This window comes from Nuphar pumila, chromosome 14, assembly GCF_984573655.1.
Source record: "Nuphar pumila chromosome 14, dmNupPumi1.hap1.1, whole genome shotgun sequence".
Classification (NCBI taxonomy): domain Eukaryota; kingdom Viridiplantae; phylum Streptophyta; class Magnoliopsida; order Nymphaeales; family Nymphaeaceae; genus Nuphar; species Nuphar pumila.
Genome location: NC_143262.1, coordinates 75,004,640 through 75,076,728, shown reverse-complemented (window position 1 = coordinate 75,076,728; position 72,089 = coordinate 75,004,640). Strand labels below are relative to the sequence as shown.

The window sequence follows — 72,089 nt, the reverse complement described above, 5'->3', positions numbered from 1 at the left end:
GTAACAGTTGCTCCCATTATCAACCAAAACTTTTCTTTCGTCTCCAGTCGAGCTTTCCGCCTTATTTTTTATCCTGTTGTACAACACACTGTCGCCTTCTCGTGCCTGCCTTGCGTTACAAAACATTCCAGTGTCTTCTCTTCTTTTTTGCTGTCGTTAGGCATCATGGTAGAAAGCAATGATTCACAAACATTCCTTCCAGTGCCATTAAGGCAGCGTGAGTAGCTTTTTATCTCATCATGCGATCGATGAAGAAGACATGTCGTCTTGTGTGCCATTAAGGCATTGTTTGGTTATTGCAGGTAGAAATTGTTCTTACGAAGGTTGGAAACTTATCGATATTTGTAAAACGCTGGGACCTATTGACAAGAATGCTTGTTTGCAGATGCTAGGAAGGGCCTCTACCCCATCAGGTATCCTACATTCATTCATCGTATGCATTGTATCTCAAACCGCTGTATTAGTAACAGACTCCCGTTTTTGTGAGATACATTTTTGTTAGTTAATATCGATTTGTTTGCTATTATGCTTAAGTTCTTCCTTATCAATTTGTAATTTATTGTGCGATATATTTATCGACCTTTTAGATAGTATTATTTTGTATCATCGAGTTGTAAGTTATTATGCTGAACTGCCGTATCGATTTTCAATATCTTACAAATCGCTATACATACATATCGTTTTGTTATATATTATATTTCATGTAATATGTATTTGTAAGATATTTGTACACAGACTTTGAAAACATGTGGTTGCAGAAACACATCGTTACACCCATGGCGGGGCGATTTTCGCATGCATATCGCTGCTCTCTCATTGACTTCTATTGAACTTGCTTTAGAGCCTCGTAGATATTATGAGAGCGTTATCGTCAACACACATGTACGACATGTGTATTTTATTGGCATGGTAAGCGATAAGTCGATGCTCAGTATAAGCAAACATCAAACTGCACTTGCTTTGATACTTTCATGCATTAAATTGTTGCTTTGACTTGCTTAACCCTAGTGGTATCCATTGTTATATGCATCCTGATTAAATCGTAGTAAACCTATGTCGCTTGCTAACGCAAATTGATATATTGCTTACAAAACATTCCACTGTCTTCTTTTATTTGTCATTGTTGTTAGGCATTATCGAAGAAAGCAATGATGCACAAACATTCCAACCAGTGCCATTAAGGCAGCGTGAGTAGCTTTTCATCTCATCATGCGATCGATGAAGAAGGCATGTCGTCTTGTGTGCCATTAAGGCATTGTTTGGTTATTGCAGGTAGATCTTGTTCTTACGAAGGTTGGAAACTTATCGATATTTGTAAGACGTTGGGACCTATTGACAAGAATGCTTGTTTGCAGATGCTAGGAAGGGCCTCTACCCCATCAGGTATCCTACATTCATTCATCGTATGCATTGTATCTCAAACCACTGTATTAGTAACAGACTCACGTTTTGTTAGTTAATATCGATTTGTTTGCTATTTTGCTGCAAACACAAATTGATATATTGCTTAAAACATTGTTGAGCTTATCATCAGGTTGTAATAAAGACGATGTAGCTGAATCAATCGAAAGATCTGGAGAATTGAATATCTATACTTATGACGCAACTGAAGAATTGAACATCTGCACTAACAATGCACATGAAAAGAAGGGTGCAGGCATTAGACCCACGCTTGACTTGAATGTTCCAGTAGAAGAAATGCAATTCAATGATGAGGTAGACTACCATGACAGTGCACATAATAAAAGTATAGGCCCCGGGAATATACACGGAAGTACACTTGACTTGAATGTTCCAAGAGAAGAAATGCAATTCAATAATGAGGTAGACTACCATGACAGTGCACATAATAAAAGTGTAGGCCCCGGGAATGTACACGGAAGTACACTTGACTTGAATGTTCCAGGAGAAGAAATGCAATTCAATAATGAGGTAGATTTTGATGTCAGTACACTTAATAAAACCGTAGGAACTGGGAATGTACATGGAATTACACGTAACTATGTTCCTGTAGAAGAAATGCAGTTTAATAACGACGAAGATGCATATAAATTTTACAATGATTATGCCTTAAGTTGGCTTCAGTGTGAGAAGGTTTTCTTGGTCAAAAAATGCACAGGGTGTCTTGGTTAGAAAGACATATGTCTGTTCCAAGCAAGGTTGGAAGAAATCAATGGGAAATCCAACAAGGAGCATGCCAGAATCAAGATGTGAATGTCAGGCGAGATTGGTTTTGAGAAGACATCTGAATGGGAAATTTGTCGTGCGTACTTTAATAAGTGATCATAATCATGATTTATCTGCATCATTTATGACTGCTATGCTAAGGTCACATCGTAAAGTAACTGTAGCGCATGCTGCAATGGCTGAAATAGCCGATAGCGTCGACATTGCACCAAGGAAGACATACAATTTGTTTACCCGCATAGATGGTGGTCGCGAAAATGTGCCATTCACACCTTTGGATCTAAGAAACCACTTGAGAAGAAAGATGACAGATAACATGAAGAACGGAGAAATATGTTGTTTGGTTCGCTACCTACAGAATAAATCAAGCAATGAACATGGTTTCTTTAGTGCAATGCAAGTGGACGAAGATGGATATGCTGTGAATATGTTTTGGGCAGATTCAAAGTCTAGAGTAGATTATGAATGCTTCAATGATGTGCTTGTGTTTGATACTATAGTAAAGATTAATACTGAACAGTGGCCATTTGTGCAGTTTGTGGGAGTGAACCATCACGACAGAGTTGTATATTAGGCGGTGCTTTTGTGTATGACCAGACCAAGGAAAGCTTTGAGTGGTTGTTCAGAGTATTTACACAGGCAATGAACGGGAAGCATCCTAAAACTGTATTTACAGATGGTGATCACGCAATTGCGGCTGCAGTGCTTCATGTGTGGCCAGATGCACATCATTGCCTATGTTTGTGGCATATTTTTTAAAATGCAGCAAAGAACATAGGACACATATTTAATCAGAATACAGGGTTTGACAAAACGTTTACAAGGTGTGTACTTCATAGCGTAGACGAGGTCACTTTTAAGTCAGATTGGGACAAAATGATTAAGACATACGACCTTACTGACTGTCTGTGGTTACAAAATTTATATGTAGAAAAAGAGAAGTGGGCATTGGCATATAGAAGACAATACTTTTGTGCAGGTATGATAAGCACACAAAGAGCCGAATCTATGCATGCTACCCTGAAAAAAACTCTGTATTCATGTTTAACAATGTTTCGTTTCATGGAACAATATGAATTATTTGTAGACACTCTAAGACAGAATGAGCTTGAACAAGACTAGAAATGCTTCAATATACGACCTCAAACTTTTGGCATGAAAATATTGATGCGACCTGCAGCTCTGTATACACTAACTGTATTTGAATGGATCAAGAAAGAGGTGTTGCATGTCATGAATTGCAAAATAAAAGGACTTGTGCAAACCGAGAATATGCACAAATACCATATTTTTTGTCAGGGCGAAAAGCATCAGGAAAGGCAAGAAGCACATGTCACGTACAATGTTGACAACGGAAGGGTAGAATGTTCGTGCAAAATGTATGAATTCAAAGGCATTCTATGCTGTCATGCATTAAAGGCACTCAATCAAGAGAAGATACAAGAAATACCTGAGTCTTACGTAATGCGAAGATGGACCAGACGCGCGAAGATTGAAATGCTTGTTATGGACAATGCGAGTAAATCTAGTGTTGACGAGAAGTGCCACATAGCCTCCCGTTACCAACAACTGTGTAGGTCATTCATGCATGTTGCTAATTTGGCATCGAGAAGTGAAGAAGGCTATGCATGTGTGAGAAAAGCTGCAACGGAGTTACTTGAAAATGTGGAGTTAATTCACATTAAGTCCGTTGCAGCGAATGAATACCAGACGAATATAATGGGATAAAAAAACGTAGGTCAAAATCATGTTTCGCTTGACACTCCCGAGAAGTTGCACCGAAGCGTAAACATTATCTTCAACAAGTCCGTAGTGAACGTTGTTGATTATGATGAACATATTCATAAAGCGAAGGGTATCAAAAGAAAACCTGTCTCTGATCGCAGTCGTCGGAAGGCAAAGGGTGCACTAGAATTGGTTGGCAAGAACATGACTAAGAAACAACCTACCTGTAATAAAAAACAACAAGGCCCTTGGAATGAACAGGTATGTAAAACATTATATTGCTTCCCATTGCGTGAAGCTTGTCAAATAGCTAACTCGCGTAATGTCCATCATGCAGCAATACCATGCAGAAGTACCACCAAACGTTCAAACCTACATTCCTCCTGACCAGATTTTCGGCACCGATCGCTACAGTTTTACAAGTCTTTTGGTATGTCATCAATGTTGTGAGGAGATATGCATTTCTTGTGAAACTTAATTCAGTGTCTAATATTTTCTGTTTCATGACAGGCTCTGATGCATTCGACAGATAGGTATGGGACACAGGAATCTCGTGTGGGCTATTAATTTAGTTGTCATGCCTCTTTGCATGCCCCGATCTCCACAATGCCGGATTTGTTTTTGAGTTTATAGTAATTTGTCACTGATGACTTGCGGTCCGTGGTTGGATTTGCTTTGATCGATAGATATCGATTTTTTGCTTCTGCAGGAAGTCGATTGATGACATCACTGTATGGCGATTTGTGGTTATCGTTAAATAGCGATCTGTGGCATCGCAGCATAGTGATTTGAGGGTATTGTTTGACTATCGATCAAAGCGGGTTGACAAAGGTTGTTCAAGTAAGCTTTTTTTGGGCAATGAGCAAGGTTGTGCTTCATTTTTTGATCTAAGTATGCTATCACCTGCGCGGTTGAAAGCCTACTTAGATCATAAAATGAAGCGCAACCTTGCTCAATGCCCCAAAAAAGGTTACTTGAACAACCTTTGTCATCCCGCTTAGATCGACAGTCGAACAATACCCTCAAATCACTATGCTATGATGCCACAGATCGCTATTCAACGATAACCACAAATCGCCATACAGTGATGTCATCAATCGACTTCCTGCAGAAGCAAAAAATCGCTATCTATCGATTAAAGCAAATCCAACCACGGACCGCAAGTCGTCAGTGACAAATTACTATAAACTCAAAAACAAATCCGGCATTGTGGAGATCGGGGCATGCAAAGAGGCATGAAAACTAAATTAATAGCCCACACGAGATTCCTGTGACACCTCCAGTTGCATTTTAAAATCATTATTGTTATTTTGTGAAAAGTTGTATCCATATATTATAAATAAAAGGCTACTGAATGTGTCTTTTCTCTTCCTCACTTCATTTCTTAAGAGGTAAGTCAACCTCTTCATCTGGTACAGGGGGAACTTTGTTCGCTTTAACAGTGGAAGTGCAAGTGTGAGTGGTACTCCATAATTTCTCATAATCGCTATGTAGTTCAACCCGTGGGTTTTTTTTTAGATCTGTGGGGTTATTATCAACAAACGTTCATTATCAATTTATACTAGTATCGTTTAACACCGCAAATCGGCGTTGACTAACACGCTTTACAAAGGCCGAGTATTGCTGCACAAATCGCTTTCCCGCGATAACCACAACTCGCTATGCAGCGAATATGAAGTCGAATTACTCAGTTACAACGGATAACAATAAATGTTTGATTTGTCGTACAGTATTCATTGATCATGTTGGTTGAGCAGTACATCTTTTAGGTTATAAATAGTCGCACGAGTACTGGAAGCTGTGTTTGTCTTCTACTTCGTGAAACAAGAACAATCAAACCGACGGTTCCTTCATAAACCTGAAGATCCGTCCTCCAACATACAAAGTTGTGGTCGGTGACGCAGACGAAGACAGCTACACGACCAACAATGGTGAATCATGGGTATATTGTCTACACATCGTCTACATGTTCAGCAAAATCCGTTTGTTTCATGCCATTTTTTGCGATTTGTTTTTTGTGTACTGTATAATGTAATTTCAATATCGTTTGTTACAATGTCCGCATTCATTTCAGTCGAACATCCACCGACGAAGTTGGGCGAAAACTTAGTCAATCACTCCTGGAGGACATCAACCGAATGCACAGTGAATTCGCACAATACAACATGATCAGTAATTTTGTTAGTATGAAACTAGTAGCAGTTGTCTATATACGTAAGCCATGTGTACGTGCGTTAACAACAACATATTTGTTGCAAACAGACTATATCTGATTTCGTCAGTTATATTAAAAGCAACGCACCAAGGCAGACTGTAAGCGTCGTAAGCCCGTATTTCATGGTATATCAGTTTTATTTTATGTTGCTTTCCGTTATTGATTTAGTCCAATTGATTCGTATGTTATCGTTGGTGTTAGCAATGTTTCGGTTTGCAGACTATCTTACGTTGTTTGCCATACTCTAGTGGATTTCAAGACGGCATACCTTATTGGGTTAACGGTAATCGCTGCAGAGACTTTTTGTCAAGTGAAAAGGTAAGCAAACAAACCTAGAGTGCAATATTACAGCATAACAAGTGCTAACATTATTTTTTTGATGTATTTGCAAATATTGATTCCTACACTCTGGCAATCTGAAAGGCATTGGGTCTTATACGTGATGGATTTACACGAAAAACAACTATGGTGTTACAATTCGTTGGAAGTTGACAGTGGTTTACGGCTAGACATTTCCCATCTCGTAAGTTTCAATATCTATGTGAGGAACAAGTCGTGTACTGAGGTCATGAATTTACTGTCGGTCACATTATTCTCAGATCGGTTTCCTCAAAGCCATTTTGGGAGTCGATGCTAGCGAGTGGATTTATCGCACGGCATACCATGCTCCTTTACAAGATAATGGCGTTGATTACGGGGTATTTGTAATGAAGTACATTGAAGCAATATACAATGGTGCAGAACCCTGTTTCGACGTTGTATGTCATTTTTTCGCCTCTGTTATTGGGGATTAAGTGCATGTTTATTGCTTCTACTTTACAATCTGTTTTTGCAGGTTGATATACCCGGATTCCGCGAAGAACTCTGCAAAAAATTGACGTCCTATCTAATTGCGGAGGAAAAACTGACGGAGGCCTCGCGAGCATCTAAAAGGGTTGTAATTGATAAAAGATGTGCGCTCAACCCGCGTGGTTGACAGTCGCTGAGTGAGACTGCGATGTATTTTAATGAACAAAGACTTCTAATGTTCGAAATGATAATATTCAACATCGCTATGAAATGTTGTATGCTTAAACAACGCTTTATTGCTGGCATATGAAAAAAGTGGTGAATAAGAGCCATTAATGTAGCTTTCGTATTTTACGAATAGTACAAAGCGATACGCTTAGTGGTCTACCGTCAACTACACTGCTACCACCATGAAAACTTGTGAAAGAATTTGAAAATTTCTTGAATTTTAAATGACGTTTCCTTCAATTATGATCTTGCAAACATATGAAAAAAGTATAAATGGATACGACAACTGCGTCGAAGCCGCCTATATGCAGAAATTATCGATTTGTCGGTTCCTTATTCGCGAAGCAAAGTGAAAGTGTGTGTTGTGTCATTCAAATATTAATGAAACGTCCTATCACCCTTCGACAGTTTTCAAGTATATACGTCAGTTTCATTGAACCAAAAGCAAATTAATGCACTCCGCATTAATGACAAAAATTGAACAATGTCATGCCAGAGGGCTATTCTCAATAGTAATCAATGCGATTGGACCGAATTTTTTGATCTCAAATAAATCCACAAGTACGTCCACACGCGTCCCAAGAAATTACCTTAGGTGTACATCAGTGTACATTATCGTAGGTTCAGCAATACAGCGATTTCTGAGAACAAACCTTTCTTATTGATAAGTTCACGGAATGCGATTTTTAGAAAGATCTTTCATCATACAGTATTTTTCATTACTGAAGAACAACTTTTACCAGCATTGGTTATGCGTATACAACAATGGTGGAGCTCCTGCTGGCCATCCTCAGCGCGATTGCACCGACTGGGTTGTTGTCGAGGAGGAGGGCGAGAACGGTGATGGCGGAGCTCGTTAGGTTGTACAGAAAGAGCAATCGACAGGTTTCACTTTACATATTTTGTCTGTCGTTCTTTTTAAACTCAATCAATTGTTGGCATATTTCGTAGCGTATTTCTGGCATATGATCCTACAACAAAACATGTAATGTGAAACCAATATATAATAGGAATAAACAATAACATCGGATACAAAGCTCATACAGCATGGAAACAAGGTTCTTCTCCATTGTATATTGCTTCAATATGCTTCATTACGAATATGTCACAATCGACCCCATTACTTTGTAAAGGTGCATCGTCAGCACAGAGCAACATCCACTCGGCAATGTCGACACCAAACCCATTAAGGAATCCCGCCTGTGATAAAGAGATAATATATTACAGTCTAGTCCACCTCGAAAAGCTAAGATTCACCTATGGGCACAAGCATACCAAATGCATAGCGTCGCGTTCTACGCCAATGTGGCAGTTCAATGAGTTGTAACACCATAGTTGTTTTTCCAGAAAATTCATCTCGTATAGGACCCAATAGTCGGGATTTTGCCAGAGTGTGGGAAGTAAAATCTGCGAATCGATAAAATAAATTTTCATGTTTCGCAGACATATCATGATGAGGATGTTACGACTAAACCTTGGAGAAAAGGTTTGTTCACTTACCTTTCCAAATTTTGAAATGTCTAGGCACTCATCATCGTTGTTCCAACAAGGTAGTGCATCTCTGAATCCAATGTTGTATGGCTTTCGTCGGACGTACATCTGTTGCACGAAATAGTAAGATTTAACCACCAAGAAACGCAAGTACGTCATAAAAGCAAACAAAACAACAACGAACCAGACATACCATGAAATAAGGGCTGATGATGAGTACTGTATTGCTCTTTGGGTTGCTCTGGATGTAATTGACAAAATCACACATTGTCTGGTTGCACAAATTTACGAACTTCAAAACATACAAACCGGAACGACCTAGAAATTGATAGTGGTTAAATACTTACAAAATTACTGATAGTGTTCCCAACTGCAAATTCATCTTGCATCTGCTCGATGTCATCTACGCACTCGTCAGGGCGTTGCCGCCCAACCTTGCCTGTGGATGTTGAACTGAGTGCACCATGAGCGTGGTATTCAGGATTCGACATTGAAATTATTGTCTACAGTAAACAATAATAGTCCAAATACGACATGAAAAGGCAAATGTTGACTAAACCGCTCAGGCGTTTCAAAAAATATACGTCTTAAGCGCTAATGTTGGTACTGTGGATGTTGTTGTCTTCTTCTTTCGCGTCGTGCCTGACCGTTTTGCTCTCATTGTCCTCTCTGTTGCCACCGTGTCTGGTCGTTTTGCTCTCATCGTCCTCTCCATTGCCGCCGTGCCTGGTCGTTTTGCTCCCATCGTCCTCTCTATTGCCCCCGTGCCCGGTCGTAGTGCTCTCATCGTCTTTGGCGCTGTGCCGGGTCGTATTGCCCCCGTAGTCCTCTTCTTGGACGCCATGGCTGGTCGTACTGCTCTGATTGTCCCCTTCTTCGGAGCCATGCCTGGACGGAGATATCGATGGCACCTTTGCAACACAGATACGGAAACGTCGTCCTCAGTCAAATACAAAGGTAAAGTCCTTTAACGTCCCGCCCTTTTTCGAAAACAGCCCGCTAATTAAATGATTGTGTTTTAAATAAATAAAAATACGTCTTTTCGCATGCCACCCTTTTTTCGATAGCCGCCGCCAAATTAAATGATTGCGTTCGAAGTATTTAAAAATACGTCTTTCCACAAACCGCCCTTTTTCGATAGAAATAATTAAAAATACATCATCTCACATGCCGGACTTTTTCGAAAACACCCCGAAAATTAAATTATTCACTTTTAAATAATTAAAAACCCGTCGTTTGTCGGTCGCATTATAACAAGCTTTCAGGTATGAATAATCTTTCACGATTATTCTATTGATTATCGTATATGGATACATCGATATATTCATGCAACATACTTTTCTCAGCGGTTTTTTAACAACAAACCATTTTCTTATCGCTATTGACTGTTATCATTTACGTCGTCAGAACTCGTTAAATTATTGTTCACGGCTTACATCGCCAATCCTTTTTGCGATATTCTTTCGAGGCGGAGACAAATACAGCGATTGCTAAACAAAAATGATATATCTTAGCGATGCCAGAGAGGTTAGGCAATGCCACGATTTTTGAACAAACATTTATTTTCGATTAAAGTTTATTTATTACCGAGATCCACAGACAAAAAGATGTAATAATAAAGAATTAAACAATAAAAGAATGTCACGTTACTACAACTCATTATACAATTACAACAAAAACCTAGCGTGATAAAAATGAAAATCTAGGATTTATTTCGAGGCACTTGACGAATCAGATGAAATATCATAGACTTGTCTCTCACTTTTTATTTGTGCACTGTCTATCCTGCGTGGCATGTTCGTTGCGAGACCTTTATTAAGAAAACTGGTCATCATCTCTACCACTGAGTTCAATTGAATCCCCATAGTGCTTACTTCTGCCCTTAATTTCTTATTCTCCCTCTCCATAACTTCGAACCTTGCGGCAGAGACAACGTTCTCTTTTAGAGCAAGTGTTCGCTCTTCCTCGCGCTTTGTTACTGAGGGACTAGTAGTAGTAACCGGAGAGAGATGACGTTTTGGTTGTAAAGGCTGGGCTGCAACATGAGAAGGGGAAGTTGGGAGGCATGGGTTCACAATTTTTTCAATCTTCAGATTTCGCCGCATTGGTTCCCAATACCTTTCGAAATAGAAAGGATCAAATTGTCGTCCTTCATGATCATACGATACGGCAGGGAAACCATCTGAGTTCTAATTTAATAATTCCTCCCTGTAGCGATCGGGTCAATTCACGTTCCTGCCCCCACCACTATTCATCTTCCTTCTCACTTACAAAGGCTTATTTGGGATAGACTGCCCCAAGCCAGATTGTAGGAGAACTCGACTACCTTGCTGCAACTCGGCTTCAAAATTGTAGAATAGCCACAAATCGCGGTCAGACAATCTAGCAGCCTCTGCAACAACGTCTTCATCATCGTCCTCCCCATCTCCATAAGGTCTCCACAAAACCTGTACATTGGTAATTCTTTTTAATAACGAATGACAAATATATTAAAATTTATTTACGTATTATATGACAACAACGATATGTACTACGGAAGACAATCCTACAGCGATGGATACTTAAGAATGTTGAACATTACAACGATTTATAATACTCAATGGTAAATGCTGACGCGATTGTAAACAATTTTAGAACGTTTACCTCGTTTAGTTGCAGCCCATCTAAAATGGACTTAGCATTATAAACTGCGACGTTTATTCTAGCCCAGCGACTGATCTTTGGAAAACCACAAATCGGAGGGTCACAACATGGACGCAATGGGATAATATGTTCCAACGCCCAAGCCTAACAAAAACAATATTATTAGTAACACCACAACATGCAATGAGATTGTTTTACAATTACTAAGTATGTAATCAACAAATACCTGAACAAATGGCCAAAATCCACCAACTGTTTTCGTACCGTTACTCGCACGGTGGAGTTGACTGTACAAGTGTGCGAGCATAGCGACACCCCAGGCATAGTTGTCGACTTCGTCTAAGTCTGCCAGCTATTGCAGCCACATGGAACTTATTCTCGAACCAGAACAATCGAAAATAATGTAAGACCAAAAAAATATAGAAGGAAGTCGCGCAACTCTTGGTCAGCTATTTCAGATGCACAAGTAGCGGAGTGGCCTTCCCATTTATTACAAAAAAATGAGACTTTCATTGGATGTGGAATTTATTCCACCAGAAATACATTGACTACATTCGTCCATCGACATTCCTATCAGGGCCGTGCATTTCTCCCTTGCGTTATAGTTTGAATGTCGTAACAGGACAGCACTGCCATCGCACTTAAAGCCAGTGATCCTCGCCACATCTTCTAGAGTCATGGTGATCTCAAAAGAATCAAACTGGAATGTGTTCGTCTTATCATTCCATTTATTTACCAGGTGGGTCATGGTATTCCAGCAAGTTTCAAAATATTGCTGGTCCAAAAGGCCACCGAAGTGCATATTTCGTAATCGGTCCTTCTGATATGCACTCAGCTGACCATACCACGACAGAACTACAGGCCATTGACACCGACCTCCGAGCTTTTCACTTGGTGTTCTACTTCTCCTGTGAACTCCCTGTAACACAAAATAACATATTATTCCTACCAATTGTAATTTAGTTCCATTTGTACTTATAAATACTATTCTACTAACCGCTATAAATAATATTGGTTGCAGACATACTATCACAGTAATCGATATACATATTAATACCTAACACAGTAATCGCTATACCAAAATCGCTAAACCTGTTATTAAATCTTCACAGACAGAACAAATATATTTACCTTGGTCGCTATTTTCTCCTGTTTTTCATCCAATCTGGGACTTTCTGGTGGGTCCACTGCCTCCAATTGCCTTTCAATCTCCATCTTTACCGGCTCCACCATCGCATGCCTTTCTCTCGCCCTCCTTCTCCATCCTTTCTCTATCCTTCCTTTTCTCATCCTCCTTCTCCTTCCTTTCTCTCTCCCTTTTCTCCTCCTCCTTCTTCTGTTTCCTTTCTCTCTCCCTATTCTCCTCCTCCTTTTTTTTCTTCCTTTCTCTCTCCCTTTTCTCCTCTTCCTTCCTCTGCTTCATTTCTCTCTCCCTTTTCTCCACCTTTTTCTTCTGCTTCCTTTCTCTCTCCCTATTCTCCTCCTCCTTCTTCTCCTTCCTTTCTCTCTCCCTTTTCTCCTCTTCCTTCATCTGCTTCCTTTCTCTCTCCCTTTTCTGCTCATGCATCCTTTCTCTCTTCTTTTTCGCCTCCTTCTCCTTCTCTTTCCTTTCTCTCTGTTTTTTCTCCTCATCCTTTTGCTTCCTTTCTCTCTGCCTTTTCGCCTCTTCCTCCTGCTTCTTCCTTAACCTTTCCTGCACTTCCTCCTCCTGCTTCTTCCTTTCCCTTTCCTTTTCTTCCTCCTCCTTCTCCTTCCGCTGCCTTTCTTTCTCTTCCAGTTCTTGTTTCCATCTTTTCTGGAATTCTTCCTCCTGCTTCTTCCTTTCTCTTTCCTTTTCTTCTTCTTCCTCCTTCTCCTTCCGTTGCCTTTCCTTCTTTTCCTCATTCTCCTTCTCCTGCCTTTGCATTTCCTTAGCTTCCTCAAACTCCTTCTCCCTCATTTGCCTTTCCTTTTCTTCTTCATACTGAGAAATATTATGTTCCTTCTCTTCCTCCTCCTTATTCATTTGCCTTCGCCTCTCCTCCTCCTTCTTCAGTAGCCATGCCTTGTTAAACATTGCACTGCGCTCCAAGTCTCTCCTCTTACATTGTGCCGCAGTTTCATCCACTAAATATCTAACATAACTTTGAAACTCCTCCGCATTCTTCTTCATCTTTTCCATCACCTGTGCGTTAATCCTCCGCCTTCTATTTATATTCTCATCAATATTTCTTGCCTTTGCCTTCTCTTCGTCATCCTTGTTCTGCATCTTTCGTAATTCAGAGTTCTTCCTTTGATCCGCAGCCTCAATATCTGATGGATAATCCTTCGCATAATACAATTCCAAGGCTTTTTCCCTGTTTTCATTGTTCTCAATCTTAAGTATATTTTAGTATCTTTCAAAAACCTTAGATAGATGGGACTGGCGGATCACTTCTCTAATAGACAACCCATAGAACGATGGGGTATCTCTAATCTGATGAGGCGCAGACATTGCTAACCTGCACAACACATTACACGATCATCATGATTAGAAATCGTCAGAATATTTGGGTTCATAAGAAACAAATTGTTGTATAAGAAGCAATCTTCAGATTGAAGAAAGAAACCTTACACGAAACTCACCGAAATGATGGGAATTTGGATATTCCAACTATAGAGTAAGCAGTGGTAACAACTAATACGCAACAGAAGGTGGTTATTATGTTGCGGTTGCGCGTAAGACGGAAACAGATGCTCTGGAACAAAGGGAAAGGATGCTCTAACGACTCCAGATGAAAGCAAAGAATCTCCGGTAGAGTGCTTAGAGCGAGAATGGATTGTTTTGAACTATTTGAATCTTACAACATAAGGCTTGCTACATACGCAAACTTTGTGGAACGTTTTGGCGCGATAACGATGGAGGGCAGTTTTGTCCTTTTCACGAACCGACGGTTCAGTTTTCTAGAAGGAGGGCATTTATGTCCGTTCGAGGAAGATGAAGCGAATGGTGGTAAAGGGTACTTAAGTCTTTGTTGCGGCACCAAATTACGATACAGTATGATGCAGACAGACATCGGGATCCATGCCGGTCTGGATCTTATACGTGGCGCTATTTGGAACCCCTGAACATGAGATCTCCGGCCCTGTTCGGGGGGGGGGGGGGGAACATATAACCTGCTTTGCCCTTCAACGGTCCTAATACTGCTCATTTGGTAGGGGTGACCAATGTTGTCAGTGTCTGAATCGGACCTGTATAGTTTGGCAAACAATTAAGGTAAAACTGCCTAAACAGATTCTTAAGTGAATCATTCTACCTGTCAATCAGAATGTGACACATATTAAAGTTATTAAAATATATTTAAATTTTAATTTTAAGCTATTTTTGTTATATTTATTAAAAAATAGCCTATTCAGGCTAGTATCATATCAATTTTCTCGCAATACAATACCTATCGGTATACAACCATAACTAGTTGACACCCACAACCTTAACTAGGGTTGGCATTAGGGGTCAACGGGTCCGGTTTGGTTTTAACTCAGGTGAAACCAGACTTGGATAAGATTTTTCGGTATGGTATTGGGTTCATACTCAAGTCTAATCGGGTTCACTATAAGGAAAATCATACACAAACCCAATAAGAACTACATAAACTAAACCTAGACTATAGTTGGTAAAATCATATTTTTTTTATCAAATTTACATTGAAAAATTACGAGTCTTAATCAGATTCGGGTTGATCCTGCAATACCAAGAAAATTACGTATATCAAACACACTTTTTGGTTGTTTTCAGCCTAAGATTGCTTCTACTTTATGCAATTCTAAAAACAAAAGATTCAAACAAGTTAGGCTAAAAATTCTAATTTTTTTTCTCAAAGCATAATAATCGAGGTGAATTTGCCTTAGTAGGGTCCACTGACACTCCGTCTTTTGAGATCACGTGCCTTAAAAACATCACCTACTCTAACTAGAATTCATACTTAGAAAATTTTGCATACAACAGATGTTGTCTAAGTATCTTAAGAACGATCATCAAGTGCTCTTTGTGATCTTTCTCACTTTCTAAATAAATCAAAATATCGTCGATGAAGACTATCACAAACAAATCCAGATAAGAACAAAAATCTTGTTCATCAGGTCCATGAATACCGTAAGAACATTGGTTAGCCAAAAAAGCGTTACCAAAAACTCGTAATAACCATACCGCATCTTGAATGTTGTCTTCTGCACATTTGTCTCATTGATTCTCAATTACTGATAACTAGATCAAAGATTTATCTTTTAGAAGACCTTGACATCCTAAAGTTGATCAAACAAATCGTTAATTCATGGAAGAGAATACTTATTTTTTATCGTTATATGCTTCAACACGAGGTAATCAATGTACAAGCATATTGACCCATCATTATTCTTGACGAACAACACTGAAGCATCTCACAACGAAATGTTCAGCCTAATGAATCCTTTATCCATCAGCTCTTGAAGTTGCTTCTTTAATTCTTTCAGTTCAGCAGGGGCTATACGATAAAGAGCTCGAGAGAATGGGGCCATATCAGGCACCAACTCTATAGCAATGCCAATCTCCCTTGTAGGTGGTATGTCTGGCAAGTCATTCAAAAATACATCGACGAACTCGCGTACCATGTCTGAATTCTTTAGCAAGATAGTGATGGGTTCTACCAACGAAACACTAGTCAAAAAAACCTTACAACCCTTCTCCATACAACACTGGGCCTTCAATGTTGAGATCATTCTTCCTTTACTAGCCTTATACTTAAGTACATGTTGATCGAGACAATTAAATTTTATTCATCGCTTACGACAGATCATACAAGCATAGTGCACATACATCCAATCCATACCAAGAATCATATAAAACCCAACCATATTCAATGCGACCAGGTTGGCAGAGAGGTTCTACCATGAGATAATCACCTTCACGTCCGGTAAATAAGTGCGAGTGATGGATCTACCGCTCGAGGGTGTGATGATTTCCAAAATGTATCCCAAATTGATAGAAATTATATCAACTATGTTTGCAAACAGTGTTGATACAAAGGAATGCATAACACCCTGTATCAAACAATACTTTAGCATCAAATTTAACGATAGAGATTATACTTTTGATGACATCAACATCCTTTTATAACTCCTTTGCAGAAGTCATGTACACTCTGCATGTCGCCCTCCTTTGTTCCTGTGCTTGGGACTGCTGTTGGGGTTGCTATGGTCGTTGTTGTTGCTACCCACGAGGTGCAGTGTTTGCTCATTTCTTTGCTAGCCTCTTTGGACAATTCTTGATGAAATGTTCTATCGCTCCACATATCAAGTACGCTTCTGTTGCCCTGTGGCAAACTCCTGCGTGTGTCTTCTTACAGATAGGGCACACCATGGTAGTCTGTTGTGGTCGACTGATCCCACTCTGCTACACCTCGTGGGTTGAGTCTTCCTAGAAGACTTCCAATCCTCCAATGATACTAGAATAGTCATTGCCATTTCTTTGGGGTATCTTTGGGTTATAAAAAGAATTTAATTTATTTTTCCACCTAAAGTACTATAGCCATCTCGATGGCCTGGTTGAGGTTCTGGGATTGACTCGTCAAAATTGGAGACTTCAACTCATCTTGCAGCCCATGCATGAACTTCTTCGCACGAGCTTCTCTGTGATGTAGGTGTTAGGGCAGTACTTCAGGTATCAAAATCGAGTGGTGTACTCAACCACCTTCATATTGCTTTGCTCGAGACTAAAGAACTCCTGCATCTTGCGATCTCTAGCAAACTGCGAAAAGTAGGTGTTGAGGAACACCTCCAAAAGTTGCACCCAAGTAAGCGCTTGTCGCTTCTTTGTTGTAAAGCACATCTCTTGAACAGTCTCCCACCAACTCTTGGCATCGCTCTGAAGTCGGTAGGTGGTGAAAACAACTTGTCTCTGAGTGAGAACCTCGAAGATATCAAAGATATCAAAGATTTCGCCTATGGCGCAGATCCACTATTCGGTTGCGTATGGGACCTCCTTCTCAGTAAAGGCTGAGTGACTCAGTTTTATGAAGCGTTTATAGGGTACTCCATGGTTCACATTATTCGGCGCCTCATTGCCATCAGGGTGATGGCCGTTCTCATTGCCATTGCTCTCGTTATTGGTGAGGTTGTGGCAAGTGGCAGTTAACGTAGCAAGGGCTTCTAGGAGAAAAACCCTTTGAGCAATCCATCCTACGGGCTGTCGTGTGTCCATCTACAAGAAATTTATTTTGACATGAATTTTTATATTTGCATAAATAAGCTTTTCTACTAATGCCCCTATTTGACATCTAAGTTCTGAATTTGTACAAAACATAAAAATCTAAACAATTCAGAAATGACTTTCATATTAGTGCATAGAAATTTTAAAAGGAACGCACTCACCAGGCGATGTCGATTTGTTGGACGAGTTTGAACCAAACCTTTTCTTCTACTTTGAAACCAAGTTGTAACACTTCAAAATTTCTATCTCAAAAATTATGTATTTTTTTTTTTTGAAATGGTTTTATAAAATTACAACGAAAATTTGAACAAGATAAAAGCTTTGGCATATTACGATTCTATCGTACCATTTTCAAATATACTTCAAATTTAAAATTGAACATCCACAAATAATTAAATGCCCAGTACAACTTTGAATTAATAACAACAGAGTATTTTCAAATTAAATAAATATCAAAGTCTTGCCCTCTCTCCACCGCTAATCAAGAGCTCAGTTCACCTCGCACTTCCAGAGCAGCCTACCCACCAGACGCAAATGGAGACAACATTGTGTGTGTCCAAGCTAACTGCCACACGTGAAACTGAGTGTGCGGGTGGTATATCCAAATTCGAGAAACTCGATTTCAACTATTCAGGTCAGCCTACCTGAAACTAGAAGTGCAACTGGTCTCAATGTTGAAGAAGGTGTGCAAGCTGGGTATGACTCGAGTTCCCGCCGAATGAGTCATGCATAACTGTATTCAACAGCTTTACATAGAAGTGGATGAGCAGTTAGCTGGCACCAAGCCTTGTGAGGGCGTTTGGAGTCTTAATCAGGTCTTCTTATTTATCACCATACCTGGACCCTATAGGGTTTGATTGGGGTTGAGTCCAGGTAAACTGGGTTCGTTGACACCCCTAATTGGTATAGGAGTCGAATGAACCTTCCAATTAGAAGGTGTTCAAGCTTGTCTCATTTATTGTGTCCAATGGGACTAAAGCCTGAGCTAATAGAACCTAGCAAGAGCTAGCTCTTTTAAACAAATCTATATTTTTTCAAAGTTGAAAACAAGAAAATTTGGATCCTAGACCTACTAACCCATGCTCAACTTATTTACAAAATAAATAATTATTTCGATTATTATTTAAAAAGTAAATATTTGTTTCAAATTTGTAAGCAATATGATTAGCTAACAGCCAAAATTCATAAAAAACCCATCCTAGATCTGATCGATTTGCATCTTTATTTATGAAAGCTGGGCCAAGCCGACCAATGAATTTTCATATTGGGAGCTGGTTGAGCCTGTTTCACGAGTTGGAGCAGCTCTCTACAATTTAAACAGGAGTCGGGCCACGAGCAGCTCATCTCGTTTCCAGCCCAAGTCCCTAACCACAACTAAAGATGTAAGATCCAGTATTGCGTACGCCCCGACCATTTTACATCTCGGTCCAGGCTCATTTGGTCATTCACAAAATGGGATGTGAAAAGCAGAAGAAAAAGCAGGCGTGGTTTTGACTTGGGGGAAGTGTGCCCACGAAGTCATAAAGACCACAGAGATCGTACGACGACGGTAAGTCGAGAGAGAGAGAGAGAGAGACCAGCTGGAAGTGAGTGTCGGCGTGCGAGGCCATGAGAAGACGCCATTAAAGAGCACACGCCAACGACGTCAATCTCTCTCTCTCTCTCGTTGCTTATCTACCGTGCAACGAGAGTTAACGATCTGCCTTTTCTTCGCTGGTCAAGCTATTACTCACTTCTCCACTGCCAAGAGAAAAGGCAAGCTCAGATCCTCCTCTTTCTTTCGGTAGTTCACGCTAGCAAGGAAGGGAGAGAAATCGTCTCTCGGAAAGAAGGCCAAAAGGGAGAGACTCTAATGTTTCTCTCCGAAGAAAGGGATGGGAGGAGTGCGAAGGAATCGATCGCATTTTTTTCGTCGTGTCTCCGCGGTAATGAGTTCGCGTTTCGAGAGGGAATTCGTTGATTCGCGGCGTTCTGGTTCGCGTTTTGTGCTTTTGGCGGTAACAGGTTCGCGTTTGGGAAGGAATTGATTGTTTCCCGCTGTTTGCTTTCTGATTTTGAGTTGTTTGAGTTGAGTTTGAAGAGTTCAGGAGATTCTGACGGTGATTGTGGTTTTTGGCGGGGAGTTCGCGATCGGAGTTTGTGTTTTTTTTCGGGGGCTCAACGGAATGTGTTTCCGCTGCGGGGATTCAGGCGATCAGGGCGTTTGGGAAAGAATGCTGGAAAATTTCGGCAGCAGGCTCATTCAGGGCTTGCAATCAAGCGATCTCGAGCGTTTACAAGAGAAACCTGTCGTTGCATTGAGGATTATTTTGTGATTTTGAACTTCTCGATAACAAATCATTGTTTCCTCCGTGTAGATTGCAGCTGTTCGGCAGAGACTGGTGTTCCTTTTGAAAATATATGTGTTTTGGCACGGAAATGGATTCCCGTCAGAAATCGATCTTTGTTTTATGAAATTTTTATACCTTTTCGTGTTTTAGCGTGGAATTGGATCAAAGATCCTGTTCTTATGTGTTGTAGTGGATTCGAGCGTTTCGGAAGGAAATCTGGCTTTCTCATTTAGAAATTGGAGAGTTCCTGCAGTATCATCTTTTTTTCACTAGGAAATAATCCTTTATTTGATTAATGAAACTGCTGCGGCGTCGGCATTATGGAATCGAGAATGGATCAGTATGAGATAATGGAACGGATCGGCCAGGGAGCATTTGGAGCAGCGATCCTTGTGAATCACAAAACAGAGAAGAAGAAGTAAGTGTTTCCATTTAGATCTCTTGCTCTTTTCATTGGGATTCTTCTTCCTCTTTGTCAGTCTACGGCCTGCTTCTGAATTTCAAATTTCAGGTACGTTTTAAAGAAGATACGTCTGGCACGGCAAACCGACCGTTGCCGGAGGTCAGCACACCAGGAGGTAAGGCATGATGCTATTGATTATGGTGGCTATTTTAGCTCATCATCATCATCACCATTATGATCACTTTTTTCGACTCTGTCCTTGTGCTTGTTGTCTGTTTGCAGATGGCTCTTATTGCACGGATTCAGCATCCTTACATTGTGGAATTCAAAGAGGCGTGGGTGGAGAAGGTATAAAAATCTGTTGAACTTTAAGTAGCTCAGGACTTTTGATGAATACTGTGTCTTGTTGTTGTTATGTATGCTATACATTGTTCTTCAGCCTTCTGGTTTACGGTTGTCATCTTTGTAGGCAATGGAACAGCAAATCCATGCTTCCATTGATCATCGAGATTCATTGCTTTGCATAGCTTCCTCAATTTCTCAAGTTGTTATCAGAATTGTATCTGCATCCTAAGAGAATCTTAGTATCATAAAAGGATGGATGTTTGCTGAATTGAGGACCTTGTAAACACTCATCTGAAACAAGCTATATGGTAACATCCACACACACATATGCTTAAGTTTCGTTCATTAGTAGTGGACCTGAGCTCAAGTTCAGTCGTTAAAGGCAAGCTCAAAGCTTAAACAGGTATGCTTGAGTTTGGTTCTAACACACACACACACACACATATATATATATATATATATATATATATATATATATATATATATATATATATATATATATATATATATATATATATATAGAGAGAGAGAGAGAGAGAGAGAGAGAGAGAGAGAGAGAGAGAGAGAGAGAGAGAGAGAGAGAGAGAGGTCCAACCAAAGGAAGGTCCAAAATCTACAATCAACGACGATCAGACGGCTCCTCTTCTCCAATGCTTGAGCATCTCATCGGTCGGATCTCATATATTTGTTCTTTATAATTTATCTAGTAAGAAATATGCTTTACACAAATACTTTATGACATATAGACAGTGTTTTTCAAAATGTGAAAAATTGACAGCTCACAATGCATTTAAAACTTTACAATACAAAGTATTGTCGGCCGTTTATTTTTAGCGCTTTAAAAAATGCATCTAAACATTGAAAATTCATAATCCAAAACATGTCACTCACTAAATGAATGATAAAAATCCAATATATAAAGTCTGATCAATGACAAACTCGATCGTTAGAGAAGGAACACCATTGATTATCATCAGTTTGATCCAAGTGTCATTTCCTAACAAATCGGCGACGTCGAACACATCTGCATGGTTAGATTTGCGAAAAAGAATCTGAGAACACTTGTTTACTCATGGTAGGCAGCTACCACTTTTCCTATATATTATAAATCGGTGATACTCTAAGAGAGAGAGAGAGAGAGAGAGAGAGAGAGAGAGAGAGAGAGAGAGAGAGAGAGAGAGAGAGAGAGAGACCTCTCAATGGCTAGAATTCTAGCGGTTGGGAGCAATTAAAGAAGTTTGACTTGGTCTCACATATATTATATATGTAATATATATATATATATATATATATAATATTTATAATATAAATATAATATTTATAATATAAATATAATATATATATATATATATATAAATATATATATATATATATATACATATATAATATACTATATACAAAAATATGTATATGTATATATACAATTTAATACTCTCTCTCAAACTTATGGTAGGATAACTAAAACTTTGCCTAAAAAGAAGTGAAACCTAGGAGCAGATAGAGGTTTGGTAAAAAAATCCGCCAACTACTATTCAGATGTGACATAGGGCAGATCAATGGTTCTTTGAAGATATTCTTTTCGAACATAATGTTAATCCATCTCGATCTGCTTCGCTCTTTCGTGAAAAGTATTGTTGTTGGCAATGTAGATAGCACTCTCGTTGTCGCAACACATTTTTGAAGCTCCTAAAATCTTTATTCCCATATCAGTCAATAATTTTCTCAGCCACACCACCTCCATTGTGGTAGTAGCCATGACCCGATACTCTACTTTAGTTGAGGAGAAAGAGACTCTTTGTTGCTTTTTGCACCTCCACGAAATTAACGATTCACCTAAGAAAATACAAAAACTTGTGGTTGAGTGCTTATTTATTAGAATCACCTCCCAAATCTGCATCTGTATATCCCAGTAAATCTAATGCAGACGAGAAAGACATAAATATGCCTCTAGAAATAGAATTTTTGAGATATCTAATAATACGCAAAACAGCTCCCATGTGACAGATGTGAGAGCATGCTTAAATTGACTAGTTATGTGTATGTGTCAGAGTTACAGGAAGTGCCATGCAATATGCGTAAGCGTGCTTTCCCGAAGCGCGAAACGTGGCGCTTCCGAAACAGGTAGGGAAGCACAAAAAAAAACTGGGAAGCTCTCTTCCCCCTCGCTTTCTATGTCGCTTTCAGTTCGCTTCCTAAGTCACTTCTGAGATGATTCCTGGTTCACTTCTTAGTCATCCTGCGCTTCCCGCTTCATAAAATTTTGGAAGTGCCTTGCTTCCCGCTCTCGCTTTCCCGACTGACAACTCTGGTATGTGTGCTATATCAGGTCTAGTAATTGTCAAGCAAAAAAGAGCTTCGATAAGCTGTCTATAAGGCATTGGATCATATAGAGACCCCATCATCAATTTTCATTTTGACATTTGTTATTTCAGGAGTGTCAACCTTCTTGTCATCTGATATACCAGACCTGAGATATCAAAAGCAAATTTAGACTGAGAGCATAAGATGAAGGTTCTACATATGAGTGAAGTAAGGCTATACATGCTTGATATTTAAACGAAAAAGAGTCATCATGAAACAAATTTTTAGGGAGGCTTTGAAACTCTATATGATTTCCTAGTTTGAAGTTCTTTACCTAAATTAGAGAAATTTTCAAGTGCACATGGAGGTTTTGGACATCCCCATCTAGAGTATTGTAAACAAGTTTGATCATCATGAGGTACTTCATCAAGAGACTCTATATCTCTTAATTCAATGACATTCTCAAAATCATAATCATAATCACAATTATCAATATCTTGGTTGGAACCAAGATCAAATAAAAATGAGTACTCGGTTACTTCCTTATCTTGATCTTTATCAATTTTTTTTTCAAAAAGGTTACATTTCTAGAAATATATAAATTTTCAATCTTAGGTTCATAACACCGATACCTTTTTTGGTTGTCGGCATAACAAAGAAAGACACAAGGAATAACTTTAGGAAAAAAACTGTCATTTTTGTTGGTTAATACAAAACATTTGCAACCAAAGATTCATAATCTAACATAGTCAGGAAAGAGTTTAACAAGTTTTTCAATGGGTGCAATATTTTGTAAAGAGGACGATGGCATTCTGTTTATAAGATAAACAATTGTTAAGACAACTTTTGCCCAAAAGATCTTAGGCACATGACTAACAATAATCAAGGTTCTTGAGGTTTCAATGATGTGCCTATGTTTTCTTTCTACTAAATCATTTTGTTATGGTGTGTGAGAACAAAATCTTTGATGTATGATGCCATGAAGTTTAAGATAATCTTTAAAATCATTTGATACACATTCTCTTCCTGAATTAGTACAGAATATAGAGATTTCATTTTCAAATATATTTTTATCCAACTTATGAAAAATTTGAAAGTGAAAAAAGACTTCAGATTTATGCTTAAGGAAGTATATCCAAGTGTGTTTAGTAAAATCATCCACAAATATAGCATAATATGAATATCTACCTTTAGATAATATGAGTGTTCTCCAAACATCCAAATGAACTAACTCAAGTGGTCTAGGTGAAATAAAAGTTCTATTATTAAATGGTAATCTCTTCATTTTTTCAAGAACAAATCTTCACGAGAAAAGTTACTAAGATTATAAATTTTTTCTAAATTTGAAAAATATTAGATTTTAGATACATTTGAATGTCCTAATCTTCTATGCCATATATTTAAATCTATTTTTTTTGGACGTTACAACAAAAAACATCTATGAGTATTTCCAAAACATCCATATAGTAGAGACCTCTTTCTCTATGGCTTTGCCCAATCAGATTCTCTGATTGACAATCCTGTACCAAACATTCATTTGAAGAGAAAAAACTATTATAACCATAATCGAATATTTGAGAGACTGATAAAAGGCTTAAGTTTAGTTTAAGGATGTGATAAACCTTTGAAATAAAAAAACTTTTTGAGTTTAAAAGATCTTTTTCAAAATTTCCTATTCTTTTAATTTAAAGAGATGTACCATCGACCGTAAAAACATTTAACACACTTGAGTTGTTATGATATTAAGATAAAATATCATTGTTTGGGGTCATGTGAAAAAATGCACCAGAATTAAGAAGCCAAAAAAATTTACCAGGGTTGGAATAAGATAAAACAATGGCTCCAGCTGAAGAAGACACCTCCTTAAGAATTGGTTGAAGAGCTTTCATTAATTGAAACAAAGACATGCTTCCAATAGATGAATCTTGAGATACAAAAATATCACTTGACTCTTGTGAAGAGTCGACAAAAACCACCTTCTTCTCTAATGCCCCTCTTAGTTTAGGATAGTGGGGCCTAATGTGTTCCGATTCAAGACAATGATGAAAAATAGTTTTCCTTCTATCAATTATTTTCTTGTCTTCTATAATGAGGTGGTTTATGTGCATCCATATAATTTCCCCGTATAGAGATGGTCAAGACCGAGTTATCTTCACTTTTAGTTACATGCTTTTTAAATATATTTTTCTTCATACTCAATTCTTGTATAGTATCTTCAATAGAGAACTTTTCCTCTATAGAGAAGAATTGATTTGGTAGGTTCAAATTCCAGTCTAAGGTCGTTGATAAATTGATAAAATACTCTACATCTATTTGTCTTTGGTGAAGATCTATATCTTCGGGACAATGTCATTTTGGCTCAAGAATAGCCAATTCTTTCCAAAGTTCGGATAGATCGTTATAGTATTCTCTAATACTTCTATCCTCTTGGGTTAAGGTTCGAACTCTATCTTGTACATTGCAAACATGTGCAATATCCTTAAGATAATATATTATCTTAAGATAATCCCAAGCCTTGTTAGCATGTTCAAATTTAGTAAGGCTAAAACATTTTTTAACATCTACACTACTAATGAGCCAAGACATAATTTTTGTTGATATATATATATATATATATATATATATATATATTTGATGATATCCCATCATACCTGATAAAGAGTATTTTTGTAATTTTGCCCAATAGGAGCATCTTAGTCTTTTTTTATTTTCTTTTCTTCCTTTTCCTTTTTTTATTTTTCTATTTTTCCTCTTTTTTTTTTGTAAATGCATTAAATTCATAAAGCATTGGGGGTCCCAACTAAGAGTCGTTGGACCCCCAACGGTCACAAATGTGACCATTGGGGGCCCAACGACTCCTTGTTGGGCCTCCCAATGCCCATTCTCTCTCACTCTTTTCCCACTCTCTCTCACTCTTTTGCTTATAAATAAAGGGGTAAACCCCTTTGTAAAGTAAGGCTTTTGCAAGCCCATTTCTTGCTTTATAAGATTTTTTCCTTTAGCAAGCCATTGTTGGCTTTGTGTTTGTCCATTGTGGACTTGTTCTTTGCATTTTGCTTGTGAATGTCCATTATAGGACATTGTGTTTATTTCCGCCTATTTCATTACATGGTATCAGAGCAAGGTTGTGCTCTTGTTGTCTAATCTCTTTTTCACTTGAGTTTCCTTGAAAGGTTAGCATATCCTTTCTTCTCCTATCTCTTTTTCACCATGGAAGGTGAATATAAGATTGACCTCACCTTCAAGCTAAATGGTACTAACTACTTGGTATGGGCGTTCGTTATGGATTACAACCCCAAGGGCAAAAAACTTTGGAGTTATGTGATTGACACCATTCTGGAACCTCAACTATAACTCACCAAAATGGAAGGAGGAGCACGAATTAAAGCCATTGAAGAACACCAATTGTTGATTGAAGATTGGGAAAGTAAGCATGCAAAAATACTTGAATGGTTTATGAATAACATGAAGCTAAAAATTTGTGCAAACATTGTCAAATTTCGCAAAGCTAACGAGGCATGGTTCTTCATGAAAGGTATGTACACTCAAAAAGACCTCGCTAGGCAATTTTTTCTCCAAGAAAAGATTCGCACCATTAAACAAGGGGACATGAGTGTCCGAGATTACTTTAGCTCTCTTAGTTCCTTATGGGATGAGCTATTCCTCATAGAACCCAAATGGGTAGATAGTGAGGATGTTGAACTTAGAAGGCAATAAATGAAAAAAGAACACTTTTTTCAATTTTTGCATGGGCTTAGACCGGAGTATGAGCAAGTTAGATCTTCTCTCTGTAAAAAAGCGTAATCCGCAACAAGTGTCTCTCAACAAGCTTTCACAAAGAAATCACAAAAACCATAAAGGTTCACAAATAGGGCTTCAACTCAAGAACAAACACAATACCCAAAAAGGGGTATTCAAAATACTCAAAATAGATTCATAAGTTTGGGAATAAATCCCACACTACAAGCATAAAATACAAAGGGCAATAGTCCCCATATTTATAGAGAGGAAGAGATGAGCCTCAAGGGAGTCGTTGGACTCCCAACGGCTCCCTTGGAGCTTCACCTTTTTGACTTGGTCAAAAAGCACTTTTGCACTTTTTGACTAACCAACTATGCCAGGTGGTCCAGAACTTTTATGATGTCGGTATCTGGACATCGTCGAAAACATATTCTGTTGGAAGACGAACCCTCTGAAAAACTGGGAAAATATGTTACTTGGGATGAAGATAATGACATAGTTATGTCATGGATCATTAATAGTGTCGAACCCCATATTGCAGATGGATTGATCTACTATAATACAGCCAAACTGATGTGGGACAATCTTCGTAATACATACTCACAAGAAACTAATGTGAGTCGTATCTTGCAAGTAGAACGGGAGATATATAATTTGCAGCAGAGAGATCAGACATTGGCCCAATACTATGCCTCTGTCAAAGCTGCGTTTGAAAGACTTAATGCTCACAGGCCTCTTTGTTGCTCGAAGCACAAGGATCATCAAGAACAAACCATGGTTGCTCGTTTTCTTACAGGTCTTTCTTCAGAATTTTCTGTTGCAAAAGTTCAAATGTTGACTGGATCAGATGTTCCCACTCTTGCTGATGCTTACAATCATCTGAGTAGACTTGCGATCTCTCTGCCACAATCTCAGCCTGTGACTCAGTCATCTGCTCTTGTTGTCTCATCTGGTTATGGGCGTGGAAATATTCAGAATATCAGAGGACGAGGACGTGGTATGGGAGGCAGAGGAAAGCTTCAATGCACATTCTGTGGAAAATCTGGACATTTAGAAGATCGTTGCTGGGATAAGCATGGTCGGCCAACCTCTTCTTCATCAAAGTCATATACTCCTAAAGCAAATGTTACTACTATCGAGGCAACAAATGTACAGGAGAATATCTCTGCAAGTGATCGTAGTATCACCCTAAGTAGTGCTGAATATGATGAGTTGATAGCTCTTCGCCCTTTGAGTTCCATTCCTCCTGTAGCTGGTGTTGCCTATTCAACCGAAAATCATCTTCATCCGACTGACAATAAGTGGATTATTGACTCTGGTGCATCCAGGCATTTGTGTGGAAATTCACTTGTTTTCTCAGATATAAAGGATATTAATGCTCATCGAGGAGTCTCATTAGCCGATGGGAGTTCCTCCCCGGTCATTGGTCAGGGAAATATTTCTATATCCTCCTCATTACAGTTGAAAAATGTTCTTCATGTTCCAAACTTTCCTCAAAGTTTACTTTCTGTTAGTTGCCTTATAAGAGAGCAAAACTGTAGAGTAATATTTGATCCGATGGGTTATCATTTTCAGGATTTGCTGATGGGGAAGAAGATTGGTGGAGGCTATGAAGAAAATGGAGTCTACTACCTACATCATCCAATGGGTATTGTTCATGCTGCAGTGGAACACTCATTCAGTCCTGTTCAGTGGCATCGTCGTCTTGGTCATCCTTCTTTGTCAAAGCTTCGTTCGGTCTTTCCTTAAATTCCTTCCACCACATCATTTTAGTGTGAAGCATGTCAGTTGGGAAAGCATCATCAAAGTTCGTTCCCTTCGAGTGTAAAACCCACGTAAAATAAAAAAATATCGGACCCGACCCGGGCCCGTTATCGGCAGGGTTTTAAAACCCGACACAGAGGGAGGATTTGTTTAAAAACAAATCCTCTCCCCTGTGCGCCGCACCCCACTCGTGTCGCTCCACCCTTTCGGCAGGATAAGGAAACCCCTTGAGGGTTTCCCCGGATCTCGCCCCTCCCCGAGCTCTTTAAGAGCGTTGCGGGAGGAGGATTGATGCACCGCCCCCCCCTTCTCGTTCCCTACAGGCGACAACCTCGCCTGCAACCTCGACCACACCTCCTTCTCGAGCCCTCCCCGTGCCCTGCGCAGGATAGCATCGTCGACACCTCCTCCCCTCTGATCCGATCGCCGCCGCCGCTGCCACCATCGCCGTCGATTCTCTTCCAGGTGGCGGGTTCCTGTCAGAGCTCGCCGCAGCCAACCCGAGCCCTTTCGCCGGCGTGCCAACCTCGCAACCCTTGTCTCTCTCTCGTGGCGATTTCCGGCAACCCCCCATCACGTGCTGGTTCCTTCTCTGGCAGGCCACTGGTGACTACCATCCCCTCTCGTTCATCACTGTTACCGCTGCCTTCCCGACGACCCTCAGGTAAGCCGATCTCTCTCCCTGCTCATACCCTTCTCCCCTCCCGACAGCCGCAGGCAGGGGCCAAAGGCCCTTGCGTCTCTCTCTCTCTCTCTGCTTACCTTCCGGCAGGGGCCATCGGCCCCTACCCCTCTTCTTTTAAAACCCAGCAGGGGCCGATGGCCCCTGCCATTTTTTGTCCAAGACCGACAGGGGCCTTTGGCCCCTGCCCTCCTCCTCTTTTAAAGACCAGCAGGGGCCGATGGCCCCTGCCTTTTTTCTCCATGAACGACAGGGGCCATTGGTCCCTGCCTCCTCTTTGAAAGCTGCAGGGGGCCTTTGGCCCCTGCCCTTCCTTTAAAGCCAGCAGGAGCCTTCGGCTCCTGCCTCCCTTTTCGGAAACCCAGCAGAGGCCGATGGCCCCTGCCCCTCTCTTAGTCGTCTGGCAGGGGCCGATGGCCCCTGCCCTTCTTTAAATATCCGGCAGGGGCCGATGGCCCCTGCACCTGTTTCCTTTGGCGGCATGGGTCATTGGACCCTACCCCATTCCGTTTCAGGTCAGCAGGGACCGTTGATCCCTGCCTTGTTTTGCAGAGAAGCCGAGACCCCAGTCCTTTGTTGTCGTTTTCCCTATTCATTTAAATGCATACTAATAACGTACCTTTGCAGCTTACGCAACAGGCCCCGTTCGTGCTCCACGGCCCGACCCTCGTATTATCCTCACGTGTAGGCGTACGCAACTACACAACATTCCGAGGTAGGGTAAAGTCGCACAAAGGGCAATAAATGAACCTATTTAAGTTGAAATAATTAAGATGCCCATGCTAGACATGCTTAGAGTTATATTGCTTCTGAAATGCGTATTTTCTTGTTTCACATGCTCATGGGTTGAGGTTCAATTTCATTCTTCGATTATTATTTTGTGTAGTTGTTTATGAATTTGAGGTGTGGTTTCGTACTTTTTGCAATACTTATGCCCTTAATTGCTTGCATATATACTTGCCTGTACGTTCCTATGGGTCGATGTACAATTTCATTCTTCGATCATTATTTTGCATAGTTGCTTATGAGTTGAGGTGTGGTTTCGTATTTCTTGAAATACATATGCCCTTGTTTGCTTGCATCCATTTTTGCTTGCACATTTCTTTTGAGTGAGGTACGACTTCGTGTCTCGTGTATTACTTATGACCTTATGTGTTTGCCTATCTAAGTGGTCAAGGTATGGTTTTGGTACCTCGTGTGTTATGTGCTTTTCGCTCGATGTGCGGCATTGCAAGTCGAGAGTTGCTTGTTGTCATGTTATAACCTGCATATGCTCACACTCATGGTAAATATGTACTTACATAAATGTAGTCTTGTGCCTAACCTGTTTTCAGTTGTTTTCAAAACACTAGAAGTTGTACTTATGCGTTATAGTTCTTTTAAAGAGGATTTCCTTTTGCAAACCCAGTGCTCTTCAAAATGCACAACTTTTGCAAAGTTAAGTTTTAAGTCCTGTCGGATTGTGAATTGTGAAGTCACATTTGGGCCCTCCCAAGTCCACACACTTGGGAGAAATGTTTATAACCTTGATTCAGGTTGCGACTCAATTTAAATAACCCCGATTGGGGGCAGGAGCCTGTGATGAGTGGGGTTCTGTTGAAGGACCCATTCTTCATTTATCAATCTAGTGTCGCATGTCGATACTAAGATAAATTTTGGATGCAAGATTGATAGTGTTGTGCCTTACGTGAATGACTTAATGTGGCATTATGGCTTTTAAAAATGAATCGTGCCAAATGAGCACTCCTATATTCTTTGGATCGTTATGAAGTTGTGTGTTCGGTGTTCCTTTTGAGAAGCCTACGCACCCCCCTTTTTTGGTGTAGCGTACTTTTAGTCATGCACGACGTGTTAAGTACTTTGTTGATCAGACGAGAGATCTGAGACGACCTCGTATCATGAAATATGCAAAATATTGTTGAAATGAATTCAAGACTTATCTTGCCAAATTGTGTTGTGTTACCTCTTATGCAGATAATATCTGTTAGGGTTTCTTTGGTGAAACCATATTCCTTTTATCGTAGTCGTACTTTTGACAAGTACGTCCGTACTTTTTGACAAGTACGTCTTCTTATGTTGCGATGATTGGATGAGTAGGTTGTGGCAACCTTGATGAGTACAAATAACAAAATGCTGAGATCACCTAAATAAGTGATGATTTCCGCCTTCACCGGCAAGATACTCGAAGTTGGGTCGAAAGACCAGAGTATGTAGAATGGGTCTTCAGTTAACTACCCCTGATGTACTCATTCGAACCGCTGACTCCTGTCAGGATAGATGACGGGAAGGTACAAAAACTTCGATGGACAAGCCATTAATGGCAGTTACGAGCAAAAGACTCGGCTTCCCCAGTCATCGGAGTTAGGGGAAAGGGACTACCATAATTATCCTAGGTGGTAGCTTTTCATGTTCGGGATGCATTCATTGTTTATGCTGCTTTGGGGATTTCTCTCTTGGTCACTGACCGTCCCCTTAGGTGCGGACTCAGTCAGCTATCCGAGTTATCATAAAATACATAGCATAATAAACTTCCGGATCAGTCTAGGCTGTTTCTAGAGTCGTGCATTGTGCGTACCCACTTAGCCAGTTAATATCGAAACATAATTTAAATCCGATCACACAATTTGTTGAGTTATGCGCGTATGAAAGTTATAGTGTACAACAGGTTCAATACTTATGGAATTGTGTGTGTGGTTGATGAAGCATTGTATTTTGTTAGTTAAATTTCTTATGCAGTTCTTTGCTTATAATAATTAGCCTACTTGTGCCAGTGAAATGCTTGTAATAGTTTTAGCCTTTTGCTCATGATAGTTACTCCATGAATCTGTTGGAATTAAATTGCTATATAATTGCCTGTCTACTTGACATATTAAATTATTTTGCTTAACTATGTTCTATATCGTCCTGTATGTGCACCTACAGTTTTTAGTGAAACTGACCCATTTTATAGGCAGGTGATGTATAGGTGATACACTCTGCGATGGCACGATGAGATCAAGATAGAGCTCTTTCCCTGACGTTTCGCTCCGGAGGACATGTTGGTAAATTTGGTATAAAGTGTATTTCAAAGTTTCTCTTTTTATTAAACCTTGAGTTACTAAAACTGTTTCAGTAAACTTCTTCTTGGTTTCAACAAACAAATCCTCAATCATTGAAATTGCATTTTAAAACCATTTGATTTCAATAGTTGTGCGGAATTCGGTAAAGGAAAGTTTACGCTGTAATGCGCTCAAGGTCCATTGACTTGTTGTTTTAAAAATATCATTTTCCGTTGAAGTACTATTTAGACTCTTATAATTGTATGATTTCAAAGCTTTCTAAACTATTTTAAAAGTTACAAGTTCTGGATTTTTGGGGCGTTACATCGAGTCAGAGTCAGTCTAGTAATAAAGTTTTTGAACTTCTTCATGCATGTAAAACCCGAAATTTTTATAAATTAATTCAAATTGGGCCTAGATCCATATTTCGGATCTAGGACCCATAAAGGGGTATTTACACTTAAATGTTTGCATTATACTAAAATAATATTAATATTAGTAATAAATTAGAAATATATATATATATATATATGTATATATATATATATTAAGCAAATTCGAGGATCCACAGTTGGATCCAACTTGCGGATCCATATTTTGGGGGTTAAAAATTTTATGTTTAATGTGAGATTCAAAATAAATGAAATTTTTTTAAGTTTTTAAAATTTATCCGAGGATCCACAGTGGATCCATTTGGATCCACTTGTGGATCCATATTATTTTGGGGGCCGGGTTACGGGTCCCGGGTTCGGACCCGAGCCCCACCCCATGTCAACCCTTTTAAGAGAAAAGGGCAACCCGATAAGGGTTGCCCGAAAATACCGTAACAGAAAAGGAAGGGGGCAGGAGGGGGGTTACGCAAGGGGCGTAACCGAAACCCCCCATCTCGGCTGGAGGGGGGCCGATAAGAGGAGGAGTAGGGTTAGGGGTTTTCCCTCCCTCGTCTCTCTCTCCACTCAGTCCCTCTCTCTTTCTTCACTCTGTCCCCCATCTCTCTACTCAGTCTCTCTCTCTCCCTCTATCCCTTCCTCTGTCGAGTTGGGTGTGCATCAGAGGGGAGGAGGTCGCCGGCGAGCTGCGGCCAGCCACACCCACCAAAGCCCTTAGCGAACACCTTTCTTCACGGCAACAGTGAGGAGCGTCAACCTCCAGCCTTCGATCGCCGGGAAACCCATCGGAAAAACAGGTACGGTTCTTCTTCGAACCTGGGTGAGGAATCGAACAGGGGTTCGATTCCATACGTTGATTTGGGGGTTTCTTGATAAACCCTAAATACCCAAATCAAATTGATTTGGAGGTTTTCTTAATATGCCCTAAATCTTGAAATCAGAACAGTTTGGGGGTCTTTCCTTCCCTTAATTAAGTCATTCTCTGGAAAACAGTAATCGTATATGCTTATGAAAAAAAAAATATGTTGTTTCATGTTGCTGGCCACCAGTGCATTGGTAGGAGGCGACAGGCCCAGCCGACCCAGTCGGCTGGGTGCCCTACATCTTTTGGATCGGGCCATAGCAGGCCCAGCCGACCCAGTCGGCTGGGTGCTGGCCTGTGACTCGTATGATAAAAAAAAAAGGGGAAAATTTGCTCGGCATGCATAGGTAATCCAACTTGGTAGGATTTAATGTGATTTTCGGGTGTATTGTGTTGCAAAGTTGCATTATGCTGTGTTCCACCCCAAAGTAAGTAGTTCGAAATTTTGAAGGGTTTTCATATAGATACAAGGTGCTTTCGAGTAAAGCTAATCAGCAATATCCTTTGGTATAAAGAACTGAATTGATTACATGTTGTTTAGTTAGTGTTTTTCACAGTTTAGCGTGAATTCTAAATGGTTTAAACAAAACCTATCTTTGTAAGCAGTGTCAGATGAAAAAAAAAGGGGGGAGAGGTAAAATCATGTGTATAAATATAAATAGCTATACCCTTGTTATGCCTATGATAGTGCTGGATTTGGTGTGAAATATATTTGTTTCAAGTACTTGCATATGAATGATCGATGCATGTTAATATTAAGTGGGCAACACAGGTATGACCTACTATTTCTAACATGTTCTAAAAGTTGCTATGTTCCCTGCTTGTGAATAATAACTACAATACCTAGGTTAATACAATGTTAATAAGTATATGCTGATAGCTTTATTTGTTATTATCTATATAGTCGTGTTCTGAATATTTGGGTACACATGCCAGCATGCTTGTATTCTTTATATCTTCCTAAATACTTAGACTCGCTCTGAAATTGTTCTGCCAGTGATATGTATATGTGATTGACTTTATTAAGCAGTAGTTACATGAGTGTGAGCATGATTCAATTATAGTTACATGAGTGTGAGCATGATTCAATTATTAGTAAGTCTTCTTGAACATGTATGCTTGATTTATATGTGAAATGGTACATGTACACTCATACACTTAAAGAAACCATGGATTGGTTAATACCCATATGTGATGTAGGTAACACACACATATTGAAAATGCATATGAATGAATTATGACATGCATATGTTTGGGTTTATATTTGCATGAATATATATGCTTTTGGTATTTTGGCTTAGTGTTATAAATGAAACACTATTTTGGGTTTTGTAATGAGATGCACTGATGGCCTAATTGGACCATCATCGGCCTGGAGAGCCGTGAGTTTGGTTTTCCTTCACATATGTTTCTAAATGCATCACTTGGCACATTACTACACTGTTCTAGTGGTTGATACGGGCTGGAGTCCCGAATGGGTCCCCGCAAGGGAGGATGCGGGTTTTTCACTTTTGATATGTGTGGCAAACTTAAAGAAATGGACTTAATTAAAAATATAATGAATAAGAACAGTGTAATATACCTTCTGGGATATCTCATCTGGAGTATGAGAATCTTAGTTATCAGGTCTTGGGGAGACTGTGAGGATACAAAAACTCCGTGTGCGTTGTTGCCCCTGAACCCGATATTGAGGTTCTTCTCTTGGCCACGGTTTTAGGGAGAGTCCGCCACTTTACCCGGGAGTGGTGTGTTAGTCATAGCTGTGAGTTTATGGTACTAAGGAAGTGGCACTTGTGGGCGTGGGGTGTCCCTTGTGTCCCCGACATTAGATGTGGAGGTCTAATGTTCCGATGGATGGTGCTGTTTCCTGATATCGGTCGAGGGCTAAGTTGGAACCCAGTAATAAAATACAAATTGTTTGTTAAGCTACCCTGGGAACCTACTTGACCTCGGGGTTTGTACCCGTTTGGTGTATCCGCGGGCCACGGTAATTAAAAAGAGAAACTTAAGGATGTGTGCATATAATAGGGCATGCACATGGAAAGATGAAACTTAAATGAAAGATAACAAAAGAAATCATGCATTGCACATAATCATGCATTTTTCTGTTATGTATTAGATCATGCACGTTTGAATCATTCTTGATATCATGACATCATTTGGTGGTAGCATATGACTTACTTTGTAAAATCATGCTGAAAGGTTTGATTATTTAGTTATTGATATATGACACTGTTTACTGTTCTTGACTGGTAAGTATATGCAATTATTAGTAGTTATGGATATTTAAATGTTGCAAATTTTATATCTGCACTCACTCAAATCACTGCATGAAATCTTATCCATGTTCTTTCTCTCACCTGGTTTCTTTATAAGTAGCTGTGCTCAGAATTTCGGTTCTGACACCCTACTTTGTTGGTTTTTCACAGGAAATGGTGAGCAGTGAAGTTGAACATGCATCTGGGGATGGATGAATTATACTTGGGCTTGTCAGCTTCAGTAGAGGACATAATGACTCTTTCTTTAGTCTTTTAGTTCTTTAAATTTATGTAATTGTTACTTTACTTTCAGTTGAAGAAAACCTTGTCTTTGAAATTTTCTTACTCATTAATAAAAGAGTTTTAGTTGGTTGATATGGATGATAATTGCAACTTCGTTTGTGGTGGATGGGCTATCCAATGGAAAGTGGAACTGTGAGGACCCCAGACCTCTGGGAAGGTTTCCGCAACTCTTAAAAAAAAAAAATTCTGCATTTTTAAATGGTATGAATTGGGGTCGTTACAATGCAGATGTATGGGGTCCTAGTAAGATTCCTACTAGGACTCAGTGTCGTTATTATCTTGTTATTGTTGATGATTTCTCTAAGTTGTCATGGGTATTTTTAATAAAAGAACGATCTGAAGTTCCAAGTATTATCAAATCCCTAATTCTTGAAATAAAAACTCAGTTTGAATCTATTGTCAAGATTGTCCGCACTGATAATGCTCTCGAGTTTAAATTAAAAGGTCTGTTACAATTTTACCAAGATCATGGCATCCAACCCCAAACTTCCTGTGCCTATTCATCTCAACAAAATGGGGTGGCTGAGCGAAAACATAGGCACCTGCTTGATGTTGCCGGGACCATTATGATTCAATCCAATGTTCCTGCGTTATACTGGGGTGATGCGATTACCACTGCTTGCTATCTGATCAACCGCATGCCTTCGTCTTCTGTGGGTGATCAAATTCCATTACATATCCTAAAACCTAATGCCCCACTTTTTTCTTTCTCACCAAAAATATTTGGATGTGTTTGTTTTGTACACAAACTTGGCCCTGACCGTGATAAATTAGCCGCTCAAGCTACAAAATGCATATTTATAGGTTACCCAAAAAATCAAAAGGGCTATCGATGTTATGATCCTATTTCTCGCCGAGAGTATGTCAGTGCGGATGTATCTTTCTTGGAATCCTCTCCATATTACTCTATTTCCGGTTCCCCGCTGCAGGTTGATCCAGCTGAGTCTTTTCCATTACCTATACCTCCTTTTCCTTTGGAATCTGTGCCCTCCTTACCGAACCAAACTTCATCCTCTTCCAAATTTAATAATCCTCCATTGGTATATGTGCGTAGAGCTCCACCTCCGCAAGAGCTTTCATCTTCTTCTTCTCCTGAGGTAAGTTCTACTGACAATAGTGATCTTCAGGATGATGATAACAGGCCTATTGCTCTACGAAAGGGGACACGACAATGTACCGTATATCCCATATCTCATTTTGTCTCCGATGCCAGAATTGGAAATCAGATGAAGTCTTTTATTTCAGCCTTATCTGCTAAAACCATTCCTCTGAACTATCAACAGGCAGAACTTGATAATCGCTGAAAGCTGGTTATGCAAGAAGAAATGAATGCTTTAGTATCTCAGCATATATGGGATCTAGTTGATTCCCCAACAGATGCTGACATTGTTGGATGTAAATGAGTGTATACAATAAAGTACAAATCTGATGGTTCTATTGAAAGGTACAAGGCCAGATTAGTAGCGAAAGAATATACTCAGACATATGGTATTGACTTCTTTGAAACTTTTTCTCCGGTTGCACGGATGGGTACCATCCGTCTTGTTCTCTCAGTTGCTGTTCAGCATGGTTGGAGCCTGTCCCAATTAGATGTGAAAAATGCATTTCTATATGGTGATCTATCTGAGACCGTTTACATGCAACAACCTCCAGGATTCGAGGTTGAGGGGGAGTGTCATAAGGTGTGTAGATTGAGAAAGGCGTTTTATAGCTTGAAACAAAGTCCTCGTGCATAGTTTCAAAAGTTGTTTGAAGTGATGTCAAGCTTTGGCTTTAATAGATCAACAACATATCATACACTATTTATAAAGAAAACTAACTCTGGCATAGTTGTTATGGTGGTATATGTGGATGACATCATTCTTACAGGAGATGATGTGAAAGCTATTGAAGCCATAAAGGCTCATCTTCAAAAACACTTTGTTACAAAAGACCTTGGTTCACTCTGGTATTTTCTGGGTATAGAAGTTGCTAGGAGCCGTGAAGGGATGGTTTTGTCTCAACGGAAGTATGTTCTTGACTTATTAAAGGAAACAGGCATGTTGGAAGCTAAACCAGCAAATATTCCCATGGACCATAAAGTTCAGTTGTTTGAAGAAGGGTCAAAACCAGTTGATAGCAAAAGCTATCGCTCACTAGTAGGGAAGCTATTATATGTAACTGTGACCAGACTAGATATTGATTTAGCAGTAAGCAAAGTTAGCCAGTTTATGGACAAACCAACTGAAGTACACTGGAATGCAGCCATAATGATTCTTAGATATCTAAAATCCTCTCCTGGAAAGGGGTTATTGTTCAGGAAAGGTGGAACTCTGGAGATAGTAGCCTATTCTGATGCTGACTATGTTGGATCTGTAGTAGATAGAAAATCTACCACAGGATTCTGTGTTTTTGGGAGACAACTTGATTTCGTGGAGAAGTAAGAAACAAAATGTGGTTTCCAGGTCGAGTGCAGAATCAGAATATCGGGCTATGGCCCAAACAACTGCTGAATTGATGTGGGTTCGCACTGTTCTTCATGATCTCCAGGTGAAGGTTTCCTCTCCAATGTCCATGATGTGCGATAACAAAGCGGCGACATATATAGCAAACAATCCTGTCTTTCATGAGAGACAAAGCACATTGAGGTTGATTGCCACTATGTAAGAGATATGATTCAAGATGGTCATATCACTACCAAATACCTAAAGTCGGAAGACCAAGTTGCAGATATGTTTACAAAGCCTCTTGCTAGGCCAAATTTCTCAAAATGTTGTGACAAGCTGAGCATGATTGATATCTATGCTCCAGCTTGAGGGGGAGTGTTGAGAATAGGTGGTTTTTAGTTTAAGTTCTTTTTATATTAGAGGTGTTTTGAATTTTTGTTTTCATAAGGACTTAGTTGTAATTTTTTCTTTTAGCCTCTCTCTATTTAATATAGAGAGAAGCCCTAATCCAAGTGTAACGAAATTAGTTTCTGTGCAGCCGACTCTCTCTCTCTCTCTACACAGGTGGCTGCTTCCTTCTACAATTTTGACATTCACAATTTCAGGAGTATCAACATGCCTTTCATCTGAAATACCTGATCTGGCAACAATATCCAATGCAAACTTAGATTGAGTTAGCAAGTATCCCCTAGATGAATATGCAACTTCTATACCAAGAAAGTATTTCAAAAAGCCCAAATCACTCATTTGAAATTGTGTTTTAAGAAATTTTTTAATATCATATACTCCCTGTTTATCACTTCTAGTGATGATCATGTCTTCAACATAAAGTAGAAGGATGATAATACCTGCATTAGAATTCTTAACAAATAAAGTTGTGTTAGTAAGACAAAATTGAAAACCAAAATCAAGCATAACCTTACTAAATTTGTCATACTAAGCTTTTAGGGCTTATTTGAGACCATATAAAGCCTTATTTAGGCGAAGAGTTTTTCCATTAGGGACATTCATTCCCGGTGGTGGATCCATGTATATTTCTTCAGCTAAATTTCTATTTAGAAAAGCATTTTTAACATCAATTTGAAAAATATGCCATCCTTTTATCGATGCAAGAGTTATTAATATTCTTTGCTACTGGGGCAAAGGTTTCTTCATAGTCTATTCCATATTTTTGAGAATAGCTTTTGGCCACCAACCAAGCCTTGAATCTTTCAAGAGTGCCATCACTCTTAGTTTTTACCTTGTACACCCAACAACAACCAATAGGTTTCTTGTTGTTAGGAGAACGATCTTGAATAGTCCAAGTGTTTGCCTTTTCTAAGGCTTCTAATTCGACTTTCATAGCTTTGACCCATTCCGATTGATTCTTTGCTATATCATAACTGGAGGGTTCTTCATAGGAATGAATTAAGGAAATGAAGGCTTGATGTTTTGGTGAAAAAGACTCGTATGACACAAAATTTTCAGGAACTTTCAAGATCCTAGTGGATTTTCTAGATGAGGACGCAAGTTCTTGTTCTCTTGTGTATTTATCCAGGGCACGCTGTCTTTCCAAGTTTCCTCTTCTAGAGTATTGAATGCAATCCTGATTGTCATTAACAGGATCAGACAGATCAATTTATCTTTCACTATCCCTTGAAACTAGATCTAACAAGAAGGAATACTCATCTATTTCAGTGGAATTCTTGTTTTCAAAGAAACTTTCTTTTTCTAGAAAGGATACATTTCTTGAAACAAATAATTTATTGTTTTTAGGATCAAAACACCTATAGCCCTTTTGATGACTTGCATATCCTAAAAAGTCGCAAGGAATAGCACGGGGAGAAAATTTATCATTCTTATCTGTAAAAACAAAACATTTGTGTTAAAATATGTAATCTCATATAATATCTCATATGTAATCTCATAGACATGTAATGTTTTATCTCCTTTCTAGTTAGGATTTTTCGTTTAATTAATTCTAGTTAAAATACAACTAGAATTAGCCAAACCAGTCCATCATTGGACTGATTTGGCCTTTACCTTTTTGACCAAGTCAAAAAGGTAAATCCAAAAAGAGTTGTTGGACTCCCCAACAGCTCTATTAGAGCAGTTGGAGAGTCCAACAGCTCTCTTAAGGCTTCTCTCTACCTCTCTATAAATATGGGGCTATTCCCCTTGTAAAGACTTACTCTTGTTTTGGGTTTTTATCTCAAATCAATAAAATTGTTTATTTTTCATTTTTATACCCGTTTCGGGTTGTGTGTATTCTTAAGTTCTCTTTGTGAACCTTTGTGATTCTTATGGTGTATTTGTGAGAACTTGTTGAGATACATTTGTTGTAGTGTATTTTTCACTTTCTTACATGGTATCAGAGCAAGGTCGGTGGACGTGTATTGGGAAGCGTGTCATGCAACTACTCTCCAAGAAAGTGAAGTCTCTTTGAAGGAGTGCTCGTGTGTAGCCTTGAAGGGCGTGGAAGGCTACTTATTTTTTTTATCTTTGTGGTTAAAATATTCCTCTTTCCACTTGCTTTTCTTCTTCCCCTCTCATTCCCAAGCTTGTAAAATAGATGACAATGATAATGTCACCATTAAGTCCATAAAACTCAACGATTCAAACTATGTAACATGGGCTTCAATCATGAAGCATCTTATTTGGGGAAAGGGTCTATGGGGCTTAGTTGATGGAACCGATAAGGAACCTAAACTAACGCTCACTAAAGAAGAAGGTGGAAGAGAAGTACCTCTTTCGGAGGTGAAAAAAACTAAGGCCATCTTCACATATGAAAAGGAATGGAAAGAATGGAGAATGGGTCACGCCAAGATCATGTCTTGGCTAATTTCTAGTGTAGACATAAAGAAGTGTTCAAGTCTCGCAAAATTTGAACATGCTAATGATGCGTGGGAATATCTTAAGAGAATGTATTCTCTTAAAGATATTGCTCATACATGTAACTTACAAGAAAATGTTCGGAATATGGTTCAAGGAGAGAGAAGTATTAGAGAATACTACAATAGCTTATCCGAACTATGGGAAGAGTTGGCTCTTCTTGAACCAAAGTGGCATTGTCCACAAGACATTGAGCTTCGCCAAAATCAAGTAAATGCGGGGCATTTTTTCAATTTATAAATGGGTTGAGACCCGAATTTGAATCAACCAAGTCCGCTCTTCTACATCGGGGAAATGTTCCCTCTATTGAAGATACCATTGAAGAGCTAAGTATGGAAGAAAATAGACTCAAGAAACGAGTCGACAAAAGCGATGATGATACAGTTTTAGCTGTATCTAGACCAGGTAATCACATTCTCACATACAAACCTCCACATATTGGGAGAATAAACAATGAAAGGCAATGAGGTGATTTTGAAAGGCGAAAAGTTATTTGTTATTACTGTCATGAACCCGGACATGTTAAAACTTACTGTCCAAAGTTGAAAAAATCTTATGAGAAGAAGGTAGCTGTTGTTGAATCAAAAGAATCAAATGAGACATCCATTGGAAACATGTCCCTGTCTCAGCTGGTGGAGGCTCTACAACCTCTTCTTAAAGGAACTTCTCCCTCAGCTGGAGTTGCGATCTCTTCTGTTGGCACCTCCGATCCAGGTAAACCCCTATGGCTTCTTGACTCTGGTGTTTCTTTTCACATGACACAAAATTTAAAATTACTGTCGCATTGTTATGACTCAAGTGGATCGAGTGTTTTTACTGCGGATGGAACATCCCTTGAGATAAAAGGAATAGGAAATTTCGAAAATAACTCTCAAAACTCAAAAGGATTTTGTGTTCCAAAGATTAGATATATCCCCAAACTTAATCTAAATCTCTTATCTGTTTCTCAATTAACTGATCATGGGTGTAATGTTTTCTTCTCTTCTCATGATTGTCAAGTACAGGATCACCAGTCAGGGAAGCTGATTGGGGAAGGCCATAGAGAAGGAGGCTTATATTACATGGATTTTTTGGAATTACCCAAGAAAACATTATGCTGCAATGTTCAAAAAGTAGGCTTGGATTTTTTACACCAAAGATTTGGTCACCCTTGTATATCCAAGCTTCAGTACTTTCCAAACATGAAAAAAATTTGTAATTTTGAAACTTTCACTTGTCAAAAATGTATTCTTGGAAAAATGAAACGACTAGCATTTCAAGAAAGAACTTTTGTCTCCACTCGACCACTTGAATTAATTCACTCTGATGTTTGGGGTCCTGCACCAGTTACGTCAAAAGGTGGGTTTTTATACTATGTAATTTTCGTGGATGACTTTACACGATATACCTGGATTTACTTTCTCAAACACAAATTTGAAGTGTTCTCTTTTTTTCAAATATTTCATAATATGGTCAAAAATCAATTTAAGAATGATATTTCAATATTTCGCACTGATTCAGGGGGAGAATTTTTATCAACTGAATTTAAAGAATATTTGAACTCACATGGAATTTCACACCAAAAATCTTGTCCCTATACCCCTCAACAAAATGGGTTAGCTGAGAGAAAACACAGACACGTTATAGAAACAACTAGAACACTACTTATCACACATCAAGTTCCTAAAGTTTTTTGGGCCGAAGCTATTTTAACTGCTGTGTATCTTATTAATAGGATGCCCTCATCCTCAATAAAGAATATTTCTCCTACTGAAAAGCTTTATAAACAAAAGCCTGATTATTCTAGATTGAGGGTGTTTGAGTGCAAGTGCTTTGTTTTTACAGATAAGAATGATAAATTCTCTCCCCGTGCTATACCCTGTACTTTTTTAGGATATGCAAATAATAAAAAAGGATACAGATGTTTTGACCCTAAAAACAACAAGTTATACGTTTCAAGGAATGTATCCTTTCTAGAAAATGAAAGTTTTTTTGAAAACAAAAATTCTACTGAAATAGATGAGTATTCCTTCTTGTTGGATCTAGTTCCAAAGGATAGTGAAAGAGAAATTGATCTAGATGATCAGATGGATGTGATTGATTCTGATCCTTATAGAAATAGTCAAGATTGTATTCAATACTCTAGACGAGGAAATTTAGAAAGACAGTGTGCCCTGGATAAATACACAAGGGAACATGAATCTGCCTCTTCATCTAGAAAATCCACTAGGATCTCGAGGGTTCCTTCAAAGTTTGTGTCATATGAGTCTTTTTCACCAAAACATCAAGCCTTTATTGCTCTAATTCATTCCTACGAAGAACCTCCCAGTTATGATATAGCCAAGGATCAACCAGAATGGGTCAAGGCTATGAAAGTCGAATTAGAAGCCTTAGAAAAAGCAAATACTTGAACCATTCAAGACCATCCTTCAAACAACAAGAAACCTATTGGTTGTCGCTGGGTGTACAAGGTGAAAACCAAGAGTGATGGCACTCTTGAAAGATTCAAGGCCCGGTTGGTGGCAAAAGGCTATTCCCAAGAATATGGAATAGACTATGAAGAGACCTTTGCCCCAGTAGCTAGAATGACCACTGTTAGAATCCTAATAGCTCTTGCATCAATAAAGGGATGACATATCTTTCAAATGGATGTTAAAATGCTTTTCTAAATGGAACTTTAGCTGAAGAAGTATACATGGACCCACCACCAGGAATGAATATATCTAAAGGGAAACCACTTTGCCTAAACAAGGCTTTATATGGTCTCAAGCAAGCTCCAAAAGCTTGGTATGATAAGTTTAGTAAGGTTATGCTTGATTTTGGTTTTCGATTGTCTTACTGACACACCTTTGTTTGTTAAGAATTCTGATGCAGGTATTATCATCCTTCTACTCTATGTTGACGACATGATCATCACTGGAAGTGATAAACAGGGAGTTTATGATATTAAAAAATTTCTCAAAACTCATTTTGAAATGAGTGATTTGGGTTTTTTGAAATATTTTCTTGGTATAGAAGTTGCCTACTCACCTAGAGGTTACTTGCTAACTCAATCTAAGTTTGCATTAGATATTGTTGTCAGGTCAGGTATTTCAGATGAAAGACATGTTGATACTCGTGAGATTGTGAATGTCAAAATGAAGATTGATGATGGAGAGCCACTCGAGAATCCGACTCCGTATAGGCAACTTGTTGGGGCTCTATCGTATCTATCTATCACAAGACCTGACATTACACATGCGGTCCATACAACCAGTCAATTTCAACATGCTCCAACTTCTGTTCATATGGGAGCAGTTTTGCGTATTATTAGATGTATCAAAAATTCTATTTCTCGAGGATTATTTTTATCCGCTTCCTCTAACTTAGAATTGCTTGCTTATACTGATGCAGATTAGGGTGGTGATCCAAATGACCGCCACTCAACTACAGGTTTTTGTGTCTTTTTGGGAGAATCCTTGGTGTCTTGGCGATGTAAGAAGCAACAAAAAGTCTCTCTCTCATCAACTGAAGTAGAATATAGGGCAATGACTACAACTACTATGGAATTAGTTTGGCTTCAACGTCTACTTTCCGATATGGGAGTTGAAAGTCCAAAAGCATCAAATCTGTGTTGTGACAACAAGAGCTCTATCTATATTGCAAGCAATCAGACATTTCATGAACGCACCAAGCATATAGAAATGGATTGCCATTATGTTCGAGAGGAATTTTTGCGTGGCACCATCAATCTTCCCTATGTTGCTTCAGAATATCAGCTGGCCGATTTCTTCACCAAGCCTCTCGCTGCTCCTAGGTTTCACTTTCTCTTAGGCAAACTTTCGGTTATCCAACCGTAAGTTTGAGGGGGAGTGTTAAAATATGTAATCTCATATAATATCTCATATGTAATCTCATAGACATGTAATGTTTTATCTCATTTCTAGTTAGGATTTTTCGTTTAATTAAATTCTAGTTAAAATACAACTAGAATTAGCCAAACCAGTCCATCATTGGACTGATTTGGCCTTTACCTTTTTGACTAGTCAAAAAGGTACCTTTTTGACCAAGTCAAAAAGGTAAATCCAAAAAGAGCAGTTGGACTCCCCAACAGCTTTATTAGAGCCGTTGAGAGTCCAACAGCTCTCTTAAGGCTTCTCTCTACCTCTTTGTAAATATGGGGCTATTCCCCTTATAAAGGCTTACTCTTGTTTTGGGTTTTTATCTCAAATCAATAAAATTGTTTATTTTTCATTTTTATACCCGTTTCGGGTTGTGTGTATTCTTAAGTTCTCTTTGTGAACCTTTGTGGTTCTTATGGTGTATTTGTGAGAACTTGTTGAGAGACATTTGTTGTAGTGTATTTTTCACTTTCTTACAATTTGCACCCAAATACCCTCAATCTAGAATAATCTGGAATTTTCTTGTAAAGTTTTTCAGTGAGAGAGATATTATTTATTGAGGACGAGGGCATTCTATTAATAAGATACACAACAGTTAAAATAGCTTCGGCCAAAAAAACTTTAGGAACTTAATGTGTGAAGAGTAGTGATCTAGATGTTTCTATAATGTGCCCGTGCTTTCTTTCTGCTAACCCGTTTTGTTGTGGATTATAGGGACAAGATCTTTGATGTGAAATCCCATATGAGTTCAAATATTCTTTAAACTTAGTTGATAAGAATTCTCTCCCTGAATCGGTACGAAATATTGAAATATCATTTTTAAATTGATTTTTCACCATATTGTGAAACATTTGAAAGAATGAAAATACTTCATACTTATGTTTAAGAAAGTAAATCCAAGTATATCGTGTAAAGTCATCTACAAAAATAACATAATACAGAAAACCACCTTTTGACATAACTGATGCAGGACCCCAAACATCAAAATGTATTAATTCAAGTAGTCGAGTAGAAACAAAGGTTCTTTCATGAAAGGGTAGTCTTTTCATTTTTTTAAGAATACATTTTTCACATTTAAAAGTCTCAAGATTACAAAAAACATGTTTGAAAAAAACTGAAGCTTGGACATACAAGGATGACCAAATCTTTGGTGCAAAAGATCCAAGCCTAATTTTTGAACATTACAGCATAATGTATTCTTGGGTATTTCCAAAAAATTCATGTAATACAAGCCTCCTTCTCTATGGCCTTCCCCAATCAGCTTCCCTGACTGGTGATCTTGTACTTGACAATCATGAGAGGAGAAAGAAATATTATACCCATGGTCAGTTAACTGAGATACATACAAGAGATTTAAATTAAGTTTAGGAATATATCTAATTTTTGGAATATAAAATCCTTTTGAGTTTTGAAAACGGTTTTTGAAATTTCCTATTCCTTTTATCTCAAGTGTTGTTTCATCCGCAGTAAAAACATTAGATCCACTTGAGTTATCAAATTGAGAAAGTAATTTTATGTTTGGTGTCATATGAAAAGAAGCACTAGAGTCAACAAGCCATAGAGGATTACCAGGATCAGAGATGCTAGGAGAAGAGACGACGACTCCAGCAGAGGAAGAAGTTCCTTTGAGAAGTGGTTGGAGCGCCTCCACCAACTGAGTTAGTGACATATTTCCAATAGATGCCTCATTGGATTTTTTTGAAGATTCGACAAAAGTTGCCTTCTTTTCATAAAGTTTTTTCAACTTTGGACAATGAGTCTTGACATGTCCTGGTTCGCGACAATAATAGCAAATAATTTTTCTTCTTTCAAAGTTGCTTCCTTGCCTTTCATCATTTGTCCTCCCAATTTGTGGAGGTTTGTATGTGCGAATATGGTTACCCGGTCTAGATACAGTTAGAACTGAATCATCATCACTTTTGACGACTCTTTTCTTGAGCCTATTTTTTTCCATACTTAGCTCTTCAATGGTGTCCTCAATAGAGGGAACCTTTCCTCGATGAAGAAGAGCGGATTTGGTTCATTCAAATTTGGACCTCAACCTATTAATAAATTGAAAAAAGTGCTCCGCATTTACTTGATTTTGGCGAAGCTCAATGTCTTGTGGACAATGCCACTTTGGTTCAAGGAGAGTCAATTCTTTCCATAGCTCGGATAGGCTATTGTAGTATTTCCTAATACTTTTATCCCCTTGAACCATATTACGAACCTTTTCTTGGAAATTACATATGTGGGTGTTAAAATGTATCTCCAAAACCATTGTTGTAAGTATAAATCTATATACTTATATACATAGAGATACATATATATATATATATTATATGTATACGTATCTCTATATATATAAGTATATATATTTATATACATATTTTATTACCCAAAAAGGGTATTCTTGTAATTTCCTATCTTGCGCATATTCCATTTGGAATATGTTGTAATTTCTTTATTTATTTTTGTATTTCTTTTTTTTTTCTTTTTCTTCATAAAGGTGCATTGGGGGTCCCCAAAGGAGTCGTTGGGGAGCCCCCAACGACTCCTTTGCCCCCCCCCCCCCTTGCACCCCTTTGCTTTTGTATAAATAGGGGTGTTCCCCCTTGTTATTTCCCAAGCTTGAGGGCCTCAAGCATTTGCTCTTTTCTATGAAATACTTGCCTTAGTGCAAGTTTGCACTTTTACGCTTTTTGTGTATTTTGTTCAAGTGTTGTGTGAGTGCCTTCGTGTACATCTTCTATAAAGTATTCGTGCTTGTATGCGTATTGTCTCTTCGTAGACATTTTCATAGTGGGCAATATCTTTAAGAGAGTACATTCTCTTAAGATAATCCCATGCATCATTTGCATGTTCAAATTTTGCCAAGCTTGAACACTTCTTTATATCAACACTAGAAATAAGCCAAGACATAATCTTGGCATGACCCATTCTCCACTCTTTCTACTTTTTTTCATATATGGAGATGGCTTCCACTTTTTCTACCTCCGAAAGAGGTACTTCCTTTCCTCCTTTGGTGAGGATTAGTTTAGGTTCCTCATCGGTTCCATCTACTAATCTCCATAGACTTTTTCCCCAAATAAGGTGCTTCATGATAGAAGCCCATGTTATATAGTTTGAGTCATTGAGTTTTATGGGCTTAATGGTGACATTATCGTTGTCATCCATTTTACACACTTGGGAATGAAAAAAAAAGAAAGAGAAAGAGGAGAATATTCTACCACAAAGCACAAGAGCAAGTAGCCTTCGAAACCTTCACTACCAATTCTTCAAAAACAATCTTCACTTTCTAAAAAAAAACTTGAATGACACTCTTCCCAATGCAAATCCACTGATGGCTCTGATACCATGTAAAAAAGCGTAATCCGCAACAAGAGTGTCTCTCAACAAGCTCTCACAAAGAAATCACAAAAACCATAAAGGTTCACAAAGAGGGCTTCAACTCAAGAACAAACATAATACCCAAAAAGGGGGTATTCAAAATACTCAAAATGGATTCATAAGTTTGGGAATAAATCCCACACTACAAGCATAAAATACAAAGGGGAATAGTCCCCATATTTATAGAGAGGAAGAGATGAGCCTCAAGGGAGTCGTTGGACTCCCAACGGCTCTATTAAAGCTTCACCTTTTTGACTTGGTCAAAAAGCACTTTTTGACTAGTCAAAAAGGTGAAGTCTAAAAGGGTCCTAAGATGAGTGTTTTAGTTATTTCTAGTTATGTTTCAACTAGAAATAACTAAACCAAAAAGTAACTAAAAAAGAAAAAGTTATTACATGAGATTAAATGCCTATGAGATTACATATGAGATTTTATATGATATTACATATTTTAACACTCTCCTCCATAAATCTAAGCCTCTTCCCCTAAAAGATGCCGTTGTCGAAATATGCAAGAAGAAACCCGTCTTGGCATGGTAAAAGGGGGAGATGAAGTCTTAGTTGTTTCCAAACCCGAAAATCATGTTAGGACTTATAAACATCCTCGTTTTGGAAGACAAAATAACTATAATGGCAACTATAAGAAAGTCATATGTCATCATTGTCAAGAACCGGGGCACATAAGGCCAAATTGTCAAAAAATAAATAAAGCTCTGAAGCCAAGAGTTGCTTCCATTGAAGAAAGCACACCAAGGAAGGAAGATTCAACAAAAGGAAAGGTTTCCTTTTCTCTTGCTCAACTATCCGACACACTCCAATTGCTACTCAAATCTTCATCTCCATCTACATTGCCTCCTTGGATCCTTGACTCCGGAGCATCCTTTCATATGACACCTCATGAGAATGGGTTATCCGACTTATGTCCAAATTCAAAAATCTCATGTTTCAACCGTCGATGACACGCATTTACAAATCAAAAGTTTTTCCAAAATTTCCTTGTGCCAAATGTGAGGGTGGTACCTCAACTAAATTTAAACCTTCTTTTCGTTTCTCAAATATGTGATCATAGATGTGAAATCTCGAAACTTCCTACCAACTCTTTTTGTAGTTATGTCCAAGATAAAAATATTGAAACTTGACATCAAAGACTTGGACATCCAAGCTTCTCAAAAATGTATTCTTTTCTTTTTGGAAAGAAATTTTGTAATGAAAAAATTTTGTTTGCAAGAATTGTATTTTTGGAAAGATGAAATCTATTTCTTTTCCAAATAGAACGTTTTTTACTAAAAGACCATTTGAGTTAGTTCATTCAGATGTTTGAGGCCCTTCTCTGGTCATATCGAAAGGTGAATACTCCTATTATGTTACTTTTATTGATGACTTTACTAGATATGTATGGATTTATTTTCTTAACTTAAAATATGATGTCTCCCTTTTTTAAGAAATTTCATATGATGGTCAAAAATCAATTTTTAAGTAATATCTCTATTCTTAGATCCGATTAGAGTGAAAAGTACCTATCAAATGAATTTCAAAATTATTTATAAAACCAATGGAATTTGCCATAAAAAATCTTGTCCTAGAATTCCCCAACAAAATGGTTTAGCTGAAAGAAAACATAGACACATTATGGAAACCACTAGGACACTTCTTATTTCTAAAGAAATTTCAAAAAGCTATTGGGCCGAAATCGCTTTAACATCAACCTACTTGATAAATAGAATGATATCTTCATCCTTAGAAAATACATCTCCATATGAAAAACTATTTGAAAGAATTCTCGATTTTAATAGATTAAGAATTTTTGGGTGCAAATGCTTTGTTCTTTCACATAAAAGAGATAAATTATTTTCAAAAGCTATTGAGTACGTATTCTTAGGATATGGAGAAAATAAAAAAGAATTTAGATGCTTTGACCCCAAAAGCAACAAATTGTATGTTTCTAAAGATGTAATCTTTTTAGAAAATGAAAATGGATTTGAGAAAACTAAAGATATTGATGAAAGCGAATATGCTTTCTTGTTTGATCTTCTTTCTTAAGAAGAAGTGACTGTTCAAGAAGAGGTGATTTCTAATGATAATTTGTTGAGTGACCAAGAGGACATTCCTCTCAACAATGTTGAAAAGGAAAATGATGTCATTGATAGTAGACCAATTCAAACCTATGTTCGGCGTGGTCAACAAGTTCTCATAAATGCTTTAGAAAAATACTCCCAAGGGTCCAACATAGAAGAAACCTCTTTGAGAAGATCCGGTCAAGTCTCCAATCCTCCTAATAGGTTTGTCTCCTATGAGTTTCTAACACCAAAATATAGGTCATGCCTAATTGCTTTACATTCATTCCATGAACCATCTCATTATAATGAAGCCAAAAATATTCTCCAATGGATCGAAGCCATGAACTTGAAACATAGTGCTCTTAAAAAGGCAGAAACTTGGGAAATAACCTCATTGCTCACTGAAAAGAAGTCGCTTGGATGTAGATGAGCCTATAAAGTCAAAACTAAGAGCGATGTGTCATTAGAACGCTACAAAGCTCGACTAGTAGCAAAAAGATATGCTCAAGAATACGGTATTGACTATGAAGAAACTTTTACTCCCGTAGCTAGGATGATCAGTGTTAGGACTCTTATTGTTGTTGCTTCTGTTAAAAAATGACCTATCTATCAATTGGATGTTAAGAATGCATTCTTGAATGAAGAACTAAATGAAGAGGTTTACATGGACCCTCTGCCAGGAGTGTGTATTGGTAATAATAAAATTCTTAAACTTAACAAAGCCTTATATGGATTAAAACAAGCTCAAAAGGCTTGACATGATAAATTTAGTAACGTAATGACAAGTTTGAATTTTCGCTCTTGCTATACTGACACTGCTTTGTTTGTGAAAAGTGCAAGGTCTGCAGTTGTTATTCTCTTGCTTATTGTTGATGATATGATCATCACTGAAAGTGATGAGCAGAGAATTAATGATATCAAGAAAGTTCTGAAAAAAATTTTTGACATGTCTGATCTTAGTTTCTTAAGATATTTTTTAGGTATTGAAGTAGCATACTCTCCACGGAGGTACATTCTCTCTCAGATGAAACTTGCAGCTGACATTTGTTTGAAGTCTGGCATCACAGATGACAAGAAGACGAAAACCCCTGAAGTTATCAATGCAAAGTTGAAGTTGGAAGATGAAACTCTTCTTGAAGATCCCACTCTCTACCGCCAACTTGTTGGGTCTCTGACATACTTATCCATCACTCAGCCAGACATAGCTCATGCAGTTCACTCAGTCTGTCAGTTTCAACATGCACCTATAACAGTGCATATGAGTGCAGTCTTAAGAATCATCAGATACATTAAAAATACTATAATTAAGGAAGTTTTTCTTTTCTCTTCTTCATCCCTTGACTTATTTTTTTATAATGATGCTAATTGGGGAGGAAATATTAATGATAGTCTCAATTATTGGTTTTTGTGTATTCTTAGGTGACTATGATTTCCTGGAGATGCAAGAAGCAACACAAATTGTCATTGTCCTCAACGAAAGCTGAATATCGTGCAATGGCCACTACAACCATGGAGCTTGTGTGGCTTAGAAGTCTCCTCAGTGTTATGGGCATAATCATCTCTACACCTTCGAAGATATGTTGTGACAATAAAAGCACAATTTATATCGCAAGCAACCATACCTTCCATGAGCGTACTAAACACATTGAGATGGACTGCCACTATGTTCTTGATGAATATCTAAGAGGGACCATAACATTGTCGTACGTTACATTCGAGTACCAGTTGGCGGATTTCTTCACCAAAGCTCTTGCTGCTCCTCGTTTTATGTTTTTTCTCAACAAGCTTTCGGTCATGTCCCCGTAAAGCCTGAGGGAGGGTGTTAAAATATATGTATGTATGTATGTATGTATATATATATATATATATACATACTAATTGATGATATCCCATCATACCTGATAAAGGGTATTTCTGTAATTCTACCCAATAGGGGAATTTTAGTCTTTTTCTTTTTCTTTTCGTCCTTTTTCTTCTTGTTTTTCTTTTGTAAATGCATAAAGCATTGGGGTCCCAACTAGCAGTCGTTGGACCCCCAACGGTCACAAATGTGACTGTTGGGGGCCCAACGACTCCTTGTTGGGCCTCCCAATGCCCACTCTCTCACACTCTTTTCCCACTCTCTCTCACTCTTTTGCTTATAAATAGAGGGGTAAACCCCTTTGTAAAGTAAGGCTTTTGCAAGACCATTTCTTGCTTTATAAGATTTTTTCCTTTAGCAAGCCATTATTGGCTTTGTGTTTGTCCATTGTGGACTTGTTCTTTGCATTTTGCTTGTGAATGTCCATTATAGGACATTGTGTTTATTTCTGCGTATTTCATTACAATTTTGACATGTCCTTTCTTCCATTCCTTCCATTTCTTCTCATAAGTGACTATAGCTTTGGTCTTCTCATTCTTCATTAGAGGTACTTCTTCCTTACCTTCTATCTTGGGTTCTGGATCAGATCCATCTACTATTCTCTACAACCCTTTTTCTCAAATGAGATGCTTCATAATAGAAGTCCATGTTACATAGTTAAAATTATTGAGTTTCATGGGTTTAATGTTGACATTTTCATTGTCATCTATTTTACAAGAGATAGGTAGAGAGAGGGATAAAGAGAAGAAGATAAAAGAGGAGAGGGAAAACAAAATAGAAAACACGAGCACTCCACCGATACCACACAAACACTTGAATTCTCCAATGATGCACGATCACAATCTACAAGCATTTGCACGATCATGATCTTACGAACACTCCAACAATATCTCAACCTATGTCACATGGGTGTAGGTACGGGTGCCGGTACAAGTGCGGGTGTGACACAATTTCAAAAATTTTGGACACGAGGACTCTGCTATATATATATATATATAACAATAAATTAATAATAAGATTGTAAATTTTAAATTTTAAATATGGACAACAATAGGCTCGGTCAAAGTTGACCGAGTCTATAAAGTGGACGGACTCGGCCCCGATGCGTCGACCGAGTCCAACACTTGTTGACCGAGTCCACCCCGTGTCCGAAGCCGCACCCGTGTCCGCACCCATGTCGGGGCATGTCGACATGGGTGCATCGACCTCCTAGCCTAGTCCGTGTGACATAGATATCAACCAAGAATACTTGAATGAGAATAAAAAAGAGTCATGCTCAGATACCATGTAAAGATGCGAGGAGTCTTTAATCATGAACCAAAACTCCACTAACTTGAGTGGATAATCACAAAAGTGTTCTCTAAGGAACACACTCACAAATCCTACTAAGGGGACACTCACAAGAATGAACACAATATAAAAAAATATATTTTATTTCATAAATCAAGTGTGCAAAAGCATTCTTTACAAAGGGGAGAACACCCTTATTTTTACACAATAGGTAGTGAGAGAGAGAGACCTCCCAACAGCTAGAATTCTAGCTGTCAACAAGTTTGACTTGGTCCCACATATTATATATATATATATAAAGAATATATATATATAAAGAATATATATACATGTAATATATTTATAATATAAATATATATACATATATAAATATATATACATATATAAATATATATACATATATATATATATACATACATATATACACAAATATGTATATGTATATGTACAATTTAACAGATGGGTAGCATGTAAGAAACTGATATAACAGCAAGGTCATCTTTGTAACAAGTTTTATAATTTTATAATACTTCAGACACTAGTTATAACTTATAAGGCTAGGAAAGAAGGTCGCATGGCTAGATAAAGAGAATCTTTTGAATATGTTAAGCCTTAGTAGTTTCCAAGAGAATTGAAATAAACACTGGGAACATCCGTTATGTAAGTTGTGTTAAGGATGTGGACTTGATTATCTTAATAAATGTGGTATTTGTTCTTTTTGCCATTTCAATTTTCCGTTTGCTTTGTTTTGTGTATCTATTAAGCTTTCTATCAAAAACTTATGTGAGCTTTTACATGAATACAGGGTTGCTATGTGTGCATTATTACAGGATATTGTGAAGGTGGAGACATGTGAGTGCCAATCCCAACCAGCAATATTTACTAATACTGAAGAAAATTACCTGCTAATTCATCATAAAGCATTCTTAGTGGCAATGTCTTCTTATGTCTTTAGGGCTGAATTGATGAAAAGATCAAATGGTGAATTGTTCTCAGAGGAGGTATACTCATCTTGATTTATCCAATGAGGTTAATGTTTAATAAGATTGTCGTTGAGTTGCTTACACTTGATACTTGCATTTATTTCTTGCTAATATCCATCCAATTTCAATTTTGTCATGCTGATAAGTGTGTGACAATACTGGTCAGAAATTGTGCAAATGGTTCACACAATTGTTACTGGCTGTGGCGTACTTGCATTCAAATTTTGTGATGCACCGGGATCTCAAGGTTGGTTGCTGGTAATGGAGACTCCAAAAATTCAATAACCTTTAGTGTGCTTCATCTTGTTTACCAACTTACAGACTGCTGAATCTGTTGAATCATTAACTACTTTTTTATTACATAATATCATCTCATTTTTGGAATGCCAATGGGGGGCCTTATATGGATATGTTTCTACAGACATGCACTTCTCTAGAAAAAAGCACAGTCAGTAATAAACAAAAAAATATTAGGAAAAAGAATATGGGAAGGTTCTTATTTTCATTCTAGACATTGGGAATTTCTTGGTGAAATTTCATGAGAATACCACAAAACTATTTGGATTTAACACAAACTTTTAAACGTTGACATAATTTCAAACTCTATGCATCTCTAGAAAATTTTGCTTTTGAATTTCTTGCTTACAGAAGTTGGAGGAGCTGCCATTAGCTATGTCCTGGACATGGACATTTGCACATACACGGGCAGGGCATGGAAATGAATTTTGTGAAGATCAGGACATGAGGCATGCACAGATACACACAACTTTAACTTCCTATGCATCTTAAATAAACTAACTATTATTTGTTTGTGTTTTTTTTAATGTATAATGGCTATGTCACACTGACTTGGCTAGGGGGTCGACGCACCCGCATCGACACGCCCTGACACGGGTGCGGCTTCGGACATGGGGGCAGACTTGGTCATTAAGTGTCGGTCTCGGTCAACACACCGGGGCCAAGTCCGTCCACTTTATAGACTCGGTCAACTTTGATCGAGTTTATTTTTGTCCATTTTTAGGGCAAAAAACAAAAAAAATGATCTTTTTTATATATTTTTTAAAAAATATATATATAGCATGAGTGTTTTTATATTGTTATATATTCACATATATGGCTTGAAACTCCATGGCCCCTATTCAACCCTAAGGGGCCTCTTGCTTTTTTTGCAGAAAGGGGGCACTCACATGGGAACTCAAACTCAGGGTAGGGGGGACCTTGTTACGCAAACCACGAGCAAGAAACAACCGAAGGAAGCAATAAACAAGAGAGAAAAGAAAGAAAAAAAAAGGAAAAAAAAAAGAAAAGAAAAGAAAAAAAAAAAAGAAAAAGAAAAGAAAAGAAAAGAAAAGAAAGAATTTATACAAGGCAAGGGCGACAACCCTAAACCTAAACAAGTCAGGTTTGATCTATAAGAAATCGGGTCTCAAACATAAGCCCCAGAAAAAATTTCAGCGAGACCCGCGCCGGGGGGAGCCCCCGGACCCCCCTTTCTGCAAGGGCAAAAACTCTGAATCAGGCTCCACAACTCATCAGACCTCCCTATCGATGAGCCCAGACCTTGACCACAAAACTTGAATATTCTTTGAACCAGCAGGAAACCATGAAAAACACAACTAGTTCCAGTAAAAAAGGTTATACCCACCAAGACAATTCTCCTCAATGGTGGTTGTATATTGACAGTGTCATCACTTTACCATTAGAATAACCACAGCAAATGGAAACCATTACCAGCCTATGTTATGAGTGAACATCAACAAGTTCAGCAAAATTAAGTTCTTAACAATTCAAAGGATACCATGGCAGTGCCCAAGCACCAACAATGACTTAGATTTGCAAAAAGTACAATTTGCAAAGTTAGTAAAAACACTCATGTGGTGCCAAACTTTAGAGGACAATATCCACATATATGCACACACTGGATATATATATATATATATATATATATATATATATATATATATATATATATATAGCTGTGTCCCTGTGTCCAAAATTTTTGAAATTGCGTCGCACCCGTGTCGCACCCGCACCCATGTGACATAGTATAATGGTTGGTTGGTTCCCTTTAAAAAAGAAAATGGTTTCAAAATTGATTTAAAAGCAAGAGGTAGAAAGAGATGTAAAAATAAATTTGGAGAAAAGGAGTTGAAGCCATGGCCTCTTGAGTCAATTACGTCCACTCTGGAACATTTTTCTCAAGTGATATATGGTGCCTTAAATGCAATATATCTACCTTAGTGAATCGGAGTTTCCAAAGTTATCATCATCATCAGCAACATTAATGTATCCAAATGTTGCTTATACAATCTATAAGCATTATGTGGACCTCAAATATTAGTCCTATATCATGGGGAGAGAAGTGCTTCTTCCTAATCATCTTTATGAAGGTTGTGGGAGACCTCTTTATTGTCCATGTGAATAACATGTAAATTGATGAGGTCGAAAATATGAGCTTCACATTTTAAAATTTTATGTTTTATTCATGATTTGAAATTTAAATAGTCTCAGGTGATAATCAGATGCAACTTCAACTATGTACAGCTCATTTTGTGAAATGCCAGTTGTGCTATCTCACCTAGACCTAGGATAAATAAGTCAAAATGACATGTTCCTGTCACATGGATCATAAGTTTAACATCTTGTTGACATTTGTTTCTATGATATTACTTGCACGAGCATGGTTTGAAGGCTGCACCAGGAATTTATACATTACATTTAAAATCATATGTTGGACAATGTATCGATCACATATATGCATTAGGCTGATTCTATGTATCCCTGGTTTCAGTGCTCAAATATATTCCTCACCAAGGACCACGATGTTCGTCTTGGTAAGTGCCTCTATAAGAATGACAAAGGCAAGTTTCTGTTGTCAATAGCGGATATCCTTTATCCTACCTTCTATCTGTGTGCAGGTGATTTTGGTCTTGCTAAAACTTTAAAGGCAGATGATTTAGCTTCTTCTGTATGTTACACTTCCTCTTAATCATGATTTCTTATATCAATATCAATTCAACAGTGTTTCTTTTATACTTTATATATGACTCTTTACACAAGTTGCTGCTGTTTCTTTTTGTTGGATGAAAATACATATGCTCCTTAGTCAATTAGACTTACAAATTGACATCACCTGACTTATCATTTTCATTATTGAAAAGGATGAAAGATGTAACAGATATAGATATCATGTTGAACATTTTATTCATTAGATATTTGGAGATTGGTCCCTTAGTGTTGGGATTGATATATTATTCTCTGTTAGAAACATACAGAATAGTATCTTGTTCGATAAGTAGGAAAGCCCTTGATGAGGACCTAAGTTGCAACACAATCTTCAAATTATGGGCGATTTCAGATTGTAATGCTTTGTTTCTATCTGTATTCTTTTAGCTTCTGACATGATAGAATATTCTGGTCAGTCTCTTCAGAACACTAAAGTACTGATCAATTTTTCTTTATATGAAAACTGATCAAATTTTCTTATGTTTAACAAACCTTTCAGTTGGTCTTTTCTATTTCTGCAATTCCTTTGGTGATTTGACCTATTTGATGCATGTTTAAAATTCAATCATCCATGGACTACAGCTGTTGCCACACTTTTTTTTGTTTTTCTCGTCAAGTGCCAGAATGTGTAGCTCGCTCAGATTGATTTCTAAATTTTGGTTCCAGAATATGAGTGATTCAGTTGTTGTTTGCACCATAAAATGTCTAAAAATATGCTGATTCTGATATTGTCCTAAAGTTACCTTTTTTTACATGGACTTCAACAGATACAATCCTCCTTACCTTTTTTTATAAGATAGAACATCTCTTGGCCACCTTGCTATGGTTCATTCAGAGCGCAATAATCACAAGAGAATTAGCATCGTATGTTAATATTATTGGCACATGGGATATATCATATGCTTAATGAATAATGACACAAAAGAATTATGAATTTAGAGAAGACAACATAGGTGCTGCTTTTTATGCATGTAACGATCCGCCACAACTTTTCAGAATATGATAGGAGGAAAAAGAAGTGGTGAAGTATGGATATATGTATTTATCTATGCATGTATTTGTGTGTGTGTGTAGATATCTTAACTAATTCACTTCTCTTTGCCCCTACTGAATTCTGGGAAACTGTGATGGTTCCTTGGGTTAATTGTCATCAAAAGGGCATTTCAGTACATTATATGCACATTAGAAGACTCCAGATATTTGTATCGCATAACTAATAAATGTCTTTTTACTTTTAAAAATTACTTATTTACCTTTGCTAGTGACAATTGATGAGTGGAGACCACCATCATGTTTTGAAATACACAAGGGGCCAAAAGGCTGTAATGAACTGTTAGCTTCTGTTAATGGCTGTGGATGCTAGCAGCACCTAAATGTACTCAATAATAATCTTCTCAGCAATATCCTATCTTGGAGACCTGGTACAAGATCTTAAATGCAGTTATTAAGGCAATAAATAGGTGCAACAAATGATGCATGATGCAGGAGTCGAAAAGTGATCTTTAAGAGATGCCCTCATTGGTGAAGCATCAGGCATTTGGAAAGCATTGAGGAAAGTGAGCAGGAAATGTTATAAAAGCGATAGTAGAAGCCAGCAGGATGCAGTAGAGGAAGCAACCGGGAAGGAACAAGTTGCCATCTATGTCACATAGGTGCAGGTGCAGATGCGGGTGCAGGTGTGGGTGCAAAGTGTGTGACACTGCAACTTAAAAAAACTTGGGTGTGGGGGTGTGGATATATAAATATATTTTTTTATTTACTTGCATATGTATGTATGTATGTAATGTATGTATGTATGTATGTATGTATGGAACTGGACTTGGTTAGGGTTAATAGAGTCCAGTTTTGGACAGAAATGGACTCAAGTATGGTTGACAACACCTGACACTACATAAGCCATGTCCAAATGTCACACCCGCACTGACTCGGGTGCGAGACAGGTGCATTTCCCTTTTAAAAGTGTCCATGTTGCATAGGCTGCCATTGAAGTGTGTTTTTAGTAACTCTATCTTTTCAATTTTCTTTTTTAATGAAAAAATACGCCTCCTATCTCAGCTTTTATAGAATAAAAATAAATTTTAAGGGCATGTTTGAATGCCAAGTAAAAAAGTCACTGGGGATAAAAAACATCACTTTTTGGTGGGCCGTACAAATGCATTCAAACAGGGGAGAAAAATTCCTTTCCTTTTTGCATTGGGAGGGGGTTTTCTCCCCCTTTTTTGAAGAGAAAAATCCACTGGGTATCCCAACAACTTTTTCTCCATGATAAAGAAACCCTCTTTGACTTTTTTTACTGGGAAACAACACACTCTAAAAGGGAAGCGTGATTCTTTTGCAAGGAAAGCAGGTTCCCAATATCAAGGAAGTTTTCATGTTGTGGGAAGTGAGCTTCACGTTTTGGGATTCATATATCCTTTAAAGCTTCAGATTGTTTCACACTACATGTTTTCAAAGCACACTTCTTGGGAAGCATGCTTTGGAGGTACTAGTGAGCTTCTAGTAACTATTCTTAAAACTAATCATTATCTTGAAGGTCTTGGCAATTTTGGCAAAGCATGGTATTTTGGAAAATGAAATAGAAAAATCTATATTTTTTAGTGTCTTGTGCAAAAATGTTTAAAAAGTGGAAAAGATTCAATAAAACATAAAAAAACTGTGACACAATTTCAATAAATTTTGTTATCTTTTGGTATTTTGAAAACTATATTAAAAATCTCATTTGCGGTGACATATATATAATATTTATTCATTTATCTGTTTATACCTTACATAGACTTTGAAAATCATGCTCTTGGTAACTACCATTCTTACTTGCCTGTATAGGATACAAAGATGAGTTCATGGATCACCTTTTCTAGGGAGTGTATCACAAGTCATAACCTAGTCTGCAAACATAGTAACTGTTTTACTAGCTGAATTTCTAACACATTCTTCATTAATTTTCTTGTCATTATGTATTACCATACTACTTTGCTATCTATTGAAGATATGATCTGTGATTTTCATCCTTGATAATGTGAACACAAGGTTGTGATGAGCCTGTTTAACCTTGGCTTATCTAAAAAAAAGCATATTTAACCTTAGACCATACTTTCTGAAATTTTACAAGAATCTGTGCAATTAACTACTCTTAAGTAATATTTGTCACAATGATAACCTACAATTATTTTATTTTATTTCAAATTGGAACAGGAAAGAGATGGAAGGAAAAGCTAATACTTATGTAGCTTTTTGTCTCTTTTCATGATTTCTGCAGGTAGTGGGCACTCCTAATTACATGTGTCCGGAGCTTTTGGCTGATATTCCTTATGGTTTCAAGTCCGATATTTGGTCTCTAGGTGCTCTCTCTCTCTCTCTCTTTCTTTTTTCTTGTCAACATTTTGTATGTTTGTTATCCTATTTTGGACTAAAATTTTTATTTCTTGTGCTTTCACAGGCTGCTGTATCTATGAGATTGCTGCACATCGTCCAGCATTTAAAGCTTTTGTAAGGCTTTATTCTCCTTGATACATCCCATGGCATGTTTTTAAACTTCAAGGCCGTGCTGCCATCCAGTATCTGTTTGCAAGAAATTGTCCTTGTTTTATACAATTTGTTGCAAATCACCTGTGTATTTCTAGTAAATGTATGCATTGTTAACTGCAAAAAGACAGAAAGGTAGAGCAGATACCAGATACATGATGTTTTTTGTCCTTTCTGTTGGCTTCTTTTTTGGCTGAATGTTATTGTCTTTTTGCTAAGATTTGCCTCTTTAGAGCAATCATACTAGTTTTCCTGATTCTGGGTCGTATGCTTCTGCTTTAGGATATGGCTGGGCTTATAGGCAAAATAAATCGTTCTTCAATTGGTCCGCTGCCTACCTGTTATTCTTCTTCTTTGTAAGTATGTGTGGCACTATGCTTTTTGCTCCTGGTTTTTAGAGTGCCTGGCTTAGCTCATCTAACTCCAAAATGGAACCTAGAAATACTTATTGGAAAGAGTCCTTTTTCAATGAGAGCCATTGATATGAATTCAGTTTACAACTTCCTTTGGTGTGACAACAATGAAGAGAGCTCAAAGTATCACCTCTTTGATTTTCAAAGTAACTGATGGTTGAATGACTAAGGCTTTATGTTATAAACTTGTAATAATTTTTAAGATCTCTTTCTAGCATGATTTTGGTCTCTGTGATCCCAAAAATCAACCAGGATCACACCACTTTGCAGGGTCAATCCCTCACTGGTTCCAATTCTTGCATGGCTAGGAACCTCGTTGTGATGTGATTGAAAATAGAGGCAGCTTAGGGTTTTGCTACACTTCTCCATCCCCAATTTTTGCATGGGTTGTACCTTCATCTAAGAATTTGTCCATGCTATTGCCAGAATGGAGGGCTTTACACAAACTCTGTGACACACGGCCTCACATGCACACATGCTTGTGTGTATGTGTGTGTGCTTGTGCACAATTTCCACCAAATGATTTTGAAGTTTCATGGTGTTTTGTAACGCCTCAAATTTTAAACTTGCGAACCTTTTCAGAAAAACAGGCAAGAGACTAGAAATATCTCTTTCTTTCAGAGTTTGTTTATGAAATCAGCGGAAGATTTTTCTTTTGATAAATCATAAGGCAAGCTGACAACTTTGGGCACGTTAGCTAAAAGAACAAAAAATCACAAGATTCGGATATCCCAAGGAAAATCCGATACAAACCCATAGCGTCCAGGACGCGAGTTAAGAGCAGGAAAAAGAAGTCTTGAAGCCATCTTGCAATCGCATCATCGCCCGTAGTGTACCTAATCATCACCTGTACTCATAGAATGGGTTAGTTTCGCGAAAAACTAGTAGGTGCACAAGAGAGATTACAAGAAACTGAATTAAGTACATTTAATTCAGTAGGTTACGCAGTTTAAAGCAGATATGCAATTAAACAGGTAAGCAATTCAAGCAGGTCAATAGTGCAAACGCGTAAGTAGTACAAGCGAATAAGTAGTGCGAGCGAGTAAGTAATGCAAGCGAGTCAGCAGTGCAAGCGCGTAAGCAGTGCAAATGCGTAAGTAGTGCAAACAGTAAGCAGTTCAAAGCAAGTAAGCAGTGCAACTGACAAACGCAACATACGATTCAATTGATCGTAGGCTGTGAACCACCATGCAACTAGCTTGTTCTCGTTCCTAGAACGAGGTCTCTGTATCTAATCACCATCAGGACATCGTTTGTCGCTCACTACTTCTAACAAACGCTTTGTCCTGAACAACCTTAATCTATTCTCATCTCTCAAAGTCTTACGCGACTCACTGTCATCGGTTATGACTCACTAAGGCGTCATACTTTCTCAGAAAAGCCCACCCTTCCGTAGAAGGTTCAAAACATGATCACTAACTCAAATCGCTAACGATCTGATTCTCACACCTGAGTCATGCATGTAATCATGCTAAAACAGAAAGCCGAAACTATGAATTCATAGTTGGCTATCACAAACAATCTCAGAAGATCGTCACAGCTCACCATAACTTTTTATGGTAAGCAAAAACACAAGATCCACGTCGGATCGTTCGGTCCGAGAGATATACGACCGGATAAGGAATTACCGCCCTAGAGGGTATACCTGATCTTGGACCCTACACTTCCTCACAGGAGTTCACCGTCTTTGCGGCTACCCGTTCGTGGACAGTGTACATCCTCATAGAGATCTCCCACTCTAGCCGGGTCACCTGATCTGAGAAATGTATAACCTCACAGTGAAACCTTTGGGAGACCGGTCCCTAACAAATGCCATATCCAATGAAAATCATTGCGATACACGCATCAACACAAATGACCGCTCTCAGGGTCGATAGCCACTAATACAAACAGCAAGATCAACGCCGGATCACCTGGTGTGGGAAATGTATAACCTCACAAGGAATTCCGCCCTAGATGGTATACCTGGTCTTGGACCATACACTTCCTCACAGGAGTTCACCGCCTTTGCGGCTACCCGTTCGTGGACAGTGTACATCTTTAAAGAATCTACCACTCTAGCCGGGTACCTGGTCTTGATCATACACGCCCCCGCATATAATCCTTTGGAGATCAGGTCCTCGACAGACACCCTACTCGGTGATACACGCATCTATACAATCGACTGCTCTGAACAATTGACCACTCTTGGGGTCAGTAGCCACAATATGGGCACAAGCATGTATATTAGCATACGCATCATATCACTTCACATAGAAGCATATAATCCTACGCATCGTATTGTTGCCACAAGGAATATTGCAATCCTCAAATAGGCCCTCAAAGCATGCGTAAACGACATATGAGAATACGCAGATATGGCAATCCAGTTGATTCTATGGGCGAAGAGTAACTAACTCTACCCGTCAGCCAAACAAAACAACTGAATAAGACAAACACTCATAACAATGCTCGTAAAACATATAATTACCATAAAATGACTCAGTTCATCAGCAAGTAATTAAATTAATCGTAAGGTATAAACCATTGTATCACAAGCTATTCATAAGCAATCATACGGCAGCAGTTATATCACAATATATAAGCAGCTTATAAGACAAGCGGTCACATCAATCCTAGTTGCCACCAGTTCGTAGATTACGAGCTGTATGCAATCACATCAATCATAAGAGATGCAAGCCAACAAATGCTACGCTACAATAAGCACCAAACAGTTCGACCAAGGGATAAAGAAAGTCACATGCTAATATATAGCAACTGGCATAATGCTATTATTATAAGCATTTAACTAGTATGAGAAGCTCCTTATTACTCTACAAATAACTGCGTAAGCGGTTTAACCAAGTAGAGTAACACCTTGACAGGCGTGCACAACTCAACGAGTAGCATACTGAACTACCGAGCAAGCAAGCGATTCAGTAGTGCAAGTGAATTAATAGTGCAAGCGAGTCAATAGTGCAAGCGAATCTCACGACCCAACGACCAGTGTGAACAGACCTTATGTTTCGATAATTACTGGTCTGCGGGTACGCGCAGGCAAAACGTAGAAACAACTGAGACTAGTTCGGGCGTCTGTTATTCTATGTATTTTCAATAACCCGAATAGCTAGTTGAGTTCGCTCCAAAGGGACGGCTTTAGCCGAGAGAGGATTCCCCAAAGGAGACAGTGCCACGGATGCATCCAAATTCTGCCGAAGTGTTGAGCTAACTAATGTAGCCCCTTTCCTCTAACTCCAATGACTGAGGAGGCTGGATCAAATGTCCGTGGGGTGGTTGTTAACAACCTGTCCATTGGAGTTTGTACCGCTCTGTCCTCTCCCTTGACAAACACATAGAAGCGAATAGGTACGTTAGGGGTTGCTTAATTAACGACTCATTCTATGTTGTGGTCTTTAAACCACTCGAGCATCTTGCCTGTGAAGGCGAATGTGAGGCCATTTATGTGATTACAGCATTTTGCATTTAGCACTGTTCGAGGTCGCACGACTGTCTTATCCGATCATCGCATACTAGACATGTCGTGCACGACTACAAGTACTCTAGGATGAAGGGGGTATAGCTCCTCAATAGAAGCCTCAACAGGAGTGTTTCATAAAGATGTAAAGTTTATCAACTTTACTTTATCTTTTGAAACAGTAGTACCTTGTGCCAACATTATGCATGTGATTATCTCGAATCACATCCGCTATCGGGGTATCTACATGTCTAGCATGACTCGATACCGGCCTCGATAGACGGGATACGAGTTTCTCAACAGAACACTCGCTAAGTTCGCTCGAACCCTCAATTCGGGATCACCTGAGATATGCCAAAAAGGCGAGCAGAACCAGCCAGTCACATCCTTCCAAATGCTTCGATTTGGAGCAGTCTTTGATGCTTTTGCGCAGCTCCCTAAAATCTCAAGTCGACTCTGCAGGACTGCGCACACGAAGAGCCAGGATCCTTGCGAGGTATCCCTCTCCTTAGACGAAGGTGTACCACCAGCTCCCGACTGAACTCTTGTCGCAAGAGGGAGTGATAGATGTCTCTTGCATCCTCCACAAGGATGCCTCAAACACGTATGCAATGAGCGAGAACCTGAGCGTCATCTGCAATAGCAAGACAGTAACAACACATATGCAAAAGCAAGAGCCTAGCGCAAAGCGCGACGACAAAGTAAAGACCGTAAGCAGGAGTGCAACGCAAAACCTTTGCGCGATGCGCGACGGCAAAGTAAAGACTGTAAGCAGGAGTGCAACGCAGAACCTTTGCGCGATGCGCGATGGCAAAGTAAAGACCGTAAGCAGGAGTGCAACGCAGAACCTTTGCGCGATGCGCGACGGCAAAGTAAAGATCGTAAGAACCTTTGCGCGATGCGCGATGACAAAGTAAAGGACAAAGATCGAGAAACCGCGTCCTTGAGTTAAATGCGTACTCGTATAAATATATATGATATGTATATGCATATATATTTATTTAATTGCCCTTTTTAGTTAATTGAACTCAATTCAATTGTCCAAGTCTTCTGTGCAATCTTCCCCTACCTTTGAGAGTTGCAAGCTTGTTGTCGTCCGCGATTGGTGGCTCGGGTCGCAGAGCGCGAGCAGGATCCGTCGCACGAGCTGCAAAAATAACAATCTTAGCAAACTACCACCAAAAATAGAAGGTCGGGGCACTGTCGCCGTCTTGACGTAAAGGAAGCAGAGGCAGGGGCATCGTGCACATGCGCACCTGCTATAAGCGCAAGAGGCAGGGGCAGGGGTTGCGAGCCCCTGCTGACTTGCCGTCAGCGGACTCCGAGGAGGCAGGGGGTTGCACCCCTGCCCTCATAAAGTGAGGGCAGGCAGGGTTGCGCCCTTGCCTGACAAGGTAGAAGAGAGGCAAGGTCAAAGCCCCTGCCTGTCAACAACGAACGGAGGCCCGCTTGATGCCAGGGAAAAGCGAGGCGAGGGGGCTTGCCCCGGCCTGCCGAAAAACAGCGAAGGCAGGGGCGATGCCCCTGCCTAACGAGAAAAGTGGCACAGGGAGGGCTCGGCCCCCCTCCCCTGCCGCAACAAGGAGCAGGGAGGGGGCTCAGCCCTCCCCTGCCAACACAAAGAGCAGGGAGGGGGCTCAGCCCCTCCCCTGTCATAACACGAAGCTGGGAGCAGGGAGGAGGGGTTCGACCCCTCCCCTGCCGTAACAGAAGCAGGGAGGGGTCGTGCCCCTCCCCTGTCGAACAGAGGGAACATAGAGGAGGGGGGTGAGCCCCTCCTCTGCCGTGCCGTAACAAAGAGAACAGAGAGGAGGGGGGCGAGCCCCTCCTCTGCCGAACCGGAGGCAAGGAGGAGGGCTCGGCCCCTCCCCTGCCGATATAGGGATCAGGGAGGGGCTCGGCCCCTCCCCTGCTAAGAGTGGGCACAGGGAGGGGGTTCGACCCCTCCCGTGACCCCACAGGGAGTAAGGAGTAGGGAGGGGGGCTCGACCCCTCCCCTCCTAATAGTGGCACAGGGAGGGGGGCTCGGCCCCTCCCTCGCTGAAAAGAGTCGCAGGGAGGGGGCTTTGCCCCTCCCCTGTGATTTAGGGCAGCAGGGAGGTGGCTCGAACCCCTCCCTGCGCAACGGAAAGATGAGGGAGAAAGAGAGGGGATCGAGGAAGAGACGAGAGAGCAAAGAGGGGAAACGAAGAAGAGAAGAAAAGGGGGAGCGTACCTGAAGGTCGCCGGCGGCAGCAGCGTCGGCGTCGGTGGGGGGGCGCAGGTGGCGGCAGCAGACGAGCGAGGGAGAGTTGGGAAGAGACGAGAGGGCGAGAGGCGGTGAGGGGGGGTTTCGTAACCCCCCTACCGCCTGCCTCGCTATCTTTAATGACAACGAGAGGCGGTGGTTCAGGTCGGATCCGGCTCGGGTCCGGATCCGGCCCGAATCAAAACAATTTTTTTTTGTTTATTACATGTTTAGCATCACTTCTAAAGTAATATTAGAAAACCAAGTAGAAAAATATTGACACACAATTTGTATCATGGATTTCACACACGGATGTTCAGTTTAGAAAAACTTGAATAGAAGACTCTATCAAGGCCTCCAACTAATACATAGTTCAATTTAGAGTCTAACCATACTAAAAGGCAATATTACATTTAGGGCTTCAAGTTAGAATATTTACACTCCATTTTATGATGAATCCTTAGGCTCTAATTGTACTATTATTTATCCTTGAGAAAGTCATATCTTGGTTGTCGTTGCACTTACAGAACTCTAATTTTGGTGCAATAAATTTTGAAGATTTTAGGGAACACATGCCTTACGGGCCACGGCGATCTAACCCTGTCAATTTATTATCTGGAATCCTTTTCTACGTTCATGAGTCACCATAAAAACCTTTGTTTTTTGCACGTTCCCGTGATTGCCAAAATTATTTGCTTAATCAATTTGTATTTTTCCCATGGTTGCCAGTTGAGGAAGCGGGAGCGGGAAGCGATACGGGAAGCGGGAGCGGGAAGCGAGGCACTTTCAAAATTTTAGGAAGCGGGGAAGCGGGGGACCACTTAGGAGCGATTCGGGAAGTGTCTCGGAAGCGACCTAGGAAGCGTCTCGGAAGCGACATAGGAAGCGTCTCGGAAGCGAAAAAAATAAAAATAAAAAAAAAAAAATACAAAAAAATTGAAAAAAACAGGGGAAGCGTGGGGGAAGCGAGGGGGAAGCGAGGGGGAAGCGTGGGGGAAGCGCGCTTCCCATTAAAGGGAAGCGCGTCCCCCATTAAAGGGAAACGCGTCCCCCATTAAAGGGAAGCGCGCTTCCCAAAAAAGGGGGACGCGCTTCCCAAAAAAGGGGGACGCTTCCCCCCACGCTTCGGAAGCGCGACGTTCCGCGCTTCCGAAGCGCGCTTCGGGGAAGCGCGCTTCCCCTTTTAGCTAGGCGCTTCCGGTAACTCTGATTTTTCCTATGCTCTAGAATTATTTTATTATTATTTTTGAAAAATAATATCAAAAGGTGGTTCCAAACATTGAAAGATTGATGGAGAATTGCTTCCTGGAAACAACCTTTCTTATTGCTGCATGGGCCTAAATCAACAAAAGTGTAGCTTTTGTGCAATTAATTTTACAAACTACCTTTTCTTCTTGAGCATTGTGCTCATCAAGTTTGGCTAAATATCCTTCTTGTCAATTGATTCAATCATCAGCACTTATTTATGTCTGTACTTTTACTCTCTAAATACAACAATGTGTTGCCTGAAAATTTTTTATCATATAATTTTGATATTGTAGATCATATTTGATTTTGTAAGAGGAATCACAGTGACATAAATTGCAGGAAAATGCTTATCAAAAGTATGCTGAGAAAGAATCCAGAGCATCGCCCTAGTGTAAGATCTTGCTTCAACTGCTTTGCCAAAGTCATACCTCCATTTCTCCTTGACTTTTAATAATGGGTTACCAAATTTTCCAGGCATCTGAGATCTTAAGACATCCTTACTTGCAACCATATGTTGATCAATACCGTGTACTAACACATTCTGTGGCATCCGCTCCACCTGAGAAGCCCATCTGCAGTGCACACCATAATAACAGCATCGCCGAAAGCCAAAACAGCAGCATGTCTAACAGTGAGAGGGAGCGCATGCAGTCAAGTGGGAAAAACAGCCACTGTCTTGGGCTTGATGACCACAAGGCTAGTGAGACAGCAATAGGTTCAACTGATGATTCGGTGGACTGTGCTAATAGCTGCACTCATTCATCAGCAGAGACATCTTGTTTATCAAATGAGTCTGCTTCAAGCATTAAGAGAAGTGGAGAAGAAAAGCAACATACAACCAATGATCATCACAAACCTAAAGTTGAAGTAAAACCACCAAAAAAGGTGAAGACTATATTGATGGCTTTGAAAGAGGAGGCCAAAGCTAGGGAAAACAGCTCACCTGTAAGAAGCTCTCGTTCCAAGAGCAATGGTGTATCTAGCCAAAAGACTAACATTGAGGCACAGCCCGCTGCTTTCAAGCCTTCTGTTGCTACATTCTCTCCGAAGCCTATTAATGATAATGGTGTTGCTGCACCCAAAACCAATGCTGATCCATCAAAGAGGGCACCAACGACACACCCGTTAAAGCGTGTGGTGAGATGTCAACAAGTTTTTTCTTTTCTTTTTCTTTCACATAATTTGTTCAGGTGGCCTTGATAGTTCATATTAGTCAGCAAACCAACTTTTAAGGGACAACCCTCATCTTCCCCCATCCTTTTTGTTTACTTTCTACAGTTACCTGCATTTGAGGCTTCACCTAAGAGTAAAGCAAAAGCTGAAGTAGTTGCAGAAGATGGACTTTCTGGTAAGCCAAGACAACAACCTGCAGTACCCAGTCTGGCAAGAAGAACATCATCTCCTATGAAGATGAAACAATCTGAACATGCTGAAGGTGGAATGAAGCAACCAACAAGTGAGCTCAATGAAGAGGTTAAAAGAGCTCCATTGGAGGCATGCAGAGAAACACAAACAGATGTTTCAAGTTCAAAATCATCATCTAACACAATGCAGGATTTTGAACTTTCTGCTGAGGTTTCTATCACCATAAGAGGGAATGAGCAAGAATGTGTGCAGTGTATGCGAAGTCACAGGGATTGTCTTTCATTTACAGAAAGTCCAGGGTTACAACCATATCTTGAAATTCAAACACCTAATACTCGTCTAAAATTATCTTCTGAGACAGTGATGCAGGATTTTGAACTTGGCACTGAGAGGGAATGGAGTAATCCATGTTGTATGCCTTCTATTCCTGATTGTCAAGATCACATCCAGATCACCAAAATTCTTGAACTTGATCCCTCTGCATGTTCTACTTCATGTATAGCAGTTGCCAGGTCTGAAAATCAATCCATAAAGAGCACAGCACACATGGATAGTGCTTTGTTATCCAAGGCCAGAGAACCACAAGCAAATGGAGATCTTCAAAATAGTGTTAGCATTGACGAGGAGGTGGAGTCAAGTCCGCCCCCTTTTCCCCTGACTTTTGAACATCATGCTTCTCATGAAAATGAACCATCTTCAAGCAGGCATAGTGAGACAGACATGAAAACTGAGCCTGCGCCTAGTTCTGCTTCTGCGCCAGCTGAGGATGACAAATTCACCATCACAGAACTTCGTTCTTGTATCCCTGACACAGCTTCTTGCTCCTTCGCAGCTACCTCGAAGAACCTGCATTCTGAGAATGAATGCAAAGTATCCGAGAAGCCATTAGCAAATCTTCCTCCAGCATTTGATGACATCATACATGTAATAAGGCATAGCAGTTTTCGAGTAGGCAGCGAGCAACCAGTACTGGAAACAGTGGAAATGGGTGTACAAAATATGGATGTGGGGAAACTACTTAATGTGGTGAGGGAGGATTCACAAACTAATGCTGTGAAGCCAAGTTCGGTTAAGAACATGGGCGATGAGGATGAGAGTCCATCAAGGAAGGCATTGGATGTCAAGTCATACAGACAGAGAGCAGATGCACTGGAAGGGCTGCTGGAGCTTTCTGCAGACCTGCTACAGCAGAATCGTTTAGATGAGCTTTCAGTGGTGCTGAGACCATTTGGGAAGGACAAGGTGTCCCCAAGGGAGACAGCAATATGGTTGGCAAAGAGCCTAAAGGGCATGAATGAGGGGAGTTCTGGGCGTCCTGCTTGAATGAATAGCAGGATCCAGAGTGTTGAGTTTCTTAGTTTTCCTTGTTTTATTCAGCTCGGCCTTGTTTGCTCAGCGCAGCGCCCGATCAGAAAAAGGTGTTCCTATGTTCATGTTATTTTTCAATTCTTTTATTTGAATTGCAAGCTCAATATCTGGTCTCCCTTTTGTCGATTGTCTTGCTGATATTGTATACTGCACGTATGGAAAGTAAGGTCTGTCTTGAGAAACATTGGTCGCCTCAAGGTATGGCTGGCTCGTATTCGTCATGGCATGGTCTTCAACATAGTTACCAGAAGCTTCTGAAAACCTTGGAAACTCATTTCTTAGGAAGTTCCGATGCTTTATAAGAGCTCACGTCCACAATGAAAAAGCCTTTTTCATCAGTGATGTTGAATTTGCTTGAGTTGGAAATATGCATCTCATGTTAGAAAGTTCGCACTTTCTTTTGAAAACTGGGATTAACATTCTTATATTAAACTCCCTGCTCACTTCCATTGTCGCCTCACTTATGTTTTTTTATCCCATTCACATCCCATCCTTGCTTTACACTTCGCCCATTGCTTATCATCCCACTTCTTACTCTGGTAACTATGGTCTGTAGATTGCGCAGCAAATAGTACTGTTTGTGCAAGGTTGAGACTTGTACTAAATTAAAAATTTCACTAGATTAAATCTTACATAACTAGACAGGCGAGTGTCAAGAGTCTTGAGGAACTTTAGCAGTTATATGGCATTGCATTCGGAAAAAAGAAAGATTTGGGCCCGATCGTTTCAATACGGACATTGGACAGATAACAAAGTGGTTGATGACCCAAAATTACGGATGCAATGTTTTCAATGTTTAGAACTTGTAGAACCCCCTAACTAATTTTTTATGATATCTTCAAAGGCTTTCTGTTAACCATAACTGGGATGAGCA

The 72,089-nt window shown here is 39.1% G+C and overlaps 1 protein-coding gene across 2 annotated transcripts; it reads left to right on the top strand.

Moving 5' to 3' along the window:
• The first annotated feature begins 18,975 nt into the window (after positions 1–18,975).
• Positions 18,976–71,412, top strand: LOC149816993 (serine/threonine-protein kinase Nek5-like). Of its 2 annotated transcripts, XM_089987089.1 has the most exons (14): positions 18,976–20,228; positions 20,322–20,388; positions 20,496–20,561; positions 54,435–54,481; positions 54,585–54,630; positions 54,779–54,859; positions 57,404–57,446; positions 57,531–57,580; positions 60,875–60,956; positions 61,055–61,104; positions 61,423–61,496; positions 68,822–68,873; positions 68,957–69,619; positions 69,761–71,412. In XM_089987089.1, exons 1-14 carry the CDS (start codon positions 20,131–20,133, stop codon positions 71,168–71,170), a joined length of 2,829 nt encoding a protein of 942 aa, XP_089843215.1. In that variant the 5' UTR covers positions 18,976–20,130; the 3' UTR covers positions 71,171–71,412. The 2 variants fall into 2 exon arrangements, with proteins under 2 accessions (XP_089843215.1, XP_089843216.1); XM_089987090.1 differs by lacking the exon at positions 54,779–54,859 and having other exon boundaries at positions 20,000–20,228.
• Positions 71,413–72,089: the final 677 nt, after the last annotated feature.

Coding starts and splice junctions, on each gene's coding strand:
- LOC149816993 (XM_089987089.1), top strand. CDS start 20,131: ATGGAATCGAGAATGGATCAGTATGAGATAATGGAACGGATCGGCCAG. Junction 54,631..54,778: donor GTGAATTGTTCTCAGAGGAG/GTATACTCATCT, acceptor AATACTGGTCAG/AAATTGTGCAAATGGTTCAC. Junction 61,105..61,422: donor GTCCAGCATTTAAAGCTTTT/GTAAGGCTTTAT, acceptor CTTCTGCTTTAG/GATATGGCTGGGCTTATAGG.